General features: G+C 36.9%; 2 protein-coding genes across 7 annotated transcripts; both read left to right on the forward strand.

Moving 5' to 3' along the window:
- The first annotated feature begins 14,097 nt into the window (after window positions 1–14,097).
- LOC117925173 (nucleolar and coiled-body phosphoprotein 1-like) lies at window positions 14,098–44,444 on the forward strand. 5 transcript variants are annotated; one of them, XR_004652958.1, is made up of 15 exons: window positions 14,098–14,211; window positions 14,469–14,661; window positions 22,421–22,624; window positions 22,779–22,960; window positions 24,189–24,315; window positions 24,402–24,599; window positions 37,070–38,044; window positions 38,136–38,246; window positions 40,865–40,947; window positions 41,702–41,753; window positions 41,859–41,948; window positions 42,022–42,065; window positions 43,452–43,526; window positions 43,608–44,120; window positions 44,220–44,444. XR_004652958.1 is itself a non-coding variant. In XM_034844084.1 (14 exons), the coding sequence occupies exons 1-14, from the start codon at window positions 14,189–14,191 to the stop codon at window positions 44,050–44,052; spliced, it is 2,802 nt and encodes a 933-aa protein (XP_034699975.1). In that variant the 5' UTR covers window positions 14,098–14,188; the 3' UTR covers window positions 44,053–44,444. The 5 variants fall into 5 exon arrangements, 4 of the variants coding, with proteins under 4 accessions (XP_034699975.1, XP_034699976.1, XP_034699977.1 ...); XM_034844084.1 differs by having other exon boundaries at window positions 43,608–44,444; XM_034844085.1 differs by having other exon boundaries at window positions 14,120–14,211; window positions 14,429–14,661; window positions 43,608–44,444.
- Window positions 44,445–51,430: 6,986 nt separating this feature from the next.
- Window positions 51,431–54,945, forward strand: LOC117925165 (transcription factor bHLH78). 2 transcript variants are annotated; one of them, XM_034844072.1, is made up of 7 exons: window positions 51,431–52,396; window positions 52,470–52,571; window positions 52,704–52,844; window positions 53,113–53,178; window positions 53,408–53,473; window positions 53,555–53,623; window positions 54,153–54,945. In XM_034844072.1, the coding sequence occupies exons 1-7, from the start codon at window positions 51,746–51,748 to the stop codon at window positions 54,582–54,584; spliced, it is 1,527 nt and encodes a 508-aa protein (XP_034699963.1). In that variant the 5' UTR covers window positions 51,431–51,745; the 3' UTR covers window positions 54,585–54,945. The 2 variants fall into 2 exon arrangements, with proteins under 2 accessions (XP_034699963.1, XP_034699962.1); XM_034844071.1 differs by having other exon boundaries at window positions 51,432–52,396; window positions 52,689–52,844.
- Window positions 54,946–57,488: the final 2,543 nt, after the last annotated feature.

The raw sequence follows: 57,488 nt of genomic DNA on the forward strand, positions 1-57,488 counted from the left end.
ACGGACTTTTTCCACGTGGCCTCCCAAGCAAAAAAACTTACCCTCGGAAGCACCAAAGAATTCCAAATGATGTTTGTAGGAAATTCTTCACGTCTTTCCGGATCCAAATCCTTGTAAAGAGACTTAACTGAGAATCTTCCGTCCTTTGCCTTAGTCCAAATTACTTCATCTTCCACATCACTATAAACCCACCTCCCTTGCAACCTCAAAAGAAGGCATTCCACCTCGATCACCTCCCAATCATTAATTCGCCTAGAGAACCTAGGAGCCCACACTCCCCCTCCAAAATGACTCCATACATCCGCTACCCAAGCCTCCTTATCCAAGGATATAGCATATAAAGAAGGAAAAAGAGAACACAACTGATCATCTCCACACCACTTTTCCTTCTAGAATCTAATCCTCCTACCATTTCCCACAGGATAAACCAAATTGTTACCTACCGTTTCCCACCATCTCCTAATCGTTTTCCACAACCCAACCCTATAACTTCCTCTCACAACACAGGACCTCCAACCACCCTCTTCTTCCCCGTACTTTGCACTTATAACTTGCCTCCATAAAGCTTCCCTTTCCACCGTAAAACGCCAACTCCACTTACATAGGAGAGCCTTATTTAGCAACGCCAAGCTCCTCACACCCAAACCGCCCTTTCGTTTATCTGAGCAAATAATAGACCATTCCATTAAATGAGGCTTCCTTTCCAAGGCCCTACCATTCCAAAGAAAATCCCTTTGGATTCACTCCAATCTCGAACTCACACTTCTTGGCATCTGAAACAGGGACATACAATAGATAGACATGCTGAATAGAGTGCTCCGGATCAAGGTCATTCTGCCCCCCTTGGAGATATACTGTCTTTTCCAAGTAGAAAGCCTCTTCCTCAACCTTTCCTCAACTCCGTCCCAAGTAGCCACCTCCTTGAAGCGAGCCCCCAAAGGAAGACCCAAATAAGTAGAAGGAAGCTTGCTGACCTTGCATCCAAACTCAAGGGTCACTTCCTCTACATTCTCCACTCTTCTTACCGCGATGATCTCACTTTTGTCTAAGTTCACCTTCAACCCTGACATTGCTTCAAACCACATAAGAAGCCAACTTAAATAGGACACTTGATCAATGGAAGGCTCACAAAAAACTAAGGTGTCATCCGCAAACAATAAATGAGTGATCTCCACTCCCCCCTCCCCCCCTACCACTGAGTTGCCACCCCAACAAAAACCCCCCTCATTTGCTCTCTTCAATAAGCAACTAAGGGTCTCCATGACAATCATGAACAAGTAGGGGGAAAGGGGATCCCCCTATCTCAAACCCCTAGAACTTTTGAAAAAACCTGAGGAAATTCCATTAATAAGGACAGAGAAACTGACAGTCTCAATACACCACTGAATCCAGCTGATCCACTTAGCTCCAAAGCCCATCATTTCCATCAACCAAAAGAGAAAACTTCAATTCACATGGTCATATGCTTTTTCAATATCTAGCTTGCAAAGGATGTCCCCTCCCCCACTTTTCTACATCAAATGAATCGCCTTATTCGCAATCAACGAGGCATCCAGGATTTGTCTTCTCTCCACAAAAACATTTCAGGACTTGGACACTAACTTACCCATCACCTTTTTAAGCCTATTAGCTAACACCTTTGCTAACAACTTATAAAGACTTCCCACCAAGCTTATAGGTCTAAAGTCCTTGAGGTCTTCAGTTCCTCCTTTCTTAGGAATTAAAACCAGAAAGAAAAGAGGCATTTATGCTCTTGACGAACTTGCCCTGATCATGAAAGTCCTTGAAAAACCCCATCACTTCCTCCTTTAAAAAGCTCCAACTAAATTGCCAAAACGCCATTGTGAAACCATTAGGACCAGGAGCTTTATCCCCATTGAGATTCGATAGAGCACCAAAAACCTCTTCCTCATAAAAAAGAGCTTCTAACATAGTTGCAGTTTCCCCTTCCAAGCTCCTAACCTGCAGCCCATTGCATCTGGGCCTCCGCTCAGCTATTTCTGACAACAGAGAGTGGAAAGCTTGAACCACACCTTCCTTGATGTCACTATCTTCGGAAACCCACGCCCCATTTATCTTGATCTTCACCATAGAGTTGACCATCTTGTGAGCATTGGCCATTTTATGAAAGTATCCAGTGTTTTTGTCTTCCTCCATCAGCCATAACTCTCTCGACTTTTGCCTTCAAGATGTCTCTTCCATTGACACCCACTTCTCATACTCCTCCAAAGCCTGCTTTCTGGAATTTTGCTCTTCAGTATTCAACACCCTATCCCTTTCTATTAAAACCCAAAACATCATCTGCTTCAAAGCTGATTCTTTTCTGGCATTCACGTTCCCAAACACTTCTCTATTGCACACCTTCAAGCAGGCCTTAAGCACTTTCAGCTTTTCAGACAACACGAAACTAAAGGAACCTCTGAATTTGAAGCCCACCCACCAATTCCTAAGTAAATCCTTGAAACCTTCTTCCTTCAGCCACATATTCTCAAACCTAAAAGGGGAAGACCCCTTCCTCGTTCCTCTACAGTCCAGCAGAATTGGGCAGTGGTCAGAAACAATTCTAGTTAAAAGACTTTGAATTGCCCCACTAAAATAACATTCCCAATCCTCTGAAACTATAAATCTATCCAGCCTTGACTGAGTTTGATTGTTCAACCCACCCCTCCACGTGAAAGACCCCATTTTCAAAGGGAAATCCCTTAATTCCAAATCCTCAATGATCTCCGAAAATCTTCTCATTGCTGACGATAATTTTGAAATCCTATTCCTTTCTCCCAAAAATCTAACAACATTAAAATCACCCCCTAAACACCACAGGTCCTGCCACAATCCCCTGATTGTCCCTAATTCCTCCCAAAAATCCTCCTTCAACCTCCCAATAGCAGGGTCATACACCCCTGTAAAGACCTAATAGAAACCATCCTCCACATTTTTAAATCGGTAGGAAACGGAAAAATTCCCAATTTCCATTTCCAACAGCTCTAGAACTCTAGTATCCCAAAAAACTAACACCCCTCATGCCATACCCCGAGAATTAAGAGCTCCCCACTCCAATGATCTTCCCACCCCCAAGGACCGAACCAAACTAGACGACATTCTTTGGATTTTGGTCTCCTGCAAACAAACCAAATCCGCTTTCTGAGTCTTGATTAGAGATTTGATGAGCCTTCGTTTATCTCTATCATTTGCCTCTCTCACGTTCTAGGAGATAATTCTTAACTTCATTTACCCTCAGAGACTGACCCCCCACTCTCTCTAAATAGAGCTCTTCCATGCCTTGAACTTTTAAAATTAATGGAGCACTCCAACCTTTTAAGTTCCCTTACAGATTTTGAGGTTTCAACCTTGACCCTTTTAGCCCCAGACCTCTGGTTCTTCTGGTCTTTCCTCATGATCCATTTCTTGAGCATATTTAAAATTTCCTCTTCACATCCCGTGGTTGGCATGCCTAGAAAATCACTAAACTGAGCAAGACAAGAGGATTTCCATTCCTCAACTGACTCCGTTCCACCCACAGTCTGCCTCAAAGAGTTTTTTTCATCAATACTCGTCTCTCCGACCAGAACCATGACCATTTCCTCCCCAGAATAGGCTGCCTCATCCTTTCTGTCAGCCAATACCATGTTCAGGGGGCTAATGTCCCCATCCACTCCAACCATTTCCGTCGCTAATCCGCAGCCGCGTCTTCGAGACCCATTCGCCGCTCTTTTCCGACAGGAAAGAGAAGAAGAAGAGAAGGCCCGCACCCCCTGAGACCCATTCGTCGCTCTTTTCCGACAAGAAATAGAAGAAGAAAAGAAGACATGCACCCCCCGAGACACCAAAAGAGAGGGAGAAGATGAATACTTTGACGCTTCAACCTGGAGAACTTCATCGGCGCCTGAGTTCCAAGCTTCCGGTGGCTCGAACCACTCCAGCGGGACAGTCGTTGTTGCGCAATCGTCCCCTGCGATGAGCCCTAACAGGTTCTCCACCCCCATGCTGCCTCCCTCACTTAAAAGAGAAGGGCCCTCGAAATGGGCCCTGCCCAATCCTCCTCTCACTTCAAACACAGGCCTAACTTCCCTCTTATCCTGTTGCCTCTCAATTAGGCTTTCCCCCACCGGCCCGCTTGCCCCCTTATAGTCTCATGTCATCTCCAAACAGGCCCTCCTGCCACCACCTCCAAAAACGTCCCCGCCTGCAACTACCTTTTGGAGATGGCAGTCTAATCCTTCACCTAAACAGCCACTCTTCCCTCTAGAGCTTGACACGTCTTCTCTATTAGTCTGCTCCTGGCCAAGGTCTTTCTCCACTCCCTTGCTCGCGCATGGATCACCACCATCGTCACCTCTAACCTTCAACTCAGGCGACCCTTCACTGTAATTTCTCGGAACAACCATTGAAAATTTCGGGAGGACTTCCCACCACAATTGGATTGAGTAGCACATAGACCTGATCACTAGCTGCAAGGAGCCAGGAAGTCTTCTCCCGCTCAATCTCACTAGGATCCTAGCCCACTGCATTTGGACCGAATTCTCCGAACCTTCATCCACTTCTACGAATCCCCCACAGCAGTCCCCAATTTTAATGAGGACTTCACGGCTCCACAAATGCAAAGAGAGACCCAATACTCTCACCCACAACTCCTTGTAAGCCTCCCCCTGTACCAAGCACCCAGTCTCATGATGCCATCTTTCCAAACTGATGAGTTTCTCCCTGAATTTTCTAGATCCTCTCATCAACACCCTTTCTGCCTCCAAAACATCCTCAAACTAAAAAAGGATTAAAGACCCCCCAAAAATATGCACCTGCATGCCAAATCTCAACTGCCAAGTGCTCCTAGCCCACAACTCCAACACCTGAACCTCTGAAACTAAAAAAGGTCCCTCCTTAAACTTCCCAACCAAGCACCTCCTAAGCATCTCTTCTTTGCCTTGCACAACTCCTTCTCCAATCTACAACCAAATAGTCTCCTTCTCCAAACATTCATTTTTTTTTACTACACTCGCATACGACATCCTCCCATTTCCATTCTTTCCACTTTCAGCCTTCCGACTGTTCCCAAACTCAACCTGTGGCTCCACCTTTTTCTCATAAAAAGGAACCACCCGAGCGACCTTAAATTCTCAGCCAATATGAGCCATCCCCCATGGATTCCTTCTCCTTCTGGGAACACCAGAGATAAACTCTTTATTTCTGCCGTGACCATCTTGCAGAAGATGAACCTTCCAGCCCCATTCTCCCGACATTCCATCCTAAAAAACCTTCCATTCTCCTTCTACCTCGACAACTCAACATCTCTGCAACAAGCTTCCACTCCTGCCAGAAGGCAGCTTAGATAGAGCTCCCCAAATCTGACCCACCTGGAGTAACCTCTTCCATGCTCCACTATGACCCCTCTTAGTCTCCTTCCAAGCCCCTCAATAGAGATCTCAAAGGACTTGGACTCCACTGCAAACCACCGTTTTCCTTCTTCCCTCATCTCTCTCACTTTAAAGATGCCTTAAGTTGATAGACATATATAGTCACGATATTGTCATGGCCGTGACAAACTAATATATTTTGGTGACAAGATTTTGTGACCGTCACTAAATAATCGTCACTAAAAACCTATTTTTTTGTAGTGAAGGTTCTTGCATGATGAAATGCTTAGAGCGATAGAGACAAAAATAAATAAATAAATAAAATTAAAATAAGGAAAGTGAAAAATAAAAACTTTTTGCAAGTCTTTGGCTAGTGTTCAACTAGTTAGTGGCTTTCAACTTTGACAAAAAAATCTTCATGTTCTCCCAAAAAAATTTTAGAAGTCTTCCCTTATGGCTATGAGTCACTAAAAAAAATCATTAGAGGAAATGCAAGAGAACTCCCTCATGGTAACTTGAAGCTCAAAATTTTTGGGTTCCAAAAAGAAAAAAGTTGAGAAAATAATATAATTGGTATGAGCATGCAAAGCAATGCTTTGTTGTTCCCCTATTTCTTAATCCTTACATTTTTTTTTCTATTTTTCTATTTTATTTTTAAAAAATAAAGATCCTTATTTGTAGCTTGGTAGGAGTTCTTTCCCTTATTTGATTTTTGTTCAAATTTTCTTTCTAGCTTATAGGCTCACAATTTCCTTTAGCTTATCCTTGGTAGTCTCTTCCTTTTGTAGTGTCTAAAAGTCATTTTCTTTAAAGTCCCTACTATAAAGAAGAGAAGAACTAGGTTGGAAAATGGGATGAGAGGCTACACATTGTAGGGATTGATCTATAGGTTCTAGAAGGTGTAATTAAAGGACTAGACAACCCTAAGCAAAAATCTGAATCAAAAAAGTTAAATTGTTCAAATGTCTTATCTCATTCCTACTATAGACAGTACCCACCACACATATTTTTAATAAATTGTTTCATTTGAGGATATGTTATCTTATAAAATGAAGAAGCAACCCTCTAGTTTTCAAAATTATGGTATGGGAAACTAACCAATAGAACCTTAAACTTGTTGCAACAATCATGTAGAGTCTCATTTTTTATAAAACAAAAATTTACAATTTGTCTTTTAAAATAAACAATTTAGTAAAAGGGAAAGAATTTGTTGACAAAAATGTTATGTAAAACAACCCTAGAACTTATACTATGAGGTCTCAAGCTATAAGTACTACTTAGTTTTTTTTTTAAGGAAAATGAAGAAACCTTAAGCATCAAATAATCCACATTGCAAGTCAGCTCTCCTAAAACAAAGCATATCTTCTCAAATTATTTTAAATGAGTATGATGATTTTCATCATTTTTTTTCCCGTAAAATAAAGATAACAATTAAGTAATTTCAGACTCAATGTTTATTTGAAAAGTGTTGAAAGGCAAATTCAAACATGAGGGAATACTAACATGAGAGGGTTTTAAATAATTTCTCATGGCCTTAAGCGATCAATTAATTAAACTAATCCCTCATTCATCACATTCCTACTACTACTACTACCTATATTTTGATTTTGAAAACAGACTTAAGATGGTCATGGCCTGGTGTATTGGGCAAATCAATAATTGGAAGTTAGCTATCTAGAGTAGGTTCCTCCAGCGATATTATTTTCTAAATACATCATTCCATTGTAGCAACAATGCTTATAATGCTAGATTTAAAAAGTGGAAAAAGATTTAAAGAAAATAAATTAAGTAACAAAAAAAAAGGCTACTAAGAAATGCTAAGAAAATAAGTGAATAATGGATGAAATAAACTTGATGAGTTGCTAAAAAAACAAGCATATACCTTAAAATACCTTTGGTACCATTAATGCTAAAAGTTCCTAGGCAACGGTGCTATTTTTATTTTTATTTTGTTCCGATAGCATTTTTGGTTTAAACGAATAAAAATAATATTTGTAATGAAGGTTAACCAAATAAATAAATAAATAAACTAGAATGATGGTTGAAACTTATAGTTCTTGAAACTTAAAATATATATATATATATATATATATATATATATATATATATATATATATATATATATATATATATATATATATATATATATATATATATATACCAATAGTTACATAACGGTTGGATCAACTTCACAGAGAACTTTTTAAATTAATAGTTTTAGAGGTAGAGGATTTTAGGGTATGGTGTTGGTTGGAATCCCAAGGAATGATTTTGTAAATTTGAGAGAAAGAGAATTTAAAGATTCAAAATTAAAGAAAATGATATTCCAAAAGTGGAGATTCCTCGAGGTTCCTATTTACTAATTTAGCTCATATGCAAAACATTGAACCTATGCTTATAGCTTTAGGATCAGGCCAAGGATGTGCACAACAAAGGTTCCAATTTGACATGAATGAATTGGAACCACCTCAACAAGGGCTTAACTTAGTGTCATTGCTCTCTTTTGGATTCTTGCAATCAAATGGCTTTCATGGGTTCTTTTTCATGTAAGCATACATGTGCTTTAACTTATAGAATAATTTAATACTAAGTGCAAACATGTTGGCTTGATTGCTTGACTTGTGGCCCTCACAACTAATGTACCATATTTTTCTACCCATGGTTATTTCTTTTGGTCATTGTAATCATTGATTGAAGGGAGATTCTATTGAGTCATCACGGGTAAGCCACCAGTGAGCGGAATTGGGAGACGGAAAACCCTCAACTCTCTCACCCCTTGGAATGGTGAAAACTTGGATTGACTTATAAGAAATTAAAAGCTCATTTTTAAGTTCAATAAGAGTTCATATATTTGTTTAGATAATTTTCTTCAAAAAGCTTATGACTTTAAAAAAAAAAAAAGTCAATATAAAAGCCCAAAAAATATTACTTCTTGTAAAAGCTCTATTTTAGCTTTATATATATATATATATATATATATATTTATATTTAATAAAACTTTTATAATACAAATATTATCTTTTAAAAATCGTGTCTTTAACTTTTGTTTCAACTTCCAAATAAAGTAAAAGACAAGAAGCTATCTGTAGACCCCCTTTGAAGAGCCAAGGGGTGAGTTTTTTTAAAATAACATTAGAGGAGCCGGGCAGCAGCTGAGGTAAGTGGGGGCCCCCTTTTCCTTATGCCCGGGAAATCGGCTGCCTGGGCATACCCAACCATGCTTGCTGATGAGGGGAACAGTAGGGCAAGTAGAGGCTTGCCAAGGAAGATAGAAACAGTGGAGGCTTCGGTTGCAAAAAGAAGGAGGAGGAAAGAAAAAAAGGCTGCTAGCTACAGAGGAGGGAAAGACAGCAGAAAACGCGATTAGGAGCCATTTTTGGGGTAGACAGCAAACCGGTTAGTGAATGCAATGCTTTCGAAATCAATTTTCATGCTTTATCTCGTCTTGCCATACACATTATCATGATTCTGTTATGTTATTATTTGTTCAAGAATTGATATTTCACATACTAGTGCATGAGATACAATATTGGTTTCAATGTTTTAATATTGAGAAGCAAGTTAACGTGATTGTTTGGGATTTTCGCTACCTATTTATGCTACAAATGTTCCCAATTCTTTTCTTTTCTACCCTACCTGGACAAACCAAACAATAGGAAATGGAGATGGAAGAAAAAGGAAATGGAAGATGGCTTACGGAGGGGATGTTTGAAAGAAGTATCTGGGTGAGAGAATAAAATATATATATATATATATATATATAAAACAGGGGAATGGGATTTTTTTCCGGGATTGGGGGGAAGCTCTCTAGATGAAAGTTGTGTTTAATCGATTCATCCTTGAGGAATGTGGAAGCATCATTTTTGGATAATCTCGCGGGTGCCATTCTCGTCGTCTTCCATCAAAGCCAAGGATTTTCGCCTTTTGGACGGGAGAACCTTGTCAACACAGTTCTCGGCGAAGGAAAACGCGTTGATGCATTTTTGTGGAGGAAGAAGAGGATCTCCGTCGGAGTTCTTGGCGAAGCTGTGCAGCGATGAGGGGATGCCGGCAAGACTGCACAATGGGAACATGAAGCATTTCTCTCTCATGAAATGTCATTAAGGCTAACTCCTGTTTGTCTTTGATTTTCGGGAGCAACATTTAATGAGGGCACCATTAGAAGCCTCCATTCCCAATTCTCATCATTAGTCAATGTGTTTCTTTATTGTTTTATTTTTTTATTTTCTTATTTATCTATTATTATTTTCTTAACCCATAAAAGCTAGCCATCACATGAAAAGCCATCTTGCACTCCATGTTCTAATTTCCATTGTCTCCACCGACACTACCAACCCACTACCAATCTCACATTTTTTTTTATTCTTTCACATTTTGATGCCCAAATTTAATCTTTCAAAGTTTTAATTTTAAAATTTAAATTTCAAAATTCCAAATTCTTTAAAATTAATTTTCAAAACTTCATTTTCTCAATTTAATCTTCAAAACTCTAATTTCCAAACTTCCTTTTTTTTCAAATTAATTTTCAAAACTCCAATTTCTCTCAAATTTAATTCTCAAAATTTAAATTCCTAAATTTAATTTTTAAAACTCTAAATTTTCAAATAATTTCCAAAACTCCAATTTTTTTTTTTTATTTTTTAGAAAAACTTTTATTTTTAAACAATTCTCCAAAATTCTAATTTCCAAAATTCCAATATTCACATTTATTTATTTAATCATTATTATTTTGTTTATTTATTTATCTACTCATTTTTAAAAATTCCCTCTCTAAATAACTCTTCAAATTTTCAATCTCAAAAAATTCCACTATTCACGTTCATTTGTTTAAATATTATTTTTGTTATTATTATTATTATTCCATATTCATTTATTTATTTATTTTAAAAATTCAAATCATTATGGTTTAATTATTCAAAAATCTTACTTCCGAATTTAATTTTCAACCTCAAAAATTTCACTATTCACATTCAGTTGTTTAATGATGATTTTCGTTACTATTATTATCTCGTTCATTTATTTATTCACTTATTCATATATTCAAAATCTCATCTCCAAATAATTTCTCAAAATTTCAATCTCTAAATTCAATCTCCAATCTCTAAAGTTCTATTTTTCACAATTATTTACTTAATCTTTATTATTTCATCATTATTATTATTTCATTCTTTTATTTATCCACTTATTTGTTTATTAAAATTCCATCTTTAAATAATTTTTCAAAATTCTGATTCCCAAATTTAGCTCTCTAAAATTCTAATTCCTTTCAAATTTAATTTCTAAAATTCTCATTCTTATATTTAATTTCTAAAAATCTAATTTTCAAATAATCTCTACAACTCCAATTTTCAAATAATCCCTAAGACTCCAATTTTCAAATAAATTTCAAAAATCCAATTTTCTCTCAAATAGTTTTAATTCCACTCTGGTTTTCAAACAATCTTATGCTCCTCTTGATTTTAATAGACATGAATGAATTTTTTTAAAATTCCAAAATAATGGAATTTGTAATATTAATTCATACAAAATAAATGGGCTTTGGTGGGGGCCCAACATATGTGATTTCCTTATGATTGATTGATTGTTTGTTTGATTTAATTGTCATGCATGATTGATTTTATTCTGCTCTATGATATGCTCGAAATTATTCCTTAATTGTGCACCAACCTTACTTCTTGATAGCACTTCATGGCTCGTTGCCCAGGTATGCACCTATTCTCACTCTGGTCACTCTATATACATGTATTGATTCCCATATGTGCATGATCGCTTCGAGTATTCATTGATTTTCTCATTGATTGTCATGTCAGCTTCATTCTATTAGTAGAGACCCGACTTTAGGGACTTAGAGGGGTGCTACGGTCTTTACCGTACCTTCCCGATAAGTAACCTGACCCTCGAACCCGATCCGGTTTTTCGTAGATCACCTTTTCCAAAATAAGGAGTCACACTTAGGGTTTTCTTTCTTATTTTGTTTACCCTTTTAAAAAATAAAACGAAAATAAGTGGCGACTCCAAGTCATTTTTGAATAAATAAAATCAATTTTTCAAATAAAAATCGAGCTCGCCATCGAGTGGGAAACGCATGAGCCGAGATGCGGGGTCCACACTATCCCAAATATGATTTGAGTAACTTATATATATATAAAGGATCAATTTTAAATATAAAGTTGCATTTAAAAATAGTTACATTGATACAAAACAGATAGGTAAAAACATTTATTAATATAATTGGAAACAATTGAAAAACATTAAGAAAACAACAAAAGATGAGATTACATTGATTAAAATCAAACGAACCTAACGTCATTAATGTTGTACTAATAAAAAGATTTTGAGTCCATGTACTCCTTGCTTTGAAAGAACATCATTGGTATTGAAGTAATAAAATAAATAGAGTAGAAGATAGTGCATAATTTGGATTTCATACAATTGAATTTATCGTATGAGTACGGTCATGGTAACTTTTATTTTAAAATTGAAAAAGTGGAAAAAATAAATGAAAAGGCCAAAAAAATGGGAAAAACTTTATAAAAAATACATGAAGAAAAAAGAAAATTTGTAAAAAGAAAATTAAAGAGAAATACATTGAAATCGTGTTTTTTATTTCATTATAATTAGTAAATACATTTTACAACCGAATTTTTTCCTTCTTGGCAAGCAAGATACCAACGTAGTGCCACCGTGGGACACATGTGCCACAATATGTTCCCCATCCCCATTTTTTTTTGTTTTTTTTTAAAGTGCAGTTTTTTTTTTCACATTGTTTTTCTTTTCTAAAGATGGTAAAATTGGAATTTTTTTATTTAAATAATATTATTTTAAAAATAATATTTATAAAAATATAGCCTTTTAAAATTGTTTTCAGAAAGATGATTTTCCTTATAGAAATCCTGAATAAGATTTTAATAAGAAAAAGTGGGTTTTGACTCAATAATTTTAAAAAATATAGAAAAAACAACTTAATTTTTATAAATCAGTTTTATTTTTATTTATTTAAAAATATTTTAAAATATATGTATTTATTTTATATAAATTACACGATTATTTCTTGAAATACTATTTCACTTAATAATATTAAATGAAATTATACAAAAATTAATTTCTCATTTCAATTTGATAAAAATATCTTATAAATAAATATATTATAAATTTTTTATTATATAATATAAGATATAAATCATTTTGAAAAAATTCTCCAAGATTCTTTAAGTTATAAATAAAAATTCCCCACTCATCATCTCATTTTTTTTTTTTTAATAAAATTGAATACAAATTTGTTAGTTGACATTAACAATAAAATTAAAAATATAATTAAAACTAAAATACTAAACATTAAATACAATCAAAACAAATAAATTAAATATTAAATATTAACTCTCATTGTGTTTTCAACTCTTTCTCAAATCCAAATTTTATATTAGTGTGATTTAGTAAAGTGAAAATTACTCTTTTATTTTTAAATTTTTAGTTTTTAAGTTTTTTTTAGTTTTAATTATATTTTAAATATTTAAAATATCTTATTTTATTGATCTCAAATAAGTTCTTAGAAAAAATTGTCAATGTTGTAAATATGATAACATAAATCTAATTTATAAAAGCTGAAGTACCTTTTTCTATGTTTTTTAAAATTAGTGACTCAAAACCCATTGCTTTCATTTTAATGTTAACCTAATTTATAAATTCATATTGAAATCATAAGCAATTATGATGAAAATAATTATAAGGTCTATATGTTTGTATCCCAAAATTTTGTCTTTTTGTTTGGCCTGATTCTATTGTTGCTTCCAAAAGATTTACGCAAGAGCCTTAAGGTCCCACATCGACTTTCCTGATTGATGGTCTGCTTTACTTGCCACTTTGTGATGTGAAATTGCTGTTTTTGTTTAAGTCGTACTTGCTTTGCAAGCTTTATATCATGGTCATTCCACCCCACAAGTTATGTCGCCATCATTTAAGGAAATGATCATGCCATCTTAGGGTTAAATTTTGATGGGTGAAGGTAAATGTAAGGAGATGAAGAAGATGATGGTAATTTAAAATTTTCAAAATTCTATTTATATGAAAAAAATTATATTTAAATTATTTTTGAGCCAATTTTGAAATAAGATTGAGTTATTGAGCAATCGTGTTCAAAATGATTTTCATGATTTTAAAATATATTTATATGATTAAAAAGATATTATATATATATAACCCAAAAACTTTCCCTCAAATTCGACGAAAGATTCTTTTGGGCTTTAAGGATTCGGATGATCGATTTTGATGTCATTTATAACAATTCATCTAATTGTGCAGATATTATTCATTTTCGATCCAAAGGAGTTCTTACGTTAGATAAGGAAATGACCCTTTTAGATATAAAACGAACAATATTTATACGATTGGATATAGACCATTATAACAACAAATTTTGTAAACCATCAATAGACGTTAAGAGCAATAGTGTGAAGTTGCTTTCACCTTTTAATATGATCTCTCCACCAGTACAATTTTGTTCCTTGATACCATAGGAAAATTAATTCATTTTCGATGTCAGTAAAATTTATGGAGGGGTATATTTGGAATACCAGGAAAAAGGCGAAACGACTCGGGGGCTAGTAACAGTTGGGGCCAGGTGAAAAGTGAAAACAGTCGAAGCCACGCGTCACGCGCCACGAGGGAACAGGCAGTGGCGGATTCCAAACAGACCTTTAGCTATATTCCAAAAAGTTTTCCGGAATCCGAACAGATCCTTCAGATTCTCAATTCGTGTCCCCTAACGAGAGAGGAGAAGAAAAAATTAAAAAAAACGCCTCAGTCTCTCATTTCATGGCTACGGCCCCAACAATTTCATTAAAATGAACGCGTTTCCAAAAAACAGGTAAACGGAATTAAACGTCATTTTCGCATCTGAAAACCCTAGACAGGAAATTTGTGGAAATAGGATTTTTTTTTTTTTTTAGTTTTTATTTCGGTTTCTCGGGAACCAAACAGGCGGTGGATTTGGTTTAACTGGTACGGAAATTAGAAATCCTTTTCCCGCCTGAAACCCTTAAATGAATTATAAGTTTCCTTTTGCCTTTTCATTTTCCCTTCAGCTTCTCGGGAGCCAAACAACCGTTGGATTTGGTTTTGCAGTGGTGTAAGTGTATCTTGTGATTCTGATTCGTTTCTAGGGTTTTATTGCTGGGGTGAGCCAAGGCTTAGGGGGTCTGGAGGGAGGGAGAAGATGGCGGTTACGGACAAGGAGCTGGAAGAACAGCTCGTGGCTGCAGGAGAAGAGCTACTGAAGCCTTTACCATGTGTGGAAGAACTTCTTAGTCTGCTTGACGTAAGACATTATCTTTGCTCTGGTGGGCAGATATTTTTCTTCGTTTGCAGAGATCTTTGGCTAGGGTTTCGCGGCTTGTTTGATTTTTGCTTTCTTTAGTTAATTCTTTTATGAATTATGGAATTTTCTTCTTAGGATCCTTACATATGGTTATGAAGTAACTCTGATTTGTTGAATTTATATTTATTGTTTGTTTTGAATCTTTTGATGGGGCTTGTTGCTTTGTATTTATGTTTAAATGTTGAAATACTTGTTTTGCTGCATAAATTTAGTTAAAGAATATTGGTGATTGTTTTAGCATGCATGGATTGAACGCCGTTTCTTACAACTTTGTGAGATTTATCAAATGCTAAAATGGCTGAGTCCAGGTGAATTTAGGTCTAAGGCTGAAAACTGAACCTATCCTGCAAGTGACACCTATTCATTAGGGTCTGAACCAAAGCTAACTCACAAAAATTTTAGCTAAATTGAACTTTAAAAATCCCTAGAAACTCAACTAGGGGTTTTTCTAAATACATTGTCATTGCCATTCAGAGCTATCCCGTGTGATATCCTACAGGAACTAAGGACGTGTCTATTCTTACCATGTTAACAATTTCATGATAATTCTCCTTGTACTTTTCTTATTGCCATCCTGATTAAAAAAATGCCTATGAGACTCCTCTAATTAGATCCTATCTGCTTCCCCACATCTGTTCGGAAGGTTGCACTTGAGAACTATAAAATCATGTTATGAATTGCTCAAATGAATTCATCCTCTGTGTTGTTATTATTATTTTTTTAATTTAATATTGGTGGAACAGACTTCCTTTTTTTTTTTTTCATTATGAAGTCCTACACCATGGCATTTCCGCTATTGCAGACAAATGTGGGAAAGGCACATAGAGGTTTAACGATTACACCAAGGGTCCATTAATTCCGGGTCTATCCATACAGCTACAAAACAAGTTTTTAAGGTTGGTTCCAGGGACAGAGTGAAGTTTTGGAAGGATAAGTGGTGTAGGGGTACACCTCTGAGGGATTTGTTCTTGAATATCTATTCTATAGCCTCTTCAAATGATTTTTGGGTGGTTGATGTCTAGGATGGTGGTAGTTGGGGCCCTAGGTTCTTTAGACAGTTGAATGATTGGGAGTTGAAGGAAGCTACTGTCTTTTTTGGGAGACTGCATGATTATCCCATCTTTTTAGGTAATGATGATAGTGTGGTGTGGTTGGAGACTAAGAATGACGACTTTTCAAGTAAGTCTTTTTACTCCTCCTTGGCAAGTAAGAGAGTGGAGCCTTTCCTTTATAGTGTAGTTTGGAACTCTTAGGCTTTTGCAACAGTTAGTTTTTTTTGCTTGGGAAGTATCTTGGGGCAAAATTTTGACTTAGGATAGGCTCAAAAGGAAGGGTTAGAGGATGCCTAATAAATGTTATTTGTGCAAAGTAGAAGAAGAGACAGGAGATCATATTCTCCTTTGCCATTCGAAAGCTCACATGTTGTGGTAGTTGATTTTTGCTCTTTGATGTACAGTGGGTTATGCATTCCTCAGTGAGACGGATGTTCTTGAGTTAGGTGGTGTTTGTTTTTTTGGCTTTTTGCTGAAAGCAATTTAGTTTTAGAATTTAGGTTATTTATTTTTCTACTTTTTCATGACTTATTATAAACTTTTTACTAAATAGATAAAGCCAAAATATGTAGCTTTTTCTAAATAGAAAAAATAACATATTGGTTTTTTTTACTTTTTAATACTTAATAGAAATAAAATACTACAAAAACAAACAACCTAATATTTAACACTATTAAGCATTAAGGTTCTATTTTGAATTAAGTAAAAAAACAAACACCACCTTAGTGTGGCTCTTTTGTTGGTGAAAAAAAGGAAAAAAGCTTGGAAGACTACTCCCTTAGGCCTTTTTTGGTTCATTTGGAGGGAGAGAAACAAGAAAGCCTTTGAGAATTGTGAAAGATTGGATCAAACAATTAAAAGTTCTTTTTTGTATCTTTACTGGGATTGGGTTAGATTGTACATTGGGGATGGCTCAATGTCGCTGTTAGATTTTGTGGGCTGGTTAGGCTCTTCGTAGGGGGCAGTTGTTGGTTTTTGTGTTTTTTCACCTTGAATTTTTTTGATTGCTCTGTATACATTTTGTATGATTTTTTAAATCAATTAATACATCCTTATTTTACTTATCAAAAAAAAAAAAAAAGTAATAGCAATTTGTGGGCAAGGTTCTTGTTTGTACAAATATTTCTCCACAAGTTATAAAAGTGGGTAGTAGTCTATAGAGGACCCTCCTTGTTCCATCTGATTGGATTTACAATGAGCAAAGCACTGTGCATTATCTATTTTCTGGCCAAGGTGTAATCTAGCTGGTAAAGTATCTAGAGGATTTTAGTAAAGGTCTAAGATGGAATCTTGCCTTTGTTGGTGTTGGTTATCTTTTTTTACTTATTGACAAGTAAAAGAGAGGATTGTTGGTGTTGGTTATCTTATGGGTATGGGAAAGAGCTACCGTCAAAGGGAAAGAGGATGTTATTACTTATGTCTTTCATTCTCCATTTTTGGGAACTTGAACAAATCTTATACGTTTTTACTAATGGATATACCCATATTGAGTGTCTATAAAAGAAGTTTCATCCTAAATGAAAACATTAAAGCAATGCCTCGTTTTCGGTTTTGGTCAATGGTTCTCCTTCCGGTTTTTTCCGGAGTTCCAGGGGGTTAAGGCAAGGAGATCCTCTCTCTCCTTACCTTTTCGTCTTAGGAATAGAGGCCTTAAGTAGTCTCATCAACAGAGCAGTGAGAGGGGGTTTTCTCTCAGGCTGCAGGATAGGGGGAAGGGAAGGTGGCGGGATCCAAGTTACGCACCTGCTGTTTGCCGACGATACTTTGGTCTTCTGTGATGACTCTCAAGAGCAATTGGCTTTTCTAAGTTGGTTATTAATGTGGTTTGAAGCCACTTCCGGACTGCGCATTAATTTGAACAAAAGTGAGATTTTGCCAGTGGGTTGTGTGGAGAATGCTGAGTTACTGGCAGCTGAACTGGGCTGCAAGGTGGGATCTCTCCCTTCCACCTATTTGGGACTCCCTCTGGGAGCTTCACATAAGTCTGTGAAGGTTTGGGACGGAGTGGAAGAGCGGATGAGGAAGAAACTTGCCTTGTGGAAGAGGCAATTCATTTCTAAGGGAGGAAGACTCACTCTCATCCGGAGTACTTTGGCGGGCATGCCAACTTACCTTATGTCAATATTGCGCATGCCAAGAGTGGTTAAGCTAAGACTTGAGAAAATTCAAAGGGATTTTCTTTGGGGAGGGGGAGCGTTGGAGAAGAGGCCCCATCTTGTTAAGTGGGCTGTTGTTTGTACTCACAAAAAGATGGGTGGATTGGGGATTAGAAATCTCTCCATTCTTAATAGAGCCCTCTTGTGCAAATGGAGTTGGCGTTATGCGGTGGAAAGAGATTCTTATTGGAAGCTTATTATTAGTACGAAGTATGGGGTGGAAAGAGGAGGGTGGAGCACTTGTGGGGCTAGGGAGGGCCATGGGGTTGGGCTTTGGAAGGAAATCAGCAAGGAAGGGTTGCTTTTGCACAATAATGTATCTTTCTCGGTGGGGGATGGTAAAAGGGTGAGGTTTTGGAAAGATATTTGGTGCGGGAATACCCCCCTTTGTGAGGCTTTCCCCTCTTTGTTTGATTTAGCGGGTTCTAAAGATGCGTGGGTTGCGGACTATTGGGATCCAATGGGGGTAGTGGGAGGGTGGTCTCCACTTTTCCTTAGACCATTCAACGATTGGGAGGTGGAGGAGGTGGAGAGACTCCTATCGGCCATTCAAGGGAAGAGGTTGGAGGCTGATGGGGAGGATAGGATGTAGTGGAGAGGGACGAAAAACGAGATTTTCACTGTAAAATCTCTTTACAAGTCCCTTGATCATAGCGGTGCAGTCTCGTTTCCGGGTAATATTATTTGGAGTCCGTATGTTCCTTCAAAGGTGAGTTTTTTTGCTTGGGAAGCTTCTTGGGAGAAGGTCCTTACTCAAGATCAGCTTAAGAGGAGGGGCTGGATCTTAGCCAATAGATGTTGCTTGTGTTGCGTTGAAGAGGAAACGATAAACCATATTCTTGTTCACTGTTCTAAGACGAAGATTTTGTGGGACCTTTTGCTTTCTCTTTTTGGGGTCAATTGGGTGCTGCCGTTTTCGGTGAGAGACATTTGATTAAGTTGGTATGTCTCTTTCAAGGACAACAATCATAGAAAGGTTTGGCGGGCAGCTCCTCTCTGTTTATTTTGGACAATTTGGAAGGAAAGAAATAGGATAGTCTTCGATAACGAGGCTTTGTCGACTCAAAGATTGAAAAACTCATTTGTTTGTAATCTCTTATCCTGGGCTAATTCTTCTATAGGTGTAGGCCCTTTATCTTTGTTTTCCTTTGTGGATTGGTTGGGTTCTTGTTGAGGGCCGGTGAGTGCTTGTGTTTTTGTTGCTTGTATTAGGTATCTCTTGTATACTCCCTGTATGCTCTGGGTTGCCTTTCAAGCTCCCTTTTTCTAATATATCTTTGTGCTTTTGCCTATCAAAAAAAAAAAAAAAAGTTTGTTGTTGATTTTTGAGTGCTCTTTGAATTTCAAACTTCTTTCTTGTTGAGATGGATATAAGCTTGAATTTTTTCTTCATTTTTTTGATAAGCAAAATTTCAATAGATTAAAGTGCCAAAAAAGGCTACATGAGGTACACAAGAAGTATACAAGTGCGCTTTGAAGCATAAAAAGAAGTAGACCCTCCCCTTTCCAATAGCCTAACCAATTGATAAAATCAATAATAGACAAGTACTTAACCCCTAGACTCCTTTGGTCAATTCTAAAAAGTTATACAAAAAAGAGAACTTTAGCTCTTGATTTGATAGCTTAATAGTTTCAAAAACCCTTTTATTTCTCTCTTTCTAAATGGTTCAGAACAAACAAAGAGGAGCGATTCCAACGAAACAATCGTGCCAACTTAGAAGCATTGCTTTCACTGAGGAATGCAACACCTAAACCACTCCAAACATGGAGAAGATCAATTGCAACAACAAAATTGCCTTAGAGCCATGAAGAAGGATGTGATCACAAGATTTCTCCTTACCTTTGCACATAAAACATCTATTCACCAATGTTTAACCTCTCCTCTTCATGTTGTTCATAGTTAGAATCTCTTTCTAAGTTGTTTTCCAAACAAAAACCACACTTTTGTTGGTACCAAAGAATTCCAAATAAGCATCGTGGGGAAAGATTCTAAATGCCTCTAAACCATCTCCATAATAGAAAGATTGAACTAAAAGCTTGCCTCCCTTCCACACTACCTCGTCATCCTTATAAACACAAAAAAGAGAGCTTCAATACAATCCAACTCCTAATCCTGGAATTTCCTTAAGAAACGAGGGTTCCAATGCCCCCCATTTTCAACTTGCTTTTAGGCATCACAAACCTAAGCATCCTTTAAGGTGACTATAGCAAACAAAGATGGGAAAAAGGCCCCTTAAAGGGTGGTTCTTGCACCAAATGTCCTTCCAAAATATGACCCTTCTTTAATTGCCCACAATGAAAGAAATCTTACTTTTTAAAGGATCTCATCCTCTCCTTAAAGCCTTCCATAACCCTATGTTGTAACCCTCCCTTACCTCTAATGATCACCAACCCCCTTCTTCCACCTCAAATTTACCAATGATTACTTGCTTCCACAAGGGCTCCCCTTTTGATATGAAGTTGTCACTCTGCTTGCCTAAGAAAGTCTTGTTCAACACAAAGAGTTGTGTTTCTACTAAGGTCAGTTTTTTTTGCTTGGGAAGCCACTTGGGGTAAAGCTCTAACAACGGACCAGCTAAAAAAGAGGGGCTGGTCTCTTCCGATTAGATGTTACCTTTGTGGCGCTGCTGAAGAGACTGTTGATCACCTTCTAATTCATTGCACCAAGGCTAGGGTATTATGGGAGTTGTTATTTAACCTTTTTGGTGTGATGTGGGTTCTTCCATCGTCAGGGAAGGAGATCCTTCTTGGGTGATATGGTGCGTTTGTGGGCAAGAAGCATGTAAAGGTTTGGAGAGCAGCCCCTTTGTGCCTTTTTTGGACGGTTTGGAAGGAAAGAAATAGGGTTGTTTTTGAAAATGATGATTTTTCGATCCAAAGGTTGAAATATTCTTTTGTTTGTAATTTGTGGTCTTGGTTTAAGTTGTATATAGCTGAAATACCTAATTCTTTAATTAACTTTTTTGAGTGGTTGGGCTATAGATGAGGGCATGTGAGTTTTTTGTATCCCTCTTTCTTTTGTTTTCACATGCCTATTGTATACTTCCTGTATGCTTTGGGTTAGCCGTTGGGTGCCCTGTTTTTATTAATATACTTTTTATGTGCCTTTGCCTATAAAAAAAACTTTGGCTTACAAACTTTGATCTAATTCACCAAGTGAGGCTTATTTTCAAGAGATTCCCCTTCCCACATAAAGTTCCTTTGAATTTTTTGCAATTTTGGAATAACAAAAAGGGGCATGAAATAAATGGGAAGGCTAGACAAGGTACTTTTGATTAGAGTCAGCCACCCTCCACTCCCCACACGTACACCACATATTGGACAGGTATTGCCTTTTCCACCTTGTAGGCCTTCCATGCACCCTCTCTTCCACCAAGTCACAAATTGTATTTGACTAAAAAACAACACCCAAAGAAAGACCAAGATGCTTGGAAGGTAGTGACCCCACCCTACACACTAGAATGCCCACAAACTCCTTCGTAATAAGAATCCTTTCTACTAGGATTAACTCATTTTTTTCTAGGTTGATCTTAAGTTTCAGAATTGCTTCAAACCATGTCAAAACCAATGAAGATGCAATAGCTGGTCCTTGCAGGCCTCACAGAAAATCAATATATCGTCTGCAAACAAAAGGTGAGACACCTCCACTCTCTCACGGCCTTTGCCCTCCCACCTTAAGGCCTGCAATAAAACCCCCCCCCCCCCCCCCCCCCCCCTCCAAACCTCTCTTAAGAAGAAAGCTAAGAGCCTCCATAGCCAAAACAAATAAATAAGGAGATAAAGGGTTTCCTTGCCTCAACCACCCTCCTAAGCTATGAAAAAGGCCAGCTGGGGTCCCATTGATAAGAAATAATTAGGATATAAGCTTGATTTGTCTTTATTTGGTTCAAATTTCACGTTAACATTTCACGTTTGGTTTGACTTTCTAACTTGTAACTTCTTTCAAGTGGCTCTTTTTTGTCTTCAATCGTTTCTTTGGATAACTAAAAATATTTATTAGTGTAATATTTATATATTAAAATTTTCTTGAGATACAATTATCATGTAAAAATGGAACTAGGTGATGAAAAAGAATATCAGGCAGACTCATTGTAAAGACTCAATACTGCCTGGCAAGCTCTATAGTTTTGGAAATTACCAAAACTGTCAATAACATTATATTTTAGGAACTCAACCTTGTCAATGTCAATTATTTTATTGATCCTCACTCTGAGAATCTGTCTACATATTTGGTGCCACAATATCCTTTGTATGACTTCTCTAAACAGCTGGGAATGTTTTGAAAACTTGTAATTCCCAACTCATGCTAGTGTTGATATCAAAACTTGTAATGTCTTTTAACCTTTATCTTGGTATTCAACTTTTTAATAACTTAACTTTCTTTGAAAAAATGCCTCTTTGTTGCTCATCCACTTGACTAGTTTGATAAGCTGCTTTCATCTGCTTCTGTTTTGCCTCCTGCTGTTTGATCTTCTTTTTCCTCTTCTCTAGAAACTTGAGAGTTTTTTAGCAAAGGTAGAGCAATCTCCATCAAAATCTATGCAAACTGCAGTATGCCCTGCAATGAAGGCACTTGTGGTGAAAGAACTGTTGAATCATTTGGATGTGGATGTGAGAGTTGTTGTTGCATCTTGCATCAGTGAGATCACTAGAATAACAGCTCCAGATGCTCCTTACGATGATGACCAGATGAAGGTATTACCTAACTGTACCAAATTTTTATAAATGTTTGAGGCTCAAAAATATGCATCACATTAAATTTTTCTTCAAGTTCATGCAAATGCACCCATGCAACCAGAGGAACTGAGAAATTAATAGATACTTCTCTTTCTATTGGATTGACTCACAGGAAATTTTTGAGTTGATTGTAGCAACATTCGAAAATTTGTCTGATACTTCCAGTCGATCATATCCTAAGAGAGTTTCAATCCTTGAAACTGTTGCAAAGGTCAGATCATGCGTTGTCATGCTGGATCTTGAATGTGATTCCCTGATTATAAAGATGTTCAAACATTTCTTGGGAACTATAAGGTGGGAACTTAACTATGGTGCTCGCATGTTCACTTGCCCTTTTATTTATTATTATTATCCTTATTATTATTCTTTTGGCAGTTTTTTTATGTGTGGTAGAAAAGAAATCTCCTGGTACATTGCGATGGGCATTTTGATCAGTGTAACCTTATTCTCTTATAGATGCCTATGAAAAAGATCCTGTCTCTTATGGATGTTCATCTATTCAGGATTTCATGATGTTGATGTGTTTTTCCCAAAAATATGTCTAACCTAGGAAGATAACTGCACTGCAGATATATTTTTTTTTAATTAAAATTTATGGTTGTCGTTCGCATATGCATTTTAATGCTCCTTGCTATGGGATCCTTTGGTTAATTTGTTAAGGTGAACAATCTCTATTGAGGCACTTTCTTCATTATAATATTGGTTTTTCTAAACAAATGATACTGCTGATTTGAAATATTGGCATATTTTGGTTCTGACTCTTGGAAGAATTTTTATTCACTATAGGGACTGAAAATAGTGTGAAAAGTTTGAAATCTTGGTGATTCATTTTACTGCTTTTGTTTTGTTTTCTTCTCTGTATGTTATGGAATTTCAGAATCTGTGTTTGGAAGCTTCAAGTTTATTCAGCTCTTCATTATTGGCTCAACACATGCGTTATCCTTCTGGATTCCTTTTTCAAGGAGCTTTAAAGTATATTTTATTTCTATGTATTTCTAGTGAGTTGACTGAATATTAGTATCTAAAATAGTGGGTAACTGAGTTGGGGAAGAAGAAAAAAGAAAGAAATAAAAGGTCAAGCTTGAGGATGCAATAACTTAGTTACTGTTTTAAGTCCATTGTTAGCCAAGGAGATAAGATCATGATGTGTATGACCGGTTCTCACAAGTTACTTTTGAAATGTTGCTTGAATAGCAACCTGGAGAAGCAATTGCATTCTTTTTCCCTTTCTAATGTAATTTAGCCCAATACTTTTGATGCCTGTGTAACTTTTGATGTGGTTGAATGTTGATAATCTTTCCCCTGTTTTAGGTTCTTTGCCTTTGGATTAGCTGTGTTTTATAATTGTCCCAAGTTATAATGGTATTTGCTTGTTCAGTACAGTGATAAAAAAAATAGATATGCAGTTCTTTAATATTCCTTCCATTTATTTTTATTTTCCTTCTTTATTATTGATTAGGTTTGCCTGTTAAGTTTTGTTGTATGTGTTTCAATTTATAGATTGGTCATTTATAACCTTCAGGGAAACCCACTCAGATGATGTCTATTCATCGATGGAGACCATTATGACCTTGGTCTTAGAAGAAAGTGAAGAGGTTTCACCAGAGCTTCTTGCACCCCTCTTGGATAGTTTAAGGGTTGGAAATCAGGTACTTCATTATTCAAGCATCTTTTTACATTTTGTTTGGATCATCTATCTTTTGTTTGCTCTTAATGATATTTTCGTTATCTCCAGGATGTTTTGCTTATTGCACGGAAGCTGGGGAAGAAAGTAATTCAAAATTGTGCCTTGAAACTTAGACCCTACATGATGCAAGCAGTAGAATTCATGGGTTTTCCCTTGGACAATTACTATGAAATTGTTGCTTCCATATGCCAGGAGACATCTGATGCTATAAAGCAGAATGATGCTAATGTTTCTAATGAATGTGTGGTATGCATCTTTCTTATTGTTTTTATAACTTCTCTATCATTAATAATTTAATTTTGTTACCTCTGATTTTACTTAGTTTTGATACTCTTTCTGGTCCTATAGGCATGTTATATTTTTATCTATTCCATTAGGGTTTTCTATAGCCTACCAAAGGCACTGACAACTTCTACAGTTTTAACATAATTCTGTATTTTAATTGCACATATACCTGTTCTAGATGAGTCTAACTCCTTGTTTCTACTTTAGGGTTTGGGACCATTGCTTTGGTAATGCCTTATGTATTCCATGTTTTTAATTTTTTTTAATTTCTGTATCTGGAATCTTCTTTATTATGTGTGCTGCTAGGTAAATTTAAGTTTTTAAATAGATTTCACTAAATGGGAAAATATATCAAATGATATCAGGTACCTAGAAAATCAAATGTATAAGGATGACATTCATTTTTATGGAACACTCTGTTGAACGCATTTAGTCGAGTTTACCCATAAAAAGTAGGGGTTTAAATTTATTTTTTTTGTCAGAGATTTAAATATCATTATCCAAACTCTTAATCATACTTGACAACCCAAATCCAACTGGGTAGGGGATCTAGGGATGGTAGGTAGATAGGTTTGGGTTGAGGTGATTGCAACTTGAGTCCCACTCGGTTTTATTTTGAATTCAGAAACCTGTCATAATAGGTTGGGGAGTTTTTGAATCTCTCTCTCTTTGAGGCAATGTTTTTGGATGAGAACTGAGAAGTTCTGCCGGTAAAAATGCCGGTTACTTCCCCTGGTGGTAAGTGCTGGTTTGGCATTGATTTGAAGACTTTTGAGATTACCATAGATGACCACAAAGGAAAAGTGCGTGGAAAGATCTGTGAGAGAGGCCCTAAGTTCTCTTCATGGATCAGATTTGGAGGAAAAGGATTATCTCTGCTGCTAGAAGGGGTTGAATCATGTTGTGGGCTAAAGGAAAGAACCCCTTTCAGAAAGTTTTGGTCAGAAGGTGATAGAGTTTACAGTATGGAACTCAGATGCAATAGAGCAGGAAGATTTTTGTTCTGCGTTGTAAGAGATGCGGAGAACAAAAGATTTTCCTTGGCTTTCCCTGAAGGAAGGGGGCTTGTTGGAGGCTGGAAAATGCTTGCTAGCAAACTGAGAAGTGTGGGAGTTACCCCCCTCCAATGGAGAGGTGTTTTGCTGGATAAACAAGTACCTTCCCAAGTCTCTCCCAGCAGTAGCGGAGGCAGAGGCTCATACCCTCTTCGGGACTGCCCAGTGCCTCACGATGCCGTCTGGCTAGAAATCGAGAAAGAAACTTTGGATAGGAATGAGGAGCTGCTGGGCAGGTGTCTTGTGGGCTCTTGGGTGGGGGACGCTGATCGTCTTCCTGACCTTGTTTCTTTCGGATCATGGGCAAAGAACTCATGGTTCTTGGAAGGTAACCTCTGGCTTTCAAACGTGAGAGAAAATATCATGCTTCTGGAGTTTGAATTTGAGGACGAAGCAGAAAGGGTGTATAGTTCAGGGGCAAGACGTTTCAGAGGAAGAAGCTTTTGCTTAGAAAAATGGAAGCCATCTGTGGGATGTCTTGAGGGAGATAAAGAGGATGCGCGCCATGTGTGGGTTAGAATTTTAGGACTCCCTCTGCATCTCTGGGGAAGAAGCCTCTTCAAGCAGTTCGGAGACTCCTGTGGGAGGTTCGTAGCTGTGGACGAAAACACAGCTGAGCGTCGGAACCTCAAGTGGGCCAGAGTCCTTGTCGAAACCAGAGGATGGCAACACCCAAGCTCGCTACAGGTAGTCGCTGGCGCCTCCTGTTATGCTCTGCAACTATGGTGGGAAGAAGAGCCATGCCTTTCCTCTGTGATCCCCGCCTGCAGGTTCGGTGCTTGGATGGTTGGGGATGAAGTGGTGGCCCCTTCACGCGCTATGGGGTGCGTGGACCCCCAGCCCCCTTCCTCAGTCATTCTGCAACCTGAAAAGCTGCCTTCGCCGTTCCTGGGGACTGGAGCACCTACTGCAGACATGACGGGTGCAGCTGCTCCCTCGTCTCCTGCCCGCGCTTTAGAGACGGGCCAACATCCCCTTTCCCAAGCCCGTGTTGAGGAAACTGGCCAGTCTCTGGATGCCTTGGCCCATTCGAGCCTGGCATGTGGAAGGCCCTTTGGGCCTGGGCTAGGGAAGGCCCAGATCCCAAGCTCTTTGGATTCTTCTCTTAAACCCCTCGGCCCAACCCCTTCCAAAGCCTTAGGGCAAGAAAGCCCTAGCTGCTCGCTACGTCGAAGTGGAACCCCCTCCGCGACTCCTTCCTCCTCAAGGACTCCCCAGAAGGTTGCGTCGCCCCTTTTGGATGCGCCGACGACATCCATTCTCGTCGAAGCTAGCAAAACCCCCCAGTTGGAAGCGTCATCCCCTGTGGACTCGCCGACGCATGCGTTTGAGCTTTCCCTTCCCGTCAAAGCTCGTAAGTCGACCCAGTTGGAAGCGTCACACCGTGTGGAAGTGCTGACATTTGTGAAGGAGCTTCCCCCCCCCCCGTCGAAGCTCGTAATAAAAAAGGTATGCCTTCTCTTCCCCCGATCTCCTTGAGAGGAGACTCTTCCTCTTCTTCTTCTCCTTTCTGGGACATGGGGCTTGAGAGGGGAAAGGAACCTGGCTCTAGTCCTTTAATTCCAATGGCAAGGGACGTAGATGAGGCACCGAACCCCCTGTCCATCATGCTCAGAGATGGGTCGACAGTGTTTTTGACAAAAGCCCCGACCTCTGATCTGGGAAAAAGCATGGCAAAGCAGAGAGACTCGATGGATTACCCCCCGTGTGAAGAAGGATGGTTAGAAGAGGAGCTCTCCAAATTATTACTTTTTAGTAAAGTCTTGGGAATGCCTATTGAAGGGCATGAAGTCGAAATTTTGGAGTTGCTTTCGAAATTGAAGCTGAGGACTGGAAGTAACTCTCTCGGCAAGAGAAGGAAGAAGAAAAAATCCTGTTCCACCCGATTTGAACGAGAGTTAAAAAGATTGGAATGCTCTGTTAGTTATAAGGGGACATCAGGGATATCCAAACGATCTGGTCAGAGCTCCTGGGATTTGATTCCAGTTGATTAATGAGAATTAAAATTCTTTGCTGGAACGTCCGAGGGCTTAATGATGGTGATAAAAGAAAACTGATCAAGGGAGTGGTGAGGAATCAGAAGGCTGATTTGGTTTGTCTATTGGAGACAAAGGTGAAAGATGTTTCTATGCAATTGGTGAAAAGTGTGGGAGTAGGAAGATTTCTTAATTGGGCTTCAGTGGACGCAAGGGGCACGGCAGGTGGAATCCTTCTCTTATGGGATAACAGAGTTTTGGAGAATTTGGAGGTAGAAAGTGGGGGGTACTCCATCTCTGTTCGTTTTAGAAACTGCAGTGACGGATTCTCTTGGATTTTCTCTGGAGTGTACGGGCCAGTGATAGGTAACGAAAAGGAAGACTTTTGGGAAGAGCTTGGAGCCATCCGTGGCCTCTGGGAAGACCCTTGGTGCATAGGAGGGGATTTTAATGCTGTTAGATATCCAGAGGAAAGAAGAAATGCCCCTAGACTCACAGCCGATATGAGGAGATTTTCAGAGGTGATAGGGGAGCTGGGGCTGAGGGATATCCCACTGGCTGGAGGTCCTTTCACTTGGATAGGGGGCTTGAACTCTCAAGCTGCCTCTAGATTGGACCGTTTTTTAATCTCTGACCAATGGGAGGACCACTTCTCTGCCATCTCACAATCTGCTCTCCCTCGCCTGGTCTCTGACCACAGCCCCATCATTCTAGAAGCTGGGGGTTTCTCTTCAGGCAAAAGCCCCTTCCGCTTTGAAAATATGTGGCTGAAAATTGATGGATTCAAAGACCTAGTAAGAAGCTGGTGGAATGGATATTCGGTTGAAGGCTATAGCAGCCACTGCATCGCTGAGAAGCTCAAAGCTCTTAAGAAGGACCTGAAAAAATGGAACAAGGAGGTGGTAGGCAACGTCTCTTTCAACAGAGCAGAGGCCTTCTCACGCTTGCAACGGTGGGAGGCCAAGGAGAATGAGAACGCTCTCTCTCCTGAAGATCTAGAGGCTCAGAAGCTGGATCTTGAGGAATATAAGAAATGGGCCCTTCTAGAAGAAACTTCTTGGAGACAGAAGTCAAGGGAAATCTGGTTAAGAGAGGGTGATAAAAATACCAAGTATTTCCACAAAATGGCCAATGCTAGGGCAAGGAGGAATTTCCTATCCAAAATTAAGGTAAACGGGGTGAATCTCTCATCCTTGGCAGAGATAAAAGAAGGTGTTTGCAGTGCCTACCAAACCCTTCTCTATGATCCTGGGGATTGGAGGCCTAGTATAAATGGCCTTAACTTCAAGGAGTTGGGAGAAGGCTTGGCCAGCAGCCTAGAAGTTATGTTTTCTGAGGAAGAAATATTCGCAGCCTTGAGCAGTTTCTGTGGAGACAAAGCCCCAGGTCCGGACGGCTTCACAATGGCCTTCTGGTTATTCTGTTGGGACGTTGTTAAACCAGAGATTTTAGGCCTCTTTAGGGAGTTCTACCTCCATGGGACCTTCCAAAGAAGCTTAAACTCCACGTTCCTCTTGCTCATTCCTAAGAAGGAGGGGGCCGAAGATCTAAAAGATTTCAGACCAATCAGCCTGGTAGGGAGTGTGTACAAATTGCTTGCCAAAGTCCTAGCCAATAGACTGAAATCAGTGATGGGGGAGGTGATTTCTGATTCGCAGCATGCTTTCGTCCATGGGAGGCAGATTTTGGACGCTGTTCTTATTGCTAACGAAGCCCTTGATTCTAGATTGAAAGACAACATCCCGGGCCTCCTTCTCAAGATGGACATTGAGAAGGCTTTTGACGATGTCAATTGGAACTTTCTTATGGAGGTGATGTCCAAGATGGGATTTGGACACAGATGGATTAATTGGATAAAATGGTGCTGCTCCACGGCTTCCTTCTCGATCCTTATCAATGGAAGCCCCTCGGGCTTCTTTCGTAGCTCTAGGGGATTGAGACAGGGCGACCCTCTATCCCCCTATCTTTTCCTTTTGGCCATGGAAGCTCTTAGCCAATTGTTGTCCCGTGCAAGAAATGGAAACTTTATCTCCGGTTTCAGAGTGGGAGGAAGAGGAAGTGAGGGGCTGCTCGTGTCCCATCTCTTGTTTGCCGATGACACCTTAATTTTCTGTGACGCCGATGCAGATCAGTTGCAATACCTTAGCTGGACCTTCATGTGGTTTGAGGCGATTTCAGGATTAAAAGTCAATCTGAATAAAACAGAGGCCATCCCAGTGGGGGAAGGCATTCCTATGGAGACTCTTGCGGCGGTCTTGGGTTGCAAGATAGGAAGCTTACCTACATCCTACTTGGGTCTTCCCCTTGGAGCCCCCTACAAATCCATTAGGGTGTGGGATGCAGTGGAAGAAAGATTCAGGAAAAGGTTATCTCTCTGGAAAAGGCAATACCTCTCCAAAGGTGGCCGTCTTACCTTGCTGAAAAGCACCCTCTCAAGCCTCCCAACCTACTTTCTCTCTCTCTTTGTGATCCCCAAGAGAGTGTGCGCAAGGCTTGAAAAGATCCAAAGGGATTTCTTATGGGGCGGTGGAGCCTTAGAGAATAAGCCTCACTTGGTGAGTTGGAAGGTTGTTTGTGCCGATAAAAAGAAAGGTGGCTTGGGCATTCGTAGTCTAGCTACTTTTAACAAGGCCCTTCTTGGGAAATGGTTGTGGAGATTCGCAAATGAGAATGAGCCCTTATGGAAGCAAATTATCCTTAGTAAGTATGATCTGCAAGAGGGAGGATGGTGCTCCAAAGTTGCAAGAAACCGGTATGGGGTGGGGGTCTGGAAGGCCATCAGAAAAGGTTGGGAGAATTTTCGTTCTCATTCCCGCTTCATCATTGGGGACGGCACCAGAGTGAAGTTTTGGAAGGATTTGTGGTGTGGAAATCAATCTCTGGAAGAAGCTTTCCCCATCTTGTTTAACCTCTCTGTCAATAAAGAAGGATGGGTTGCTGAGGCTTGGGAGGAAGACGAAAGAGGAGGTAGTTGGGGGCTTCGTTTTAATAGACACCTTAATGATTGGGAGGTGGGTGAAGTCGAAAGCTTATTAAGCAAGCTTCATCCCTTGACCATTAGAAGAGGGGTGGAGGACTTGTTCCAGTGGAAAGAGAACAAGAATGGAACCTTTTCTGTCAAGTCCTTCTATAGCTCGTTCTCAAGGGATACCAAACCCCCCTTCCCGGCTAGAACTATTTGGACGCCTTGGGTCCCAATTAAGGCTAGTTTCTTTGGCTGGGAGGCGGCTTGGAATAGGCTGCTCACCACGGACCGCCTGAAGAGATTTGGTTGGAGCATCCCCAACAGATGCTTTTTGTGTAAATATGAGGAGGAAACCACAGATCACCTTCTACTGTTTTGCGAGAAAGCCAGAATGTTATGGCTTCTAATTTTCTCCCTGTTTGGGGTACAATGGGTGGCACTCCTCTGTGAAAAAACACCTCCTAAGTTGGCATGGTTCCTTTGTGGGCAAGAAAAGGAAGAAAGCTTGGAGAGCTGCCCCCCTATGCTTGATGTGGACCATTTGGAGAGAAAGAAACAGGAGGGCATTTGATGATATGGAGAGAAACGATCAAGACATTAAATCCATTTTTTTGTACACTTTTGTGAATTGGGCTAGGGTGTATATAGAGGAACACACTTTGTCTTTGATAGATTTTGTAGACTGGCTAGCCACCAAGTAAGGGTCATGTTTGTTTTGTCCCTTTATTTTTTGCTTCTTTGTCTTTGGTATACTCCGTGTATGCCTTTTCTCTAGCCTTTGGCTCTTAATGAAATCTTTTTACCTATCAAAAAAAAAAAAAGAAACCTGTCATAAATTTGGTTAATTGTGTATGTGACAACCATGTTCATATGGATACAGCAGGTTATTCTTTTCAACACATCTATTGTGTATATTTCTGTGTCCTGGTGTGGACCACATCCTCTTGTGAGCATTCAATCCAACCTAGACCAAATCCTATTATGATTAGGTTCCTGAACCTGACTTAAAGTAACCTTATTACAGACTATTTAATTTCATTAGATTTCGTTTTTTAGATATTTATTTTTCTTTTAAAACTTCTATGTTTTACTATAATAGGTCACTAACTTGACTTTTATTGATTCCCCAATTAATTGGTCTTTTTGTTTCATTTTGGCTATTTAATAATTGATCACCAAGTTGACTTTTGTTGATTCCCAATTAATTGGTCTTTTTGTTGCATTTTGGCTATTTTATCAACTTTCTCAATTTTCATTGCACATGCTTTCTTCGAGTATGGTGACTGGTTTCCAGAAAAAATTTGGAATGATGTTTCTCCTCATTTTTTTCTTTTGAAAATTGTTCTCTAGAAAATTTATAATTTCCTCAAGACTAACACAATTAGTTCCTTAGTATTTTCAGCCTAACATAGCCTAATTTGCTTATTAGGGAAATATGGTAATAATAAGAATAATATCTTGTTTTGATAGGTAAGTGAAAAGATTTTATAAATTAGTGCTAAAGACACGTCGCGCTAAAGTAGACAAGATGTATATTATGCATGTCAAAAGACAACCAAAGTAGAGAGAACAACAATAACATCTCTCTCCTAGATAAAACCCAACCAATCAACAAAATCAAGGACATAACACCTATATCTGTGCACAACTTCACCCGCAAAAATAAATAAATAAGAACTTTTCAAGGCTTGATCTGATTGCTCCTTTTATGGAGTGCCCTTTGATTCCTTTCTTTCCATATAGTCCAAAAGGTGCACGGTGGAGCTGCTCTCCAAATCATCTTGTGTCTTCAACCTACAGAGGATTCATGCCACCTAAAAGAGTCTCTTTAACCATGGAAGATATCACCCAATAATGATTTTGTGTATATTGAAAATTCTAGTGATTCTATTATGCCTTAAGACTCACCTCAAGTTGAGGCTATGCAAATTAGCCTTGAAGTTATAGCCTCAATACAGGGTAATTGAGGCTTAAGCCTCAATATAGGGTAACCAAGGCTAAGACTCAATATGGCATAATCAAGGCTTAAGCCTCACCCATTTAGGCTATAGAATCAAGGCTATTGATGCTTAAGCCTCAAATATTCTAAGGGTTTTAATTGTTTAGAACCGTTATGGGCTTTTGATATGTATACACACACACATATACTAGGGTTAAACCTTTTATGAAGTGAAGACTTAATTGGTTTTCAATTAAACCTTTAAATGGAGAGGGAAAAAGGTGATTGAAATAAAGAAAAAAGATCATTGCAATTGATAGATGAAGAAAAAGAATGTGTGCATTAATGTTGACAGTTAGGATAATAGAGAAATTAGATATGATGATGATTAGAATCCTACTAATGATAGTGATGGTATTGTTGAAAATTGTGTAATGAAGTCCTGAGAGAGTTGGATTTTTTTTTTTTTTGATAAGTAAGCACAATTCATTAAGAAGAGGCTAAAGAGCCCCAAAGTATACAAGGCAGCAAAGGCCTAACAAGCAAAAAGCCAAAAAACAAATCACCCCTTAACTGGAGGCAAGCCACTCCAGGAAATCTAAAAAGGAATGCGGCTCCTCTTCCATATACAATTTAGCCCAACCCCAAATATTACATACAAAATAATATTTAAACCTCTGAATTGCTAAACCCCCCCCCCCCCCCCCTAAAGGCTAATCTATTCCTTTCCTTCCAAACCATCCAAAAAATGAATAACGGAATGGAATTCCAAAGCTTTTTTCTTTTTTTCCCCACAAAAGCGCCCCCCCAGCTATATAAAACCTCCTTTACAGTATTAGGGAACACCCACTTGACCCCAACTAAACCCAACACTAAGTCCCATAGCACTCTGGCCACTGTACAATGAATAAGAATGTGATTCACACTTTCCGCTTCGCAAGCACACAAAAAACACCGATTAGGGAGCTGCCAACCTCTCTTTTGGAGCCTATCAAGAGTCAAAATCTTTCCCCAAGTCGCTTCCCACGCAACTCTCTGAGAGAGTTGGATTTTAGAGGAGAGAAAGAATTAAATTTGAAACTATTGACAATAACAAGCAATTAGTTTGGTTATTATGAATTGTATGATTTTCTTATTATTAAATATACGTATGATTTATTAGTATTTTCTGGTTTTTATTCTTTTTTATTTTTCTTTAAATTGAGTTTATGCCTTGTTTTGCTTCAAGGCTTAGGTCTCACTTCATTTGAGCAAGACACCTCAAGACCACCTTTATCCTTTTAAAACATTGGTTGGGGTGTTTCTACCGTGCTTGAGAGATTGCCAAAGCAGAACTATACATTTGGATTTTATGGTTACATTGTCATTTGTAGTGGAGTGATGTAGGACAACCCTAGGATGGTTGCCTACACTCAAAGTAGGTGGGCTAGGGTTTTTATTTTTAAGGTGTAAGGTGAGGAACAAGGAATGAAGTTTACGGTAGAGAAAAAATAAATTAAAAAAATAGAGAGAGAGAAGAAACGATGAAGAAAATATGGAAACTTTAGAGTCTCACTAAGGCCTTTTAGGAGTTTCACCTAGAAGAAAATCAATGGAGTCTCACCATTGAGGATTGCAACACTTACAATGAAAAAAACATAATATTATTAATATAAATCAATTCATTCATTTGATTTACATTGATTAGTCTTATTTTTAGGCTTTTTTAAGAAATTCAAAGTCTACCAGATTCTAATAACATATTATGATTTATATTATAACCTAATTAGCTAATTCTAATTTGACTCCAATAAATACTATTCTTAATTTAATTCCAATTAATACTAATTCTAACTAATACTGATCCTAATTTAATTTCAAGTAATACTAATCCGGTTCTTATTAAAACTAATACAAATTCCCTTTCTTGATGTATATCTTAGAGATTCATCCTCATCAATTCCCCCTAACTTGAAAAAAAACTAGACCTTGAGTTTTAGTGATTTTCCATAGTCAATTGAAATTCCAAGCAATGCCTTCCACCATTTTTTTCTTCGTCAACTATTTACCACGATAAGACTAAATCTCAAGATCTCTTGGATTTGTTCAATTTCATGCAAACCAAATGGCAAACTTTGAAAAACTTTCCAAAGTTGTAAAATAAGTTGATAGTTCTAAAAATAATTATGTTTCATCAACAAATTTGTGGAGAGTTGCTTTCCACACTCTTCTTATAAATTGTCTTGTGGAAGAATAAGATTCTTCAATTTCCCATATTCATAAGAAATTTCAGTAGATTCTTCATGTTTGCTACCAACCATGATAATGTTTTGCCTTGTAAATTCAAGGACTGGTTCTTCTAAAGTTTTTACAACTTCTTTGAGCACTCCTAAAGATTGCTTTAGGATCAGTTTCATCACCTCTTGTATTCTAGATTCATGATTGACGATTTCTTCCTCCTTACTAGTAACTTTGAATTGCTTCTTAATGGGAGTATTTTATAGCTCTTCTAGTTTTGAGGATGCTAATTTTTCCTCTGGTTGCTTAAGTGGTGGAATTTCTTTCATTGGACAGAGGATCTTCTTATGCCCATTGCGCTCAAGTGTGTAACTGTTCTCATATCCATCATGTTGGACCCTTTCATAAAAAAACCAGGGTCTTCGAAGCACAATATGGGCAACTTTCATTAGCAAAACATCACACCATGTTTATAACTCAAAATTATTATTGAAACTAAATGTCACTAAACAATGAGAACTTACCAAAATATACGTGTCATTTACTCATGCTATTTGATAGGGATTTGGATGATCTTCTGTCTTTAGATTAAGCTTCTCAACAAGCTCCTCTAAAGCTAGATTGGAACAACTACCTCCATCAATAATCAAAGTACATAGTCTCCCTTGGCAAACAACAAAAGTTCGGAAGATGCTCGTACTTTGCCAATCCTCCTTTTCGTTTAGCCTTGGTATGTTCACCAATGGTTGCATAAAAAGGTTGTAGCCTTCGCCAATGTTTGCATATGTTGTTCCATTCCTTAATTGCATATGCCTTAATGCTAAGAACTTTTGTTCTGATACCAAAACTAATGTAGGATATAACCCTAGGATGGTTGCCTACACTTAAAGTAGGTGGACTAGGGTTTTATTTTTAAGGTGTAAGGTGAGGAACAAGGAATGAAGTTTATGGTGGAGAAAAAATAAATTAAAAAAATAGAGAGAAGAAACAACGAAGAAAAGATGGAAACTTTAGAGTCTCACTAAGGCCTTTTAGGAGTTTCACCTAAAAGAAAATCAATGGAGTCTCACCATTGAGGATTGCAACACTTGTAATGAAAAAACATAATATTATTAATATAAATCAATTCATTCATTTGATTTACATTGATTAGTCTTATTTATAGGCTTCTCTAAGAAATCCAAAGTCTACTAGATTCTAATTACATATTATGACTATAATTCTAATTATCTTATAATCTAACTAGCTATTCCTAATTTATCTCTAACAAATACTAATCTGAATTTAATTCCAATTAATACTAATGCTAATTTAATTCTAACTGATACTAATCCTAATTTAATTTCAAGTAATACTAATCTGATTCTTATTACAACTAATACAAATTCCCTTTTTTGATGTATATCTTAGAGATTCATCCTCATCAGAGAGACTTCAGGCAGATGAGCGGATTGTTTTAAGATGAGCCACCGAAGGCATGTTGCGATGTTATCTTAATGGACTGTAGATCTATATATGCATATTTGTATATTAGATTCTGTGTGGGGGTGGGGGGTGTTTTATGTTTTTTGTGTGCATATTGGTTTGGTTTTTGAATTTTTTTCCCCTACTCATTTGTGTGCTCACTTTAAGAGGATGAGAGCAAGGGATTAGAAAGGACTAGTTTGAATGCATCAACCAGCGCATGCAAGACACATAGGCTTTGTTGGGAAAGCATTTTGAAAAACAGTTTTTAGAATAGTTTTTGAAAACTATTCTCTAATGTTTTGCAAAACAAAAGTTTGTTTGGGAGCCTAAAATGTTTTTAACTTGTTTTCTATGTTTTTAAATATATTTTAAAAATAATTTTTATATGTAGTACTTTATTTTTTATCATTCTCCATATTTGTAAAACTTGGTTTTCTATTTTTAAGAATAGAAAACTATTTTTATTTATTTATTATTTTTATTTTTTCTGATTGTTAAGCGTGTTCCCCCCCTCCCCCCCCTCTTTTTTTTTTTTCTTTTTTAAAATTTTGGAGAATAGAAAACTATTACCAAACAAAGCCATATATCTTATGTTTTTGTTATTGTGTCTGGTCAAAACATTATGTTTTCTTTTTTGGTGCAGTTAATGTTTGCCCAAGGCATGAAACATATTGTATTCTCTTTGCTTTTGACGTTGAGTTTGTAGTCAAAGACCATGGGCATGCTATAAACAGACAAATTCTTCAACAATACTTCTCGAAATAGTTGGCATTTGAAAGAGCATGGGCAAACTTAATTTTCTGTTTTTTCAGGATGCTAAAGCTCTTGCACCAGATGTTTCATGTTCTGGAGGACGTGATGGCACAACAAACACATCAGGAAAATTGGTGACAAGCAATGGTACTGTTCAGATTGGGATTAGTGATTCTTTAGTTAATCCAGTTTCTCCTAACAAGGGGCTGGTGCAATCCCATCAAATTAATCAGTCCAAAGGTAATGATGCAACAATCAAGGCTGAACCTGAAAGTGATCCTGTGGATGTTGAAAAATCAGAAACAAAATCCAAGCAGCCCACAAAGAGAAGGGGAAGGAAATCCTGCAGTTCAACTGCTAAAACAGAAACATCTGGCCAGTCTCAAATTGACAGCGGAAAAGAAGCTTTGGAACTTTTGGGACCGAAGAGCTGTGTTGGAGAGATTGGGAGCTCAACTTCTGTTGACCCATCTTCCAACATTGCTGATGTTCCTTTTCAACATGAAAAGGAAACCACTCAAATTCCCTCTCAAGAAGCTGGAAAAAATGAGATGCCAAACCCTTTGCCTTCTTTGAGTGAGGGCCAGCCTGATGGAAGTGCTTCCAAAAGGAGCCAAAGAAGGACAAAGAAGAAGGGAAGCAAGAATCAGGAAGCTGATCTGATTTCTACTTCAGTGCCAATGGGAAATTTGTTGCAGGACCAGGTTGAGGGGGAAGTTCCACCCTCTACAAATGTCCTGACTAAAAAGGAATTTGAGAGAGCAAGTGATTCAGAAACCAAAAGGCAGAAACGAACAGGTAAAAAGGCACTTGTTGAAAATAATGATGATGAGAAAACTTCAACCCTTGGAGATGATGCTATCATGAAGAAAAAAGAATCCAGGGAGAAACAACCAAAGAAGTCTGGTAAAAAGGTGGGCTTAGGGGTTGCCAATGAGGATGAAGTGTCAAGAGACGATCAAGATGGTAAGAAAAATAGAGGAAGAGGCAAGAGCAATTTGAAGAAGGATTTAAATGCAGAGTTGTCTATTAAGGTATTATCTAATTTTTTTAACTCTTGGGTTTTGCCAATTGTGTCAAGTTGAATCAGTCCAGTAAACGCTTTTATCGTTTTGAGCTGTATAGGAAATGTTTTCTTCTGCTAAATCCAATACAAAGTCCCAGAATAAAGAGGAAGGGCACTTGCTGGAAACTCCTAGGACACAATCCAAGAGAAAACGAACTCCAGGGAAGGAGGTAAGTGTGCTTGATTTTCAGGCAGTGTAATCATGTTTCATGACATCTAAATTTAATTGCATTTCATTGCCTTGGTTTTATCTCAACAATAAATTTTTGCTGCATTTTATACATGGTAATTTGGTGTATTCATTGTCTGAGATTCAAGTTTCTAGATTTATGATATAAGTTCACTATTTTCATTCATTTTTTAAGGTTTTTTTGGCAGTATGAATTATTAATTGGTTCATACAAATGTGTTTTTATGATGATTGAATGCGTGTCATTGAATATTTTCAAATTTCAACGTCTGTGGCCTGTTGATGTTGCAGAGCACTTGCTTACCATAATCATTATTAATCATGGAAATAGCTCCTTTTAGGTCTCTTGCTTGATATTGCCTATAACTGGTCATACATGTTATGTTGACTGGTTTTGGTTCCTGTATGAATAAAGGAGGTACTGCTATTATTACTACCTGATACACTAATTTCTGATGTGTTATGTATGTGTCAATTAGAAATTGTGTTGTCTCCATGCTGTATTATCTAACTTGCTGATAATGACCAGTATAGCTCAATATATACTGGGTTCATGCATTTTTGCATGACTTGATTATTAAAGGGTATAGCCCAATTCTTGGTATACTGTCTGCAGGTTTTCCCTGTCTCTTACTTCCATTGGTGTTTCGAAGCTCATTTTTACATTTTTTTAAAGATCATATCATCCAACAAATCTCAACTCTGGAAAATGAAGTGAGGAGCCTATAATAACCTCTTGTCTCATGTTGATGCTGACATGAAAATATATATGAAATGCAAAATAGTGGAACTGCAGCTATTATCAAGCAATAGCAACAACACCAAGGAAGATGATTTTATCTTTTAAGTTTTCACTTCAATGTTTGAGGCCTGAGCAAGTATATGATTGTTGAGATTAACTACAATCTGATTGGAAAACCATCATCAGTTGTAGATTAAACTCATATGGCCTATTTTCTACCTTTTAGCAAACTTTTTTTTATTTTTTTTTATCAATAAGCAAAAGAATTGTATTACGAAGAGCGTTAAAATAGCGACCCACAGAAGTATAGTATAGAGACACTCACCCCCTTATAGTTGGACCTAAAACAACAAGGAAAAACAAAAAACCTTCTCCCTCATCGTGAACCCACCTAATCTATAAAATCTATTAAGGTCGAAGGACCACCTATCCACAATTTGGTCTCCGACCAAAGTAAATACACAAAAGAAGCTTTCAGCCTTTGGATGAACAACATACTATCTTCAAAGGCAATTTTATTCCTTGCCTTCCAAATGACCCAAAACAAGCAAAACGGTCCCACTTGCCATACTGCCTTCCTCTTTTTACCCACAAAAGAACCCCTCCACCCTAAAAGGGTTTCCTTTACCTTTTAGCAAACTTCTCATCAGATACTTTTTCATTTCATGTGAAGTTTTACCTTTGAGCATTTTAGGCTTAAGAAACTTTCTTGATTGGTGAGATTCTCCTCTCTAACTGTGACTGCCAGTACCAAACCTTGATTTAAATAGCCATTTTTATGTCTACAAATGAACTTCTCATCCAAGGTTTTTGCCCCTTATTTGAGACTGTTTAAAGTACACCTTATCTTTCAGAAGCATTCCCATCTTGTTTTCTAGGCTATCACCACTTTGGAGACGGATAATTTTCCATCTTGGGGTTGATTACTACCATATTACCTTTTGATACTTGATATCAACTTTGAACTGCTAAAAAATTGATACAATGAACTCTTTAAAAGCAACTATTTCTAGCGTTTGCACTTATTGTTAATATGATAATCAAAGGTGGGAAGATGGGTTTCTGAAACTGTATGCATGGAATGGACTTTCTTTTTATTTTAGTTTTGATTATTTTTTATTTGTTGGACTTGATGTTAGAAATCTGATTTGCAATTTGTAGAAAACTTGTACATACTGTGACATCCTGCTTGTGATAATTCTAAAACACATGAACTATTGTTCCTTTTACAGAATACCTTATATCTTTTCTGTGATTCGAATGTATTGTTAAATGTTACAAGGTTACACAGAAGTAAAGAAACCTAAGATGACAATGTACCACTGTGTTTCCGCACATGAGACTTCATTTTTATATATTCAAAATAGGTTGGGCAAGTTGTGATGGTGTTTTCTGTCGAAACCTTTGATTGAGCTCACTAGCTGCAAACTTCTGTAAGCCTTGAATTGCGCCTTCACTTCATCATTACTTGCATTGCTTCCTTTTTGCTGTCTCCTTCGTTCTATGATGAAGAGGGAAAATGGCTAAGTAAACTCCATTGATGGCCTTGTAAATAAGTAAACCTTCAATGCCAAAATCATTTTTCATCTGCTTGTCATATGTTCTAGAAGCAATGTGCTTGTAGAGGTCTGGGTACCCAGATCTGAGATTTTTCTTGTTTTAATATTGTTACCTTTATGGTGTTGCTCGTTCCTTTTTGCTGCCATATAATTATCTTTTTATATCCCTAAAAAATAGATGTTCTTTTGTTTATTCTAGGCATGTGTGCATATGTTGTTTCCTGTCCATGTTTCAAGCTGATCCCAGTTTATCTTTTGGCATGGATCAACACCTGCTTTTTATTTGTTTTGTTTCAGGCTTCTGGGTCACATGATGATAAAAGTCCTGGTGAAGAGCTAGTTGGTTCTAAAATTAAAGTTTGGTGGCCAGACGATGAAGCGTAAGGGTTCCCAGCCATTTATATATTGTGATTTCTGATATAGGTTATTTGCCTTGTAATTGCAGGAATTTATCTGCTATTTCCTGATATTGTCTTTCTCAGTTATTGTTGTTTTTCTTTTGGTTTCATTGTTTATTTGTGTCTTGGTTCTTTGAATACTCTTCTCCCTGGATTATACCTTTTGGTTGCACTAGAAGTATTATTATTCTAAACTGTGGGAGATGAGATGTGCATTTTGTTGCCTATGGGACTTCGTTTGTGGTTTCTTTCCAATGGGTTCAGGAGCCCTTTTTTGCATTATTAGCAGATTTTTCCTTGGTGTCTGCTGACTTTTAAAATCGACTGCCTAAGGAAGCACTTCCTTAAGAAGTCATTTTATGATTGGAGGTGCTTCTTGAATTATATTTTAAGACAAGTGATTACTAATGTGACTAATGTGTTTAATGAACTTTTAGATAACAGCTGTCCCTGTTATGTTTTCATGCATGAAAGACACCAAATCATTAGAAGACAAAACACAACTCCAGATGAAGTTTTAGCTGTGCCCGCTTTCTAGTGGTCTTCTTTATGATATGGTTATTTTCAGAAGCTGTTCCTGATTCCTTAAGAGAGGCTTGACTGTGCTTTCTCTATTACGCATGCATGTGTGCTGTGCTAATTTATACTATCCTCTTTGAATTGCTCATGCTATGGGCTTATGAAAGCTCAATCATTGAACCTGACAATATTTCTTTATATCATTTGTTATTTGCAGGTTTTATGAAGGTGTTATTGATTCTTTCGATCCTAAAGAAAGCAAGCACAAGGTGAGAAGTCAAGAATTATGGGATGTACACATCTCAGATGTCTCCTCTAAGTATCTATTTACTGTTCTAAAATTTATTCATTATCATGATTGTTATAATCTTTAGGTTTTATATGCTGATGGCGATGTAGAGGAACTGATTCTCAAAGAAGAACGGTACAAGCTTGTTGGACGTAACAGTGTTAAAAAAGATGGGGTGGGTTTATTGACTGGTTTTATGATGTACTCCATATCATGTAATTCCTTCTGATGGTACCTTATGATAACAGGGAAAATCATCTGTTCTTACAAGCCCTGGTGCTTCTACTGATTTGTAAGTGTTTCTTGTCTGATCCTGCCGATCACCATAAGCTTCTTATATTGTATTTGAATTTTAATTATAATTTTTCTTGGAATTGAAATCTTGAAATTTAATACTGTATGATTGATCTCGAACACCTAGTCAATATATGACAAACTACTTATTTGAATTTTTTTTATCAGAAAATATACTTGAGAAGCAATATTAGAACAAGTGACAAAAGGGTTTACTAAGAATTACTGTATAGTTAGTTCATTTACACCGGCTAAAACTTACCACAATTTTATCCAAGCTAAATAAGCTTAGCTTGTCTAATTTCACAAATGTTGTTGACTTTTCTAATTCTAGCTGTCATTTTCTGTTAATCTTTTATTTCCTTGTGGAACTTGTTTACAATCTTGATTGGCTTTGTGTCTGCATGCTTCTCTTAGTTCCAACAGGCAATAAATTCAAACCTTTTATATTATGCTGTCGTCTTTCTTGATCTGGAGATTCTGGACTTGCTATCAGTATTGTAGTATTCTTGTATTAGTAGGTTGCTGTGGAGCACTGCAAGTATAAATGTGCATAATTATGAGAGAGACTCATACACGAGTCTTTGGTTCTGCATGGTCAAGAAAAACTAAATTCCTTTTTGTAACTGAGATGTGTGTTTAAGTTGTTGAGAAGCACAACATGATTTCATGCTTGGCTGCCAGATTGATTTTAGTGCTTACTGAGCTTCGATTCTTTGACATTGTTTGCTTTCTTATTGATCATGTAAATGTTGAAATATTGATGTCTTTGCATGAAATTAGAAGAATTTGTGATTGGTTTGCTTAAATTATGGCTTTATTGCATTGATGAAAAATATAATACAGCTACTGTGCTGAAGATGTTGGATAGGGCATATATGTAAGACAATATATTTCTGGTATGAGTGATGCTTAATATGGTGTGTATACACCCCTCCTCATTTTAGTTATGTTAGTAAAAGTATCACCTATTTGAGGGGATGAGAGAGTTAGGTTCTAGGGTTTAGAACAGTTAGCCTGTCTTCTTGCGAGGGGCAGTCTAATATTTGTACTGTTGCCTTAAAAAAAAAGTCATTGTGGTTGTCCACGTATTATTTCTTGAAAATTGATATCCCAGAAGACACAAGGAAAAATAGTTCCCTTCATATTGAAAATTCTATATATATATATATATATATATATATATATATATATATGTATATATATTAAGACAAATGTAAGATTTTTCCATCAAAAAACAAGTATTTTGTAAAATTATTTTCCATGTATCTTCCTGCAACCTTAATTGTTGAGCTTGATGCTAAATTTATTGTTGATGAGTGTTATCTGGATTGCTATTGGGATTGGTTATATCTATTTTGTTCTGGTTGGTCTTCTTGATCAGGCACCCAAAGAAGAGGGCAAAAACCAATTCAGATTCACTAAGCATGGAAATGAAGTCAGATATTGCCTCAAAAGAGTGAGCCAATATTTTGAAAATTTGGCTTTCTGAAGCTGTTACCACTGCAGATTGCTGATGTGTCGATTTTTCTTTTGATAGGGTTGGAGGAACTTCAACTGGAAAATCCAAAGGTGAGGCTGCAAAATCCAGTGGTAAGACCAAACGTGCTAAAGCTGGTGGCAAATCCAGAGAGAAAACACCTGCAAATGTTAGAAAACTAGCGCATGACAATTCTGATAAATCAAAAGGTGAAACTGATAAAGTCCGATCTAAGGATTCTGCTGTCAGAACTCCTCGAAAGTCTAAGGATGGCTCACCCAAGACTAGCACTAAATCTAAAGATGGCACACCAAAGACGACCACCAAAACCAGGAGCAAAAAACGGAACAAGTCCAATGCTAACGGAAGTACAAAAGCAAGTTCTGGTTCATTGAAGGCTCTAGAAAGTGAGGAAACAAAAGTAGGGAAATCATCAGACTCAACTAAGGAACGGCAGGCTGGGACAGTGAGTGGAAAGAAACGGCAGAGAAGAGTTAGTGGCTGATGCAATGAGCCCAATGGTTCTGAAAGTAATTTTGTTATATTTTTTTTCTGGTCTCCTGTTTTCATCTGGTAAATATATTCTCCATTTAAATTACGTTTAGTTGGGCATAGTATCAATCTGCCAGAAGCTTTCAAGCAATTGCTGAAACCTGTATTTTTGTCTGACAGTCTGTAGAATGAAACTGTAAAATTCTGAAAGTGTGCTCCTGATTTTCAGATGGCCGGCCCGTGTTATATGGCACACATGAAGCCATGAGTAGTGTGCTAGTTGATGTTGAAGCCTGTATATTTCAACCTGCTTTAACTGGATTAGCTTTGAAAGAGAGTAAAGATCCTGAAAATATGCTCGTGTTTTTCCGATGGTTATATTTGAATGCTGCAGTTTGCTTTACATTTTGTGGCTTTGTTTATATTTATATATTCCTCGAGGGAAATATTAGGGTTTGGTGGGGGCATGAAATGGTCTTACATTTCTTGAGAAGGGAATATAGTGCAGTTAGGCATGGAACTGTATTGTTATAATTTGGAAATTGACTCTTAATGCCTCTGCTAGGGATGCTACAGTGGAGCTCTGGAAGCCGGCTTTGGTGGTATGTATAACATCTATCCACATGTACCTCTCTCTTTTAAGATATTCTAGTGACCAAATGGAATAAGTAACCCACCAAGGGAGTTCTTGAGTAGTATAATTAGCATTTGACGGGCAGTCAAAGCATGTTCATTTAAAGTTCCTTTGTGGGGCTCTAAATCTTTATTTCTTTTTGGCTGAACTTTTAGGTATTGAGACAGACAATGAAAAATGTGAGAATGAGGGTGTTATAAAAATATATTGGGTTGGTGTTAGAGTCCCCCCACTAATGCTCCTAATAATTGGTTAATTGACTTATCCTCAATCCAAACCTAACCATTCTCTTTTTCTGTTAGAGAAGGTTGGTACTAATCTTAGAATTAGAAATTTGTAATTGGGGTCATCTCCTACTACCTACTGCCTACTTTCCCCTCCTTTCTCTGGAGTGGAATCCACTTGTCATATATTGTATGCACTTAAGAGATTTTGGGGTCCATTTTAGGAGATAATATTTGATGAATTGTTTCTTAATTATACCATGAATAACAAGCTTTTTCATTATATTCCTTCTTGATGCTAAAAGTGCGACCAATAACAAATTTTATGTACTTGCTCTACCTACTAGCATATCTCCATTAGTATTCACATAACAATTAGAATATTTTTTTTTCCCTCTCCATTCCCATCATCCAATACCAACTTGAATATCTTACCAATCCTATCCTTTTCTTTTCTTTTTATTTATTTATTTATTTATATTTTGGGTATCTATAATAGCATCAAAAGGTCAGATTTGATAAGATTTTCACATTTATTTTCATAATTTGCAAACTTAAAATGAGAAATCATTCATATTTTTCATCCCCCCCCCCCCCCCCCCCCCCCCCCTTTTTTTTGAATATATATCATGGACATGAAATGCTTCTTGTGAGGATTTGAGGATGGCCAGCAGCCAGCCCTTAAGAATTATTCATGGAGAACATTGTGGGATTTGCTATTCTTGTATGGTAGATGTTATTATAAAATTCTATCCTCCTCGTCATCACCATCATCTTCCTGCTTTTCTTCATAAGAAAAAGCAAAAACGAACAACATTTCTTTTCATCAGTAGGAAAATAATTTCCAAGAGTTGACCCCCTAATATTAAATTGAACTCTTTAATGGTGAGTTGAGAGATGAGAGAGGAAAGAAGGGGGACCAGATTTATTTCATTCTTGGCTTTCTTTCTCTAGAAGTACTTCCCTTGTTTTTTTTTTATTTTGAGGGACGACCTCATAATTAATATATACATAAAGCAGAGGTACCTTCCTTCCACAAAATTCTAAAATAATTACAGTAGAGAGACTTGTAACATGAGGAATTTCACAAAAGAAGGATATGATTTACATGTGATTGGAGTTGGAATTTGGATGCCAAATTCTGATTCCACCTCTGTCCAAACATTTGGAATTGGCATATAATTGTTGTTCCTGTTGTTCCTCCTTTGATTGGCTGGTTCAATGAAATGGAATTTTAATTTGAATTATAACAAAAAAAAAAATTGCTTCATTTTAAATTGTCATCTCAACACATGACGCAAATGTTGTCAGTTCAAGTCAATTATGAGAATAATTTGGTTTCATCAAGCAATAGAAAGATGTGCAGTTTGATCCCCAATGTTTAGAACTATTGGGGAATTCTGATATAATTCTTTTTTTTTTTTTTTGTGGGATTATGTTTGTTGCAAAGGGTAAAGGAGGGGTTGAATAAAGAAACAAGTTAAAGCGTGTACAAATGGATTGGGCTAAGGATTGGAGATGGGGTTTTGTGATATGTGTAATGGAAATGGGTAGTCTTTGAGTTGTAAAGACACACTCTCTCTCTCTCTCACATCAACAAAAAGTGGGGTGAGATTGCTACAAGATAAAGACTTATACCTCCATCTGTTGGCCCTACTATGCTCCCTTTACTCTACCAAAATACAATGACAATTTTTTAAATTTGGAAAAAAAAATTAAAAAGGGTTTATCTATTTTCTTTTTTGGAATGATTTCTCTTTTACTCCCATATGTTTTCTAGAAGACTAGGCAAAACCAGTGGAGGGGTTGTAGGCTTTGGTTGGCACCTTACCCATATCTTTCTTTCTTTCTTTTTCCATATTTTGCATATGTATGAAGAAGGACATTCCACCTAATTACAACAAAGAATCCAAAAATTGTCTCACCCAAGTCGTATGGATTCCTTGTATCACCCGACCAAAAAAGGACAATCCCAAGAGAAAGAAGAAGAAAGAAAACAAACTTTGGAAATTGTAAAAGGCAAATTATTTGCAGTAGAGGAGACTATATGGTTATGAAAATCATGCTTAAATCTCAAGAAAAGCGGAGGTATAAAAAATGGAACCATCATAAGAATGATCTACTTCAAAATTTGAGGGTGCATAAATTCATCTCACCTCAAAATAAAAATTATGAAAAGAGACGACCTCCAAACTTGTAGGTTGACCTGATCGACCCGATCGATCGATCTGCACCTAAAAAGACGAGCACAACTACTCTTATCGTTATGTGTCCAAAAGTTAATAAAGTCTGTAGTAGTCATAAAGTAAAAGTTGATATGTAATTTTTGTAATTCAGTAGTTCGGGGAATTACTCAAAGTTCTTGTAAAAATTCTTTATAAGGTCATCTTCCTTTAAAAATTCCTTCTTTGTATTCAATAAGCGGAAAAATAAAATTCTCGATTATTCACGAAAAATTTTAGCATCTTCAACAAGTATGATGAAACCATTAAAGACTAAATGAAATCGATTAGTTTAAAATGTGGGATTCTTTTCTTAGTTTCATGCATGCACATCAACTCAACAAACCCAAAAACACTGAACTTAGTATATGTAATTAATGAGAGAGATTCCATTAAATCAAGAAGATTCCTTCTATCTTCTATTCCGCATTTGATACAAAGAACTAATTTAACTGCTGCCCATTATTTTACACCATCTCTGCATTGAGATTGGAGATTTGATTTATTATGTTGTGTCTTCATTCATGAGCAGCACCCCATTTCCTGATTTTTCTTGATTTTTATTTTATTTTTCTAAGATTTTAAGATGGGATAAAATAAAGAAGGGAGGTGCAATTAATGGGGAGATGATATCAAGTTAAGCTTTGGAAGCATTGGTGACAGAAAAAGACATTAAATTAGAAATTAAAATAAGCCCATGCACACACTTCCTTTATTCTCTTTATTTTAAATAAGGGCTCAATCATTTAGTTAGGAAAATGGCATGAAATCATTTTCCACCTCATACCTACCACCATTATCAATTATAATAAGAAAAATAACATAGTGTAAAATAGAAAAATAGAAAAATACATACGACTTAGAGTGTGGGGTTATAATGATGGATACAATTCAGCCGTTTTTTAACTCGAAAATGGATCACTCAAATGATGGATAAAGACGAAAGTCACGAAATATTATAAAAAATTTAACTTATTTTTGTTAAATTTTCATTGATTTTTTAAAATATTATCCAAAATGCAGCTGTCCAAATTGAAATTGGGAGGTTAGGTTGAAACCCTCTTAAGTAAAACCAAGGAGAACATAGAAACCCAAAAAGAAAAGGGTTGTAGTAGTGCTTTCGGTTTGGGTGGTTGACTGGGTGTAGGGAAGTGGAAGAAGTGAAGAGCCGCGTGAGGATGGGGTGGAGACTGGCCGACCAACCCAGCTACTCTTTTCTATATATGTATATATAAAAAAGACAACTAGGCGTGTCGCTGTACAATCATGTGTACGAAAATTCTTGTTTGAATTTTACCCGTGTTGACTCACTTTGGGAGATTATTTTTTTTTTCTTTTTTAATTAGTTTTAAAAGATCCTTGAGATTTGTGGTGCATATGATGCAAGAATTTCTCATGAATGGGGGTTTCAACTTTCAACTTCTATTAGTAGCATAGGATTACACTTTTTGGTAAGTGGCATTTTTGACAAGTGGTTGTTTCTAAGCAATTGTTTGGTAGTATTTTTAGTTGAGGTGGTTTTAGTGAAAGTATTTTTTTAAAAAATATATTATCTATGAATTTTTAATATTATAAATGATTTTTAAAAGTGTTTTTTAAGAGTTTGTTTGAAAAAAAATACTATCGATTAAAATATGTTTTTGAAAAAAATTGAATATTAAGAATGCATTTAACAACAATTAAAAGAAATGCTTTTAGTATTTTTAATATATTTGAATGATGAAAATTTTTAAGTATTATAATGGATATAAATACGTTATAAAATTACTATCAAATACATTTCAAATACTCAATTTTTTTTTTAAAAAACATTTTTTTCATATTAAAAATGTTTTTTTAGAACGATATGAAACAAACTCTTAATTCAATTTCCTCAATTTGGGTGTTGTGTTGTGTGTATGTTTTTTTTTTCATACAACTTAAATTTAAAAAATGTGTTTACAAGGATGATGCTAATTATGTATTTGGAAAAACCAAGAATCCAACTATTTGTTTGGATATATTTTCTTTATATATATAGATATATAAAAGAACTCTTTTGAACTTACATTAGAAAGATAATTTTTAAAAATTATTTAAAAATTTTTGAACTATTAAAAAATTTTACTTCTTCGAAGTTAAAAATTTTTAAAAATAAAATTTAAAGATTTATAGTAAATTTATATTTAAAAAAAATCTTTTTTTTTATATATATAGAAATTGTTAATTATTTTTATTTTAAAAATAAAATATAAGAAGTGTAACATAAGAGGGCTTATACAAGTGTGATATAAAGATTATGACATGGACATCATGGGATAGTACAAGAATTAGAAAGAAAACCCCTCCAATGCATTTAATGCTGTGATTGGGGTAAGTTCTTGGACAATGATAGAGGAACTCCCCCTAAATATGAATTCAATTACTAATGTTGTATTGTAATTTTTCTTTCCAATCTCAAAATAGTTTTTTTTAAAAAAATAAAAACTCACACACACATATGTATATATATATATATCTGTATTTTGAAACCTAGATCTCGTATAACTTGTTGAAAAATCGATGAATTCATCTTGAACTTTTCAGAATTATTCCATAGTCTTAATCAAATTATCACAAATAAACCACAATTCACCTTTAAATAAATAGGTGTTTCATAAACTAATTAATAACTTAAAAGTGACTTAATAACTTAATTTAAGTTATTAAACAAATTAAGTATATTTGGTAAAATAATTTAATAGTATGAGTTAAAGTAAAAAATAACTTTAAGTAATAAGTAAAAATAATTAACTTATTCTTAAGTTCATATATTTATTTTACATTTTTATTATTATTTATCCTAATTACTTCCATGATCTTTTACAATACCCCACAACTTCCATTATTACTCGACTTCATTTGTTGTAATTATAATTTATAATGATAGATATGTCAATTTGATGATTTAGAATAAAATTTAAATTAATTTTATCAAACAACCTTAATACTTAAAATAAAAATTAAGTAATAAGATTTATGTCAATAATTTAAGTATAATTTAATTTAAAGTTAATTTTAGTTATTAAGTAATAAGTACCCTTAATTTTCTTTTCTTTTTTATTTAATTAGATTCTTTTGTTTCTTTTTTACATGCATATATATGACTCAAGTTGGGTTAATCAAATTCAATTTTATTTTTTTGACCTTTTGTCTCAAAGTATCTATTTATTTGACAGCTTGATTGTTTTTTTTTTTTTTTTTTTTTTTTTTAACTTTTACTAAAAGTAACTTGTGTAAGATTTTAAAAAGTTTTTTTTTTTGATTTATTATTCATTTTTGAAACTTTTTGATTGTATAAAAAAATTTAAAATATTTAACATTTTCTAAATACTAAAAATAACTTATTAATCTTTTATTATTATTATTATTATTTCTTAATACTTAATAGAAATAAAATATTAAAAATTCAATCTTAAATTCGATTTAAAATTAAGTAAAAAAAACAACCCCCCTTAGAATTCCCCTATATTTATTCTTAAATATAGTGATATATTATATATATAAAAAAAAAGTAGTCTATTTTTCTTATTTAAAGAATAATTGAATATTCATTCATAATAAATTATGAAATTGAGTGAAAAGCATTCTATTCAACCAAGGTCCAATTCTACCAACTTCACATTTTGGTAATAAAGTTAAATTAGAATAACTTCATGGGATTTTTTTTTTTTTGGGACCTACCATTTATCCCTTAAAAGTATATCTTTTTATCCTAATTTTGTCCTTGTAACTAATTTTTGTACCACTTACCCCTTTCAAATATGGACTGACTCACTTGTAACCTTTTTGTTATTTTTCAGCTATCTTACTAGTGATTGACCACTTTTTTGAAGACCTAATGACACATAACCTTAATTTCTACCAAAAAAAAAAAAAAAAAAAGGTCCAAGAAAGTAGCCTCATTTTTTTTTTTATATTGGGGAGAGATGTGCTTGGTTGGCCGGTGACATAGATGACAATTGAGTATAGGGATTGTAGGAAAATAAGTGACCTTTAGAAGATGTTGATCCTACATGGGATTGATATATTTTTTTATTTTATATGAGATTTTTCTCCATTTTTTTTTAATGAAAAATATTGATTATTTATTTTTAGGAAAATCTTGATAAAAGGATACATTTGATGTTGGGGTATAATATGTGATATGGGGTTGGTATTGCTCAAAGAAAAGAGAAAAGAAAAGGAGGAAATGATTGTATGTGATAATAGAAATTATGAAGGGAAAGTGGAGAAGGAGAAGAGTGAAGTCACGCGCTTCAAACATCTGCGTACCTCCTCCTCAACCCTACCTCCCTCAAATGCCCAAAACACACAAAAGACTTTTGCTTTTGCTATTTAATATGAAGCAAGCCAGACCTTGAGACAAAACACTGAGACCACAACCTCTTTTTGATTATCATATTGCATTCCTCCCATGTCTTCTTCTTCTTCCTCTTCTTCTTCTTCTTCTCCTTCTTCTTCCTTTTCTTCTTCCTCCCACTTTCCCTTCAACTAAACCTCAAACCCCCCAAACTCCACACCCTCGCCAATTCCTCTCTCTCTCTCTCTCTCTCTTACTCCGGAATCTCTCCAATCCTCGTTTATTTTTTTCTTTCTAAAGATACTATGCAGCCTTGTAGTAGAGAAATGCAAGCCATCAACTCTCTCCTAAACCCGTCTCAAATCTCTCTTCAAGACCTCCAAAATGGTCATCATCATCATCATCATCATCAACATCAGCAGCAGCAGCAGCAGCAGCAGCAGCATCACCCCCAGATCCCTAACCCTTCTCAGATTCAGCTTCCCAATACCCACTTCGATTCCTCTTCCCAGGACGACTTTTTCGAGCAAATGCTCTCTACTCTCCCCTCTTGGTCTGACCTCCCCGCAAACCCTAAATCTCCCTGGGAACTCAATGCTTCCAACCCTATCTCCATGCCTTCCAACAAGTCTAGGGATTTGTCCGACGATACCACGCCGTCTAATCCGGACAACGTTCAGTTCGCTTTCGACGAGTCCGCCATGTTGGCCTCCAAGCTCCGCCAGCACCAGATCAGCGGGAACTCGTCGGCGGCCAAGGCGGCGTTGATGCTTCAGCAGCAGTTGCTTTTGTCACGAGGCGTCGCCATGGGTAGGTCCCCGTCGAATGGGTCCGGGGCCGGTGAGTCCGGCCTTCTTCAACTGCCTTTGTCACTTAGCAACGGGGATTCTTGCCTCGTTGACCGATCACAAAACGACGTCGTTGATGGGTCCTCCTCCTTCAAATCCCCCAATCAGGTAAGGTCTTTGCGGAGAGAGGAAAGCGATGGTATTCATGTAATTATGGTCATTTACGGTTTTATCTTCACAGGGAGGAGACGCTTCAGTTCAAGCTCTCTACAATGGCTTCGCCGGAGCTCTTCACGGCTCCGGTCAAGCCTCCAACCAAGCTCAGAATTTCCACCATCCTCAGGTCCATTTTCTTACTACAAATAATAAATCATTATTTTGTCCGTACGGTAAAATCCAAAAACCAGACTTGTACGGTAATTACATTGATTTTGGGACTATTTCTTTCGAATTTTCACAGGGTGGATCAATGCAGGCACAGAACTACGGAGCTCCGGCGACTGTGATGAACCAGACACCGGCGACTGGCTCGGCGGGTGGTGCTCCAGCACAGCCCAGACAGAGGGTGAGGGCAAGAAGGGGTCAGGCAACTGACCCACACAGCATCGCTGAGAGAGTACGCTTCACCCTCATCTTTACCATTTTTTTTGTTTTTTTCATTCATTCTGTTTGGCTGCCGAGAAAGTTCAGGCAAAAAGTATAACAAAGAAAACTACGGACGACATTTTTTAAAAAAAAAAATTTTGATGGGAAAAATTAAAGGAGTTCTAGACATGAAGCTGTGGATCACAATTTTTCTAATAAATAATAATTGATAATGGGTGAAAATTTGAAAAGGTAAGTTGTTGAGTTGTGAAGAAACGGATTCTGTTTAAACGTGGCAGTTACGTAGAGAGAGAATTGCAGAGAGAATGAAGGCACTGCAGGAACTGGTTCCCAATGCCAACAAGGTAATTCACCCAACGCTTGTTATTATTATTTTTATTTATCGAGGGAGGTGGGGTTGGTACGTGCAGAGGTCGCTCATGGAAGCGACACGTGTAATAGAATTTTTATATGTTTCCGTGCGTATTTCCCGGACCGTACTCGAGCAGTGCGGCGAGTCATGCGTAGCGAAACCACCTATTTTATTTTTAGTTTAATACGAAATCGATAATGTTGGGTGGGGTGGAATGACAGACGGACAAGGCTTCAATGCTGGATGAGATCATCGACTATGTCAAATTCCTGCAGCTCCAAGTGAAGGTATTCCTTGTATTTTATTTATAGTATTATCATAATTCCCATGGTTTTAGTTTTTTAGGGGAGATGGTGGTGGTGGTGCAGGTACTCAGCATGAGCAGGTTGGGCGGTGCCGCAGCTGTTGCTCCCCTCGTTGCTGATATGTCCTCTGAGGTTCGTTTATTTATTTATTTTTGGTTAAATGAAGAGCACTAGCACAAATCTGAAACAGGATGCAATTTGGCTTGTAGTAGTCCAGTCACTCTCAGTTAAACGACGTCGTTCTTTCTACCCCTTTTTGGTCTCTTAGAGACGTGTGGATGTGTATGAAACGGAAATGTAGGCGTCACAAAATACTAGAAAAGAAGGAACAAAAACACCCACCACCATTCTCACGCCTTTCTCTCTCTCTCTCTCCATGTCATTCACATGATAGTCTCAAATTCATAATCAGCAGCACAAAACGACAAAAATAAAGCAGCACGCGTGCCCACTTTCCACCAGATTCCGCCCCTTACTCATCGATTTCATTTTCAATCACACCATCCCCTTTTCCTCTTTTTTATTTTTTATTTTTTATTTTTTATTTTATTTTTTCCTCCTTTGCTTTTCTCTGTCTCTCGTTCTTTTTTAAGATTACATATATGCTAATATATGAATGTGGATGGTTATCGATGAGTATTTTTTTTTGGGTGTGTGGTAGGGAGGTGGTGACTGTATACAGGCTAGTGGGACAAGCGGCCCTACAGGAGGAAGGGCAACGAACGGAACACAAACAGCCACATCAAACGACAGCCTCACAGTGACGGAGCACCAGGTGGCCAAGCTCATGGAGGAGGACATGGGTTCCGCCATGCAGTATCTTCAAGGCAAAGGCTTATGCCTTATGCCCATCTCCCTCGCCACTGCCATCTCCACCACTACCTGCCACTCCAGGAACCCCATGGTGGCTGCTGCCGCCGTCGCCGCCTCCAACATCAACAACGGCAGCCACGCTAACCCACTCCTACCTAATTCCAACGCCGATGGCCCCTCCTCCCCCAGCATGTCCGTCCTGACCGTGCAGTCAGCCACCATGGGGAACGGCCTGGCCGACGCGCCCGTAAAAGACGCTGCCTCCGTTTCCAAGCCCTGATCACCTGCCGCACTTACTTTACTAGTCCGGTAGTGGGTAGATGTCGGCCGTCAAAGTCTAGGGAAATAAGGTGGTGGTGGTGGTGGTGGCGGTGTTGTAACGAGACTAGCTTATTTACGTAGACTTTGGCTCTTCTCATCAGCTAAGCTAACTACTACTAGTAAGTAGTATTGAGTATCACAACAATACCCTAGTCCCTTTTCCTACTAATTATCATCATTTCTTTTTTTCTTTTTTAATTAAATGATGATATTTATTATTTTTGTAAGTGTAAGCCATGAATATGATGTATGACGATGTCTGATGTGGTATTTAGCAGCTCGGATGAAGTTGCCCGTTATATGATAACTTATTACGAAAACTTAGCGCCGCAGTCAACAACATGCCGAAGCATTGGAAAGTCAAAAGGCTACCCCTAGTTTTCATGTGCAAATATGATTGAAACAATTTATTTATGCTTAATAATAATAAAACTAAAAGCTGAGTTCTACTGTGTCATATTTCTTTTTTTTAAAAAAATGATTCCTTTCTTACTTAGCTTCACCCGAGTAATCAATCAGGGCTCCAGCTTTCAGTATTTTCAAGACACGTTATTCTTGGTTATTATCATATTAGTCTTTTACTTTTTATTCACTTGCTATTATGTTAGCGCCGAAATGATTAAAGAGACAAGCGTGTTTGGGAAGAAAGTAGTCCATAGTAAGTTTATCCATATGTTTAAGGTGGTGAAATTTCAAATACCATGATAATCACCCACTCTCAACCCCTGATAAATCCAATTTTCATTAAAATATGAAGCATTGCTGTGTAACATTTCACTCTTTTTATATATATATATATATATAAATTATTATTAGTTTTAAATCATATAAACATGATTTGACTTTTTATAACCATTTTATTTGATTAAATATTAAATATATAAATTAATTAATAACTGCAGGCTAAGAAACGGTGGGCCAAATTCTGTTGACCAAGGTGAGTGGGGGGCGACTCAAAGAAGAGCGTGTGTTGGCCACCCTTCATGGCTTCATCTCAGCCGAAGCACTTGGTGTGCACGCTCCAACGGTAAGCAGCCAGGCAGTTACGCTCGCGCGTGGACCCATTTTAGTTTCTTCTATGGTTCAATGAGATTAAATAGTCTTTTAAAATTTCGTAGTGAAATAAATGAGTAGCCACTGAAATGGAATCGGAGGTTTCTTTTTCTTTTAAATAAGGAATCCGTTGTTTTCCTGCCAGCACTTAATTTGTTTCATTACTACCACCTCCTTTTCTTTTTTTTTTTTCTTCTGAAAACAAACTTACAGCAAGCAAAGCAATAGTCAGTCTTTCTGAATTGAAGCTTTTTCCTACGAGACCCATAAAATTTTATTTTATTTAAATAAAAAAGAAAAGAGGGAGAAGCAATGGTCAGCAGCTTGTTGCCAGCCATGGCATCTCTCTCTCTCTCTCTCTTCATGGAAAATAGAAACCGAGAAAAAGGGAGGAGAGTTAGTCCAGCATTAGGTAGGATTTTTGCTAGAATGTGGGTGGAGGAAGAATGTAGACGGAAAGGGAATAATCCCACAAACCAAGCAACCAATAAACCTTCATAGACCTAAGAAAAAAGCCTATAGTCCAAATGGAATTCTCCATAAAAACTATACCAAGTCATTGTTTTGTTCATTTTGGGTGGAGTTAATCAAATATTTTGAATACAATAATTTTATATAAACTTGATATATGTTTGCTTTCCCAAAAATATGACAAAAACACAAATCAAGGCGCAATTGTTGTCAGCTAACAATGTTTTCAATAATCAAAACATCACCCACTAAAATACACTCAACAAACTATTACAGAAGTGTAAAGACAAAGGAAGTGATGAAGCTTTTGAAGAATAGAACAAGTGTTGTTGAATGAACTCAAGGGAGTGTCCATCAATTAAAAATAGACAGCTCAAGGCATCTAAAGAAAACAAACAATCTATATTTGTTTATATGGGCGGCAGGTGTGTTGAGTTAATCCTCCTTTTATAAAATGCATTATGACAGAGATTTGAGAGAGATACGAATGAATGCTCCCCTGACCTGGCACCTATGAATTGGAAGTTACTCAGAAATTCCATACACCATAAAACTTAGAATAGAAGATCTCTCTTATTCATACTAAATGTGATCATGATGTGTATACAGTATATACAGGCACAGGAAGATGATAGCAAGACATGGGTTCCACTACTTGGAGCTGGTCAATGCCGTTCCAGCACCATCAGCCCCTTTTAAAGAAAACCCATCAGCAAGTTAAGCAATCATTCCGCCAAGACTATGTAAATTGGTTGGCATGTATTTACTCAATTCAGAAAGGAATATAAACATGCTGGCTGGTGGTCAAGACACCAAACTTTAGATGTCCACGTAGTATAAAACAGTGTCTGAAAACTAAAATTGGTGACTCTATCAAACTTTTACTTCAAAGTCAAAACACACCTCTACCAATGCTCTTTCATTGCTCGTTGTGGTGGCAGATGAAGGAAGCTGTGTGAAATTCAGCTATATCCATATGAACACATGCCAGTCAAAAATGGCCAAATGAAGCTCTAGATAGAAGGGAATGGGGGAAGAATTCGTGTAACTAACCACAAATAGCAACACTGTTCCACCAACAATGTGTGAGGCTGTTCCAGTCACTAGTTGATTGAAATCTCCATGGAAATTTAGAGTTCGTTTGACAACGATTTTAAAAAGCACTTTTAACATAAAAGGAGTCTTTGAAGAGAAATCAAGCGTTTGACAAAATTTATCAAACACTTCAAAAAAAGTTGAAGATTCACTTGTAGAAGTGATCCCTTAAAGGTACTTCGAATATAAACACTGTTAAATGCACTTTTAATTTGTCACCTTGGTTCTTTGTTGATACAAAAAT

The sequence above is a fragment of the Vitis riparia genome, chromosome 11, assembly GCF_004353265.1.
Source record: "Vitis riparia cultivar Riparia Gloire de Montpellier isolate 1030 chromosome 11, EGFV_Vit.rip_1.0, whole genome shotgun sequence".
In the NCBI taxonomy this organism is placed as follows: Eukaryota; Viridiplantae; Streptophyta; class Magnoliopsida; order Vitales; family Vitaceae; genus Vitis; species Vitis riparia.

Excerpts from the sequence above, each read along its gene's own strand:
- LOC117925173 (XM_034844084.1), top strand. The coding sequence starts at position 14,189 with ATGAACGCGTTTCCAAAAAACAG. Across the intron at positions 14,662-22,420 it reads AACTTCTTAGTCTGCTTGAC|AAACTTGAGAGTTTTTTAGC; the intron begins GTAAGACATTAT and ends CCTCTTCTCTAG. Across the intron at positions 24,600-37,069 it reads ATGTTTCTAATGAATGTGTG|GATGCTAAAGCTCTTGCACC; the intron begins GTATGCATCTTT and ends CTGTTTTTTCAG.
- LOC117925165 (XM_034844071.1), top strand. The coding sequence starts at position 51,746 with ATGCAGCCTTGTAGTAGAGAAATGCAAGCCATCAACTCTCTCCTAAAC. Across the intron at positions 52,845-53,112 it reads CACACAGCATCGCTGAGAGA|TTACGTAGAGAGAGAATTGC; the intron begins GTACGCTTCACC and ends TAAACGTGGCAG. Across the intron at positions 53,179-53,407 it reads TGGTTCCCAATGCCAACAAG|ACGGACAAGGCTTCAATGCT; the intron begins GTAATTCACCCA and ends GTGGAATGACAG.